The 60,159-nt window shown below is 44.4% G+C and overlaps 1 protein-coding gene across 1 annotated transcript; it reads right to left on the bottom strand.

The window, feature by feature from the left end:
* Positions 1-8,222: 8,222 nt before the first annotated feature.
* LOC146042571 (neuronal pentraxin-2-like) lies at positions 8,223-55,974 on the bottom strand. Its single transcript, XM_083162626.1, has 5 exons — positions 54,911-55,974; positions 19,315-19,501; positions 18,070-18,317; positions 14,621-14,800; positions 8,223-10,721 (listed from the first exon to the last, which is right to left on the bottom strand). The coding sequence occupies exons 1-5, from the start codon at positions 55,772-55,774 to the stop codon at positions 10,512-10,514; spliced, it is 1,689 nt and encodes a 562-aa protein (XP_083018752.1). The 5' UTR covers positions 55,775-55,974; the 3' UTR covers positions 8,223-10,511.
* Positions 55,975-60,159: the final 4,185 nt, after the last annotated feature.

Here is a 60,159-nt window from a genome sequence, read left to right as displayed (position 1 = left end):
TGATGGTCTATCCACCTATAGGAATAGTGGTGCCGGCAGTACCAGGGAGGTGTGTTTGGTAAAAGTGACAGTGTGGAAGTGAGTGCTGTCACATATTTATGGAAATGCGGTCATTAGGTCTACAGCATGATGGTCGACATGGGTCTAGGTCATACTTGCCTCCCTGACCCTCTCCATGAGGGAGACAATGCTCTGTTCCTGGATGTCCCTGGTAATGTATGATTGCCATCACCTGTGATGAAATACTTTTCTTATCAATTACCTAACTCCCCACAGGTGATGGCAATCCTACATTACCAGGGAAGTCCAGGAACAGAGCATTTTCTCCCTCATGGAGAGGGTCAGGTAGGCAAGTATGGTCTAGGTCGACACAAGCTCTAGTTCGACATGGGGTATTTCACAGTTTTTTGAGCCGATGTGTGCCGACGGGCGGTATTTCATGCCCTATCATCCACTATGGCGTGGTGGGAGAATAAGCATGGCAAGCACAGCAGTGCACTTTAACCTGTGTCCACATTTGGGTCAAAAAACAGTGAAAAACCCCCATGTCAACCTAAAGCCATGTTGACCTTGACCCATGTTGACCTAATGGTGTCGACCTACTTGCTGTAGACCAAATGATCCATACCCCATTTATGAATAGGCAGTTCTTAATTCTATATTTAAAAAACCAAGATAATTACTGTGCAATGCAAATGTAATGGTACTTATGTAGTATCTGGGCTGCCGATTTTGTGATTGTATGCCTTAAGGTGCCCATACACGTTACAATTATTGTATACAATATTGTATACAATATCGCATCTCATCCGATCTCGGTTTTGCGATGACATCAGATGAGATGAGATCTAGTACAAAAAGTATGTGCTGCACATACTTTTTGTACTAGATCTCAACTCATCTGATGTTATCGCAAAACCGAGATCGGATGAGATGCGATATTGTATACAATATTGTATACAATAATTGTAACGTGTATGGGCACCTTTACCTTAAGGCATACAATCAGATGCGATGCGATTTGATGCGATTTTGCATAGGATTCGATGTTAAGAAGTTCCTGTTCATTTCCCCACTATCCAAGTGGGCATAGAGTTGATTTTATATAGCGTGGCGAGCGGACGCATATTTCTTAAAAGGTATTCTGTGTCCGCTCGCCACGCTTCGGGCTCGGTGGCTCGCTACGCTCGCCACAGGTTTATATCCAACTCCATGCCCACTTGTATAGTGGGGAAAGGAAAAGGACCCCTTTTTCCCATTGAATTCTATGTTAAAATGGACTCAGACCATTTTAACATTGAATCCTATGGAAAAATCTTGACCATCGCATACGATTTGGTCGCATGCGATGTGATGCGATCCGATTTCTAAATCGGACGCCCAGATACTACGTAAGTACCAATGTAATTTCCAAGTGCAGATGCTATTATGGCCCACTGTGCTATGCAGCATTGCATCAGATTTGTATTGCATTGCAAAGTGAATGTAAATGATCTGTGTTTTTATATACACTGTAATCAAAATGTGCTGCTCAAGTGGAGATGGGGGGCAGATATTTCAGTGTACTGGGCACCAAGATTTATGTTTTAGCTACAATGCATAGGGTTTATTATAAAGGCAAAGTAGCAGAGTAGCTTATGTGTATACTCATACATTGTGTTGACCTTGTCTTTCTCAGGAGATGACATCAGCACTGATCCTCTCTCTAATGAGATGATCATCAGAGGGTTTTGCTTTCAGCAAGGGATAAAAACAAAGTCTTAATTAGTGTTGATCCTACAGATAGAACTTGATGGAAGGCTACGCTAGAAAGTGCAACAAACTGTAGTCCCCAACTTTACAGTCCTCTGCCTATAAATGATGACAGATACGCGCTGACACAGCAAATTTATGTTTAAAAAGGATTAATGGTTCCGAAATGAAAACAGCACAATTATTTCCATTCTGTGCACTTAGGTTTTACAGTGTGTAAAGTATATAGATAATATAGGGCCTGATTCTGGTTCACTTGCAAAATCAAAGTCTCTCTCTAATGGACAAAACCATGTGCACTGCAGGGAGGCAGACGTAACTTGTGCAGAGAGAGTTAGATTGTGCAGAGAGAGCCTGGTTCTGGTTTCCAAACTACGGGGGACCCCTACTCCTTTTTTCTCCTGTATTTTGGGAACCAGAACAAGAACTTGTGCTGATTTTTGAATATAGGGGGGACCTTATATAATTTTTGCAGTGGTATTCGCGAAACCAGGAGTTGCTCAATGAGGACGGGGCTGGTCACAGATCTCACTGATCTGTGCAGGCTTCATAAGCCGTATTTGGCCCCTAGGCACTGGCCACCAAATTAATTAAAATTTCTGGGTTTCACACCAGCCCATTATTTAAATGTGCAGTCACTGAAGTGTCTCAGAAGATTGGTGCCAATATCTTTTGTCTTTCATAAAATCTTTCAGTGTGTATGCGCAATATCATGCTCAGTTCAAGGGAAATTGTTCACCAATATCTTTCGTCTTTCATATCTTCTAGTGTGTATGGGCCTTTAAGGATACTAAAAGATATTCTCTGCGAACTCTGAGTTTTTTTTCAAAGGAGCAATCTTTTATTTGTGAATGATTGCCCCTTTAAGAAAATATATGAGGTCGGCCGGAAACCCATTCAGGCGTAGATGTATGAAGTAGTGATAAGAGAGGAGATGTGAGCCATGGCAACCAATCAGCACTGAAGTAACACTTATAATTTGCATAATATGAAATTATACAGAGTAGCTGATTGGTTGCCATGGGCCACTTCTTCCTTATCACTTCTTAATACACCTACCCCACAGTCCCTAAACTCGGACCCCATTACATCTGGCACATAGTGTATTTTTTCTTTCTTTTAAAACAAAAAGGTGTTTGGGGTTTTTGTTAGCATGTCAGCAGTGCATAGTGGTGATGGGTTTGGAACATTTGCAATCTAAGAGGTCATTTATTCTCGTAATTTAACTGAGACAGGAAACTACTTTAAGCTATACATGGCTGTATTTTTAGCGTAGAATACCCGAACATGGTATTGAGGTCATATATTTTGTTGTATAGGTTTCCTTCCGTTGTAGCGAGACCTGATCGGTACATACAGTAAATGCTTACAATTGTTAGAATGTTTCCATGTACACAAATAAACTGGGTACAAGTTAATTTAATACAAGCTTTTTTGGAACTGCAGCATACATTTCACCTACAATATGTTCCCCAGCACAATTTCTATGAATGTAAACTCGCAAGTATTTTATAATCGTTTGCGATGACAATTCTGAAATGCATAATTAATTTCAGGATTAGTGGAAAATACAGTTTATGCGCTAGGTCCAGGGCCGGTGCTAGGGTGTTCGGCGCCCTCCAGCAAACTATAAACTGGCGCCCTCTCATACTTCACAAAGGGACAGCGCATGGCCACACAATATGACACCACACAGTAGCACAATCTTATTTACATTACACAGCACCAGTGCTGTAACTTGTCATTATGGTGTCCTGTGGCGATTGGTGACTGCCCCACCACTACAGTGAAAACTGGTAGAGTGCTCGCCTAAGGTGCGCGGCAAAAATTTAGGAGTGTGGCTTTATGGGGAAGGGGCATGGCCATATAAAAGTACCAATAACACTGTAATGCCCATAACACATAATGCTACACACTGTAATGCCTATTACACATTATTCAACCCACAGTAATTCCTATTATTTATTATGCTACACATCATGATGCCTCTAACACAATATGCTGCACACAGTAATGCCCATATGACATTGACACACATTATCCACATTACTATTACTGACAGGCGGCCAGCTCGCATCACTGCAGCCCGGGGTCTCCTACCTCTTAGGTCTGACCTCCAGCACCCGCTGATCCTTCCTAAGTCTCCGCCTCACCCCTTTCCCCGGCCTGCCCAGCTTCTCCTTCCTGAGTGAGCACGGATTCCGAGTTCCCGGGAGCACAGCCTGTTCACTTGTCTCCCCCCTGCACGAGCGCCGCAGGGTGTGCTCAGTCCCGTGTACACCTCCTCCCTGCACAGCCTCCTGCAGCACTGGATGAGGTGGTGGGGCTGCTGCCGGGGGAGGGAGGCAAGTGCACAGCCACAGAAGCCCTGCCCCACGTTCTTCCTATGATGGATGAGCATAGTTTGCTCTGAGAGTGGCAGTCACTGCAGCTCGGCACCTCCCTGCACTGCAGGAGCCGCTGAGTGGCTAGCGCCGGCTAGGTCTTAAGTCACACACAGCTATTTACAGAGAGGTGACCACATAAAATCAGCATTGGATATACAGTATTGGCAGCCATAGGGATTATTGATTGGATACCAGCTGTGCTGGTCAGATCCTGCTTAGTTAGCCAGTACTTTCCAATGGGGCTATAAAAGTAATCTTACAATGGAGGGGAAAGTGACTTAAAGAGAATGGGGTCCCAGAGGAGGGAAACACTACTTGTCTAATTCTTAATGGTGGTTTATTTTTTAAATGTTACCGATTTCCCCTTTCAAGCACAATGATCCTACAATATAATGCATACTAAAGTGATTCAATGCTACATAGAAGTGCATATGAGGGTAACACAACATTTGTCGCTCATTTAAGTATTTAAAAAAATATGATTTCCCAAAAAAATATTATTACTTATTTTGCTGTCTTTGGACAGTAATAAACCAAAAATGAAAGCTTATGTATAAATATGTTAATTGCCTTATATGGAAGGCTATTTTTTATGGGGTATGGTTATTATATATACGATATTGGATACACCTGACTTTACAATAAGCTCTGCATCTCAGCCTACCTGTCTTTAGAATTCTCATTTATGGTATCCAAAAATATAAATATCAGAGAAAAGTCGACCTCCAATCAGGGCTGCCATAATAGCACTAGGGCCCCTACCCACCAACAGAATCAGTTATGATAAATAATAATAATATGCCGCTCTGTCTCTACACAAGCTTCCATACAGTGAATGGCTGTTAGCACTCTGATTTGCGGATAGCTTCGACCTTCTACCAATCAACATGCTGATAGCCACCCACTGTCCGGCTGCAGGCTGGGAAGCTTAGCAGATAGAGAATGCTGCCAGCCCGCACTGATTGTCCACATGCCCCTTGAGTTGAAGAACCCTGGACAGCTGCATAGTGTGCCTATAGGTTTAGGTGACTCGCCTCATAAAATAATATTGAGACAGTGCCATCTGCCTAGTTCTAATTATCATTTGAAAGCGCATAGTGAATATAGAAATCCATAGTTTGGCATCTTTGCATAGCAGAGCTTTATTTGGTTTGCAGAGGACCTGTCACTTTTCTTCCTTGTCCTAGTGGCTCCAGCAGCTCCATATGACATTGTGGCGTCACATGTTTGGGGACAAGGCTGGTACCCTGGATAATAACTATATGATCCAGACCATTTTTTTCAGGCTGTGAATGATTATGTTTAATCACTTGCCTGGCAGGGCCTCATCAGATCAGGCTAATCTTTCTCTGACATGGCTGCATCTGCTGTGACCATTCAGAAATGCCCTTCATGTATGGGTGCAAAGGTCATGTGGACCTACATCCATGTCACCTACCCCAATATCTGGCAATCACTGCTGGGTACAGTGATTGGCCATCCCAGAGGCACACCCCACCGGTAGCTGCAGAGAGTAGCAGCCACTAGGGAATCTAATTCAATGAGCCTGTCTGTCACTGTGTATACCCGTGGCTGCTTCTCTTTTCAGCCGTGGGAAAGTGTAATACCGTGAGCTGCCGTGTCCCTGTGTACACAGCGCCCTCCCCTCTTTGCAGCTGCCGAAAAATCCTAAAAGATGCCTCCCAGTATGCACCTGGTGGGTGTGAGGTGCAGCCACTGGGAAATGTAAAACCAAATTGTTGTTACTGTCCAACCATCACTTTATTCCAGTGATGGCTAAACTTGACACTCCAGCTGTTGTTGAACTACACTTCCCAACATGCTCTGCTTCAGTTTTGCTATTTGGCCATGCTAAAACTGATGCAGGGCATGCTGGGATGTGTAGTACAATAAGATCTGGAGTGTCAAGGTTAGCCATCACTGCTGTATTCCAATATAATGTATTAGTCACCGATGGTTTAAAAATGGATATATTCTTTTTTTTATATAAATATATTTTTTATATAAACTTGTGTTGGATACATTTTAAATCAATGTAAAGCCAAACGTAATTAAAAAGAAACTACAATTTCTTAGTGGTATTTGGAAAAATCTTAGCCAGTTTAGTGGTTAAGATCAGTCGGAATACGATAACTAGGGCTACAGCAAGTAGGTCGACATGCATTAAGGTCCACATGACTCAAGGTCAACATGCAGAAAGATCGACATGACTGAAGGTCGACATGGGTTAGGTTGACAGGGTCATTAGGTCGACTCAAGCATTAGGTCTACATGGGGAATGTCGACAATCAAAAGGTCAACATGGAGTTTTCATATATTTTTTATTTAAGCCGACATGTGCCGACAGGCGGTATTTCATACCCTACCATCCACTAGGGTGTGATGGGGGAATAAAATAATGTGCAGAGCATAACGAGGCAACGAACCCGAAGCATAGGGAGCGCAGCGAGCCATGTGAGGGGATGCGGTGCTACTTTTCAATGTCCATGTCGACTGTGTCGAAATTCAGGACATAAAAAAGTGAAAAACCCCATGTCGACATTTTGACTGTCGACCTTCTTTGTGTCGACCTAATGCTTGTGTCAAACTAATGACCCTGTCGACCTTCCCCATGTCAAACTTCAGTCATGTCAACCTTCCTGCATGTCGACCTACTTGCTGTCTTCCCAATGATCCATACCCAATCAGTCGTTTTATTGATAATTGTTCATTGCAATTAGGGTGGCCAATCCCGGGATCGGCGTGATCCCGGGATTTGGCCCCCAAAACGCCTCTCAGCGTGAGATGAGGTCATGCTGCGCAGGCAGAGGTCGCACCCGGCATTGTAATGCCGCGCCACCCGCCCAGCCAGCGTGCCCGCCCTGCCAGCGTGCCCAGCCGCCTGCCCGCCCAGCCAGCGTGCCCAGCCGCCCGCTCGCCCAGCCAGTGCGCCCAGCCAGCCAGCGCGCCCACCCGCTCACCCAGCCAGCGCGAAGCCAGCATGCCAGCAGCATGGACGACCCGTCCCCCCACCAGGCAACCATCAAATGTAAGTAATTACATTGTAATTACTGACTGGGGCAGTAATTGTGGGGCAGTTTTTTTATTAGGAAAACCAATCAGGGGATCCCGGGATTGAGCATTTTTCAATCCCGAATCCCGGGATTGAAAAAATTCCCCGGGATTGGCTTCCCTAATTGCAATGCCAGCTATAGTAATGATAATTGCAAATGAGATAAAATGATCAAATTCACCAGCAAAGGCTTAGTTAGTTAGAATGAGGAAAGCCATGATATATTCTGTAGTATGACTTCGTTTTGGCTCATCCGTCTATGACTTTCACAGCCCCCTATTTTCCGGTTGCTCTGATTCATGCAGGATCGGGTCATGCAGACTTATTGGAACTCTGTGGTTTCCCACAGGAAGCCACAGTGTATTATAGTGAGGATATGCTTAGTCAGCAAGACATTGATGTGAGTGCTGCTCCCATTGTTATGATCCCATAGTTCCAAATAAAGGTGCAGGGTTCTAAAAATATATAAAAATGAGACTTGTGAAGCAGAAAGTGACATCTGAACCAAATGGATTTATCATCTTTTGAAAGACACTGTTAGTTAATGTATATGAATGAAACACACGGCAATACACGTTGCTAACTACTTGAAGTAATAAAATACACAGAAATGTTAATAAAACAACATCAGTATGCACAATATACAACACATGGATATAGTCCTCCACATTACAGCACAGAAAGATGTAGCACTGGCAATATATAAATGGAACACCACATAGTACTCTGATACAAACCCCAAAAAGTAAGAGAGAAAATACATATATATATATATATATATACCTATATACAGAAAGCATATAGAGCAAGACGGCAAGAAAATCGGCCACATCAGTATAGCTTGTGTTATATAAACCAACTATAGGTCAAGAATGAATATTATGGTCTATATAGGATCTAGGTCAGGCATGTCCAAACGATGGCCCTCCAGCTGTTGTGAAACTACAAGTCCCATCATGCCTTGCCACAGTTTTGCTATTAGGGGATGCTAAAACTATGGCAAGGCATGCTGGGATGTGTAGTTTCACAACAGCTGGAGGGCCACAGTTTGGATATGCCTGCACTAGGTGCATGACATTCATGGAACATGTACTTGAGCAATAAGTAACCTGGCAAGTCTAACACACGGGATACGGTTGCTGTGTTGACACTATGACGGTCGACATACATTAGGTCAACAAATTTGGGACAAAAAGTGAAAAACTCATATTGACCTTTTGACTGTCGACCTAATGCTTGTGTTGACCTTCTGACACGGTTGACCTTAGCCATGTTGACCTATCGTATGTGTCGATCTAAGCCCTGTCGACATTTAGTGGTCACCGTAATGTATGTTGACCTTCATAGTGTGACCCAAACCCTAACACATGCCCCATCTCAATACTTATACAGGAATGAGCCCCACAATAGGTTTCTATGTGTGTTTATCTGCCTCGCCCATAAGGTACATGCCCACATTTCATTATATTGTAACCGTCCCTGTAAGAACAATGTTATTTTCTTGCGACTGTTAGTCCAGCTTTAAACATACAGGTTGGAAGCTTTTCCAACTCCAGCAGCCTAATGGTTTATTGCAGCTCCCATTGGTCCAGCTTTATTTACCTACAGTAAGTTTATTTGTGACCATGAGACCACCTCGACTGTCCTTGTAATAAGAATAAGGGCCTCATGGGCCTGGAGCTGAAAATGTTCAAGGGCCTTTTATGAGAAGTGGAGGAGACGAGGCCAACGCCATGTAGGCATGTAGAACCCATACACTATAAGCCCCAGTGTCTCCCTAATATATATAAGAGGGCAACATTGTGGGTAAAACAGAAATGCCATTTTAATGCATCATTCTGTCATGATGTTGGGCTCATCTTTATGTGGAGGCCTGGAGCTGCAGCTCCCTCTGCCTCAGTCTTAATCTGGGGCTGCTTGATGGCCTTTTGCAAGTTTAAGTATATTTTATTATTTGTATGTTTATAAATGCATGTTCTCCAATTAAATGATCCTGGATGGATAACAAGACAAGTATAGGTGACTCCTGGTTACTGACATCAGGGCCAGTATACACCCATGAAATAATGTCCCTATTACAGCAGAAGCTGTGTGACTGTGCAAGCCATAGACTCCCCTCTGTCTATGTGCCCTTGCAGCCCCTGCAATATCATTGAAATGTTTTGCCACACAAAATGCTCTCTCATTTTTGCAGGTGGATAGGTGAGGTGCAGTCATTTCAGCGTGGCACTTACTGTGGCTTGCAAAGCAGAATTTCGATGAATTATGAGACATTACCTTGTCCTCTTTTGGGTGCAAGTTTGTTGTCTGGATTATTGCAAGATCAGAATAACAAACAAATGTGTTCTTATCCGTTTGCTTAAACATTCATATTGCACTGTGTAAAAATATATAATACATTCCTGTTCTCAGACATGCAGGTGTAAATAAATGCACAAGTCCAAAGCTGGCAGCTGGATTATTATGCAAACCACAATTATAGCTATAGAAAATAGCACACACTGGGGCAGATGTATTAACCCCTTGAGTGGTGGATTTTCACATATCATCACAAAAGGGGCAGCCGCTGCCTTCTGCAGCAGCCCCTGTTCCACTGAGGCTGCTGTCGGTTTCGGCTGTTTGCGGCCGCTTGGAGAAGGTCAAGGCTGTTTGGGGCGGGCATGGGAGCGCTCGTTCGTGTGTTCGGGCATTCATGTGTTTGGGTGACCGAACACACCAACGGCCAAGCATGGCCGCACCTCCTCGAGTGACTCTGATTCTCTCTGAGCGGTGAAGGGGAGGATCGGCAACTGGGAGGGGGGCGGATCAGCGACAGGGTGACGATGGTGCGCCAGTGGTTCACTACTAGAGGCACCACTGGCGCACCCTTTCTTTACAGTGGTATGCCCGGGACTTTCTCAGGAGATCGGGAGACCTCGCTCCTGCACCGCAGCTCGGCCTTAGAAATTTCCGGGAATACCACCAAAGAAGTTAAGCCTGGTGAAAAGATAAAGTGGAAGGTGAAAATGCACCAGCCAATTAACTACTAACTGTCATTTTTCAGCTGATTGGCTGGTGAGTTATCCACTTCTAATTTAGCTCCACTTTATCTCTTCACCAGGCCTCATACACCTGCCCCACTATCACCAAAAAATAAAAATAAAACAGGTTTAAATCTCAAAAGCAATTAAAAAGAAACTTATGAAACAAAGGTGTCGGAATAACAGCGATACACAGTTGTTATCTACGCCATTTGAAGCAATAGTTATTGGGGTATTGGGAACCCATTCCATGTCTGGGCTCCCTATCAGAGCACTCTGTATGTGGAGGGACTCCTCATGTCAATGGCAAGAGTTGAATGGGAGTTTTGACACTCCCCCATGGAGCTCCATGGAGGATTCCGTCCAGTCTATGACATCACCAGTGGAATGCAGAGCACAGGTGGCCAGGCTGTAAATCTCACCAGGAGCTAATATGTGGCTCCACATGTTAAAGTCTGTGATCTCTCCCACAAAGGCCTGCGATGCGTCAAACCTTCCTCCCAGGGTATCCTAATAATTTGAAAAAACAATTTTGTAATTATTTTATCAGCATTTAATCAGTCTACATAAAAGCAGTCTGTAAACATGCTATTGTATACGGATTAATCTAAAACAATAAATACTCTCCGCGCTGACAGGATACTTGTGCACTTTGGAAGTTTCACATTATGAAAACAAATTTCTGTATGACTCTATGCAAAATGTGGAATGAAATCTCTTACTCAAAAATTGTGAGCTTACAATGATTAATGATATCCAACCAAAATTAAATTACAACATAACTTTTATTATATATAATAGAAACAACATACACATGAAACTAGAAGTACCCTATTTGCTACGGGTGCCGGACATGTTCCCGACAGTCGGGATCCCGACAGTCATTACCCCGACGTCAGGATCCCAACAGTCAAAACCCTGACACTCGGGATCCCAACGGCCACCGGCTATTCTCCCTCGTGGGGGTCATGTTTGTAAGTAAAGTAAAATAGCAAGAAATTTTGCAAAACCATGTCCACTGCAGGTGGGCAGAAGTGACATGTGCAGAGAGTTAGATTTGGGTGGGGTGTGTTCAATCTAGGGATGAGCAGGTTTGGTTTTACTAAGATTTACTCAGATTTACCAGAGTTGGGGTCAAGCAAGTTCTCATGAGATTTCTCTCTGTTGGAGCTGCAGTGCCTGCTGGGATTGAGGCAGAGACGTCGGGAAGAGGAGATCTTGTGAGAGACATGGCTGACTTTGCCACCGAGGCTGTGATTGAAACCACTGCTGTCTTTGCTAGCACTGCTAGGGCGGTAAGTGGCAATTTGAATGGAGCCTGTTACAGGTTTTTAGCTGAATATGAATGAAAACCTTTTTGGTGGGGCTCCCGTATTAGCCTAGGGCAGCTGGAACCTTTAACCAGACCCTGCTTGCAGTGTGGTTTTACCTACTTGCTTGCTTTTTGGTTTGTTTGCAAATTTGAATCAGGCCCTTGGTTCCATCTTTTGTACAGTGTCATACACATTTGTGTTTGTATTGGGAAACTTCCAAAGTTCACAATTGAGTATCTTAGCGATCCTGGAGAGTATTTATTGCTTTTGATCAGGCCTGGCCAATCAGTGAGCCCATATAATGAGCAGTGGCGTAACTATAAATTTTGCTCCCCCCTGCTAAAAAAATTGTGGCGCCCCCCCTCCCACACACAAAATATATATATATATATATATATATTTTGCCAGGATGCATGTACTCACTAAGAGAGTGGAGAGAGACAAAAGGACAACAGAAAGAGAAAAGACATGGGAGAGCGGGACAGCAGAAAGAGCGGAGAGAGAGAGAGGACAGCAGAGAGAGGACAGCGGAGAGAGAGAGAGATAAGGACAGCAGAGAGATAAGGACAGCAGAGAGAGAGAGAGAGATAAGGACAGCAGAGAGAGAGAGAGAGATAAGAACAGCCGAGAGAGAAAGAGAGAGAGATAAGGACAGCCGAGAGAGAGAGAGATAAGGATAGCCGAGAGAGAGAGATAAGGACAGCCGAGAGAGAGAGAGAGAGATAAGGACAGCCGAGAGAGAGAGATAAGGACAGCCGAGAGAGAGAGAGATAAGGACAGCCGAGAGAGAGAGAGATAAGGACAGCCGAGAGAGAGAGAGATAAGGACAGCCGAGAGAGAGAGATAAAGACAGCAGAGAGAGAGATGAGGACATCAGAGAGAGATGAGGACATCAGAGAGAGATAAAGACAGCAGAGAGAGATAAAGACAGCAGAGAGAGATAAAGACAGCAGAGAGATACAAAGACAGCAGAGAGATACAGACAGCAGAGAGAGAGATAAGGACAGCAGAGAGAGATAAGGAAAGCAGAGAGAGATAAGGACAGCAGAGAGAGATAAAAACAGCAGAGAGAGATATAAGGACAGCAATCATCATTTAGACAATCAGTGTACCGTAGAGGCAGCGGCCATTGTCCCGCGGAGGCTGCAGTGGGAAGCAGGGCATCACATTAGGGAGTGCAGGGCAGCAGCGATGGTGGGTCATGTGGACGGTGGAGGCATCAGCGGTGGGTTACACGGAGGCTGCAGCGGCAGGTCCAGAGCTGGGGAGCGGGCGAGCAGACCTTCCGGCGCCCTCCCTACGCCCCTGCTCCTGTGCCCCCTTCTCCTTCAGCAAGTGGCTGTGGGTCCCGGCTGCATCTTCTCCTGCCTCCTGTACTCTGCCGGCTCGGGATGTGACGTGCTGGCATCACACCGCGCTCTCCCCCGCCCTGCGCTGTACTAACTCAGGAGGAGTACAGCGCAGGGCGGGGGAGAGCATGGTGTGACGCCAGCACGTCACATCGTGAGCCGGCCAGAGCATTGATATGGGTGGGCTGAGCCAGCCACCAGCTGAATCGACGGGCGGTGGGTGCGCAAGAAAGTGCTGGATGACGGCGCCCACACAGACAGCGCTGCCACTCGCTCCCCCAAGCGGTGGCGGTGGCTGCCTTAGTGTAGTTACGCCAGTGATAATGAGATGGCCCTGTGGTCAGGCATAGTATGATTACTCTACAGCAGGCATTTCCAACCACTGACCTCAAGGTGAGTGAATTAGTATCACAGTTTTAGTAACATAGTAATTAAAGCTAAAAAAATAAGTTAGTCCATCGAGCTCAACCTATTTGACTTGTAACTACTGACTTGAGTAAGTAATATCTATAGGATTCCCTTAGTGGCCAAAAATGCATCCAGTTTTGATTTAAATTAATTAACAATAGTTGCTGTAACCACCCCCACCGGGAATGAGTTCTAGAATGTTACTGCTCTAATGGTGAAGAATCCTCTTCTTAATTCAGTACGAAATTTCTTTTCCTCGAGCCTCAGTACATGCCCGCGTGTCCTAAGTATAGGGCTGTTAGTGACCAAATCATCTCCCAGTTCCATATAATTACTAATCCTGTATGTGAACATTCTAATCATATCACCTGTCAACCTCCGATTGTCCAGTGAAAACATATTCAGCATCTGTGCTAAAGCCTGGATATCACTAAACCCTGCAATGTTAATATGCATTAAGGACCGAGGGCTGGATTGCCTGCTATACAGGCTTCAGTGATTACAAGGGCTTCATGTATTTTGCTATTAACAAAATAGACAAAATAACTCCATGAATGGTGAAAACTTGGTAGAGCCCAATTTTATGAATATTACATCCATATGTACTATGGCTCATAATCATGTACACACTCTTTGGTTGACCACTCCCCTTTTTTAAGTGAATAGCAACAACATATAGACAAGGCCATGAATTCGGCCCCGTTTCCGATGGTCGGGCTATGTGCATGCAGCAAGTATCACACTCGCCGAGGCGTTTGCACAGGCAAGGGAGCAAAGGGGGGCGGACTGGTGCATGGGAACACCCTGCGTTTTATAAAAATGCTGGGCATTCCCCTGGAGTTGCAGACAGGTCGGTACCTTCTTGGGGCGGGCGGCTGATGTCACATTATGTCATATGACGTCAGCGCCCACCACCTTTTCGGTGACCATCGAATGATTTCTCTTTCATGTGACCCCACGCAAGGGCATGTGTAACGCACACAGCTCCTCATGTGGTGGGGAAGGCGGATGTTCGGTCCGGCGGCAGGTAGGCGGCATTTACATGTTTGCTAGGCTGCGAACGTACGCAAGTCTGAATTAGGCTGAATCCACACATATTGACAGCTGAAACAAGCAACCAGTGATGGGTCTATGACATGGAAAACCTTTTTCTCGGGGAGAGCAAGTAATATTACAGTAAATACTTCATTTGTATAACATGTAACATCCTGATCGTGATGCAGGCAGCGTGGAGTTCTCGTCAAATCTGCTTCTTGTTTTAAAGGGACAACCATTAAAAAGGCAAAACTAACCCTGATGGCTGTATACACTTAAAAACAAAATAAGCCAATGTTCTTACCTGTTCCTGCCCCAGGACAAACACTCCACCAGGCTTTATTGGGTGCCAAGATGCCAAATTTTCTCCATTACCACGTCTCACACCATCCAGATAACATTCCCATAAACCATCCCTCGTTGACCACGTGATGCAAACATGGTGCCACTTAGCATCGTTGATGGACAGTGGAAGAGTGACAGCCTATATACATCAAATGCATACCAAAAATTAAAAGTAACTAAATCTTCATGTTCGGTGCAATAAACAACACAAATATCATAACTTCAATAATTAAGCATAGTAAGTAATACCCCTTTCACACCAGCCTCCAGGCAATAACCTGCCATTTTTGAGTGCCGAATCATTTTGCCGGGTGCAGCCTAACCCTAAATCACACCACCCGCAAATTACCAGGTTAAAGCTTTTCAAGAAGAAAAATCCCGTGTTTTTCTGTGGTGTAAAAGGGTCAACACGGGTCTTAATTCCCGGCACTCCGACCCTGGTCAAGAGCAGATTTAAGACCCGTGCTGACCCTTTCACACCAAAGAAAAACCTGGATTTTTCCGCAAATTCCCGGGTTGAAATGATTTAACCCAGTAATTTGCTTCTGGTGTGAAAGGGGTATTCGTTAATAGTACCACATGGGTAGCTCATATGGAATTAGAGTGATCATGTTAGTGTAATACTGCTGTTTTTACATACACCACAAGGTCATGTCCCATCTATAAACAGAGCATTGTCATCATGACCTATCTACAAAAAGTCAGTATTAGTAACAGTATACTTACTACATGTCCTATTTAACAAAATATACATATTTAAGCATTATTGAAAAAACGGTACTTGTGAGTTATCTGGACGCCCGATTTTTTGATTGTATGCCTTAAGTTAAGGCATACAATCAGATACGATGCGATGCGATATCGCATCGCATCGCATCGCATGCGACCATCGGATGCGATGACCCGATTTTTCCATAGGAATCAATGTTAAAATGATTCCTATGGAAAAAGGGGTCCTTTTCATACCCCTACTATCCAAGTGGGCATGGAGTTGGATATAAACCTGTGGCGAGCGTAGCGAGCCACCGAGCCCGAAGCGTGGCGAGCGAACGGTATTCCGTGTCCCCTCGCGGGGCTCGCTACGCTCGCCACGCTTCGGGCTCGGTGGCTCGCTACGCTCGCCACAGGTTTATATCCAACTCCATGCCCACTTGGATAGTAGGGGTATGAAAAGGACCCCTTTTTCCCATTGAATTCCATGTTAAAATGGACTCAGTCCATTTTAACATTGATTCCTATGGAAAAATCGGGTCATCGCATCGCATCGCATCGCATCCGATGGTCGCATGCGATGCGATGCGATGTGCCCGATCCGACCCGATTTTGAAATCGGGCGTCCGGATAACTCACAAGTACCGAAAAAACTTCACATGAATAAAATAAATTATATAACCTGACGCAAATTGCTGGTCTCTTACCTGCCTCTCCATCTCTCTTTTCTCTCCTCACACTTTCTGCCCACATCTCTCTCTCCCCCCCCCCCCCCCCCTTTCTCTCTCTTCCCCACCTTAACACTTTCTTCCCACCATTCTTCCTCCCTCCCCTACGGGAGTCATAGGTCATTCCAATTTGATGACATCATTATTATCAGCAGCTGATTTTATTATATAGATTTCTCTGTACTATCTTTTCTGATGTGACGTAAAAATGTTCTTTGCTTAATGGTGTCTAGAGTATTGTATTGCAAATTTGCAGTTGCAACTGCTACCTCTGTCTGCCTCCTGCCATGTTTTCTATAGTTTCTGGATCATAACATTCCCCCAGTAACGTACCACTACCCAATAATGTCATGCATATCTTTAGCCAGTGGTCCAATGTTTAAACTATGATAATCCCACCTCAAATAAAATTTAAAGTACATCTCTGGAAGAAGATAAAGGGGGTTGATCCGATATCCCGGCACTCAGCACGTTGGCAGTCAGAATCCCAGCAGTGGAATCCCAACAGAATTTGGTAAGGATTATGACCCTAATCCTATCCCACCCCTTCCACAGCTTATCCCTAACTGTACCCTCCCACATGCTAACCCTTATCCCCCTCACTCACACAGCCTTAAGGTAACCATAGTACGATTTGGCCCTTTTATAAACAATTTTGCCATATTGGGCTGATAACTTGTGTGAAAATTGTCAAATTGTATGTCATTTACTTATGATATTGATCCAATGCACAGTCCCGTTCATTGTGCATCCAGAGATTGTCACCGCTGCAGCAAGAATGTATTGTACAGTACTTGTAGCAATGAATGGGATTGCATGCAATATATCAAATGCAAAATGACTGCATACGATGTATCGCATTCAATCGAGCCACCAGGGAGCACTCGGGTAAGTTGCCGGGTGTGATACACATGCAAGGCTAGAATGCAATACTTCCGTGTAGTGTATGGCCACCTTAACCCTAAACCTAACCCAAATAGTTACTGTTGGGATTTGGGGCATCAGGATCCCGACCATTGGCATGCTGAGCACCGGGATATTGGCTATTTCCCAATACAGGGATTGTGAAGAATAGAACGGAAACAATGGCTAATTTACTGAATGGTGAGTTCTGCAAGCATCATATAGACTAGATAACCTGATATAATAAAAATATGTTATGTGCATTCACCCATTAATATCTGCATAAAATAGGAACATAGGTTTCAATGGGGGGTATTCAATAGGCAGTATTCAGTAGGCACAGGTTTCAATGGGGGGGTATTCAATAGGCAGTATTCAATGCCCTCGACGAGCGGCGGTGAAGGGGGTTTGTTTGGCGAGGATGGCTTTTTTTAACAAGGAAAAGCCATCCCTCTCCATCCAGCCCCCTTGCCGGCCGCTCGCCGCATTCTATGTTCCGAGGAAATCCTGTCAGAGGGTGGTGAGGATTCCCCGGAACGGTGAGGTTCACCGCAAATACAGGGAACACGCTGCATATAGCGGCGAGCCTAGCCGTTTTGATGGCCGCACTCGCCTCTTCCACCTCACCCCAGGGAGTAGGCGTGGTGGAAATGTCGAGTGAGGGGGGAGCATTGAATACTGATGGCATGCTAACGGCACTTCTTGCCGTATAGCTCGCCATCAGCCGCTCCCCGCCCCTCCCCCCCCCCGCCTCTCCCATTTAATATACCCCAATGTCTGCCAACAGTGAAAATATCGGCAGTTAAGGTATTCAATCCCGGCTGGGACTCGTCATCCCGGCTGTGACTCGCCTTCTAGAGACCCACCTCCCTATGGACAATCCTCTGAGTTTCCAGTACTCGGCAGCCAGAACATTCCGGCTGTTGAGTTACAGTCCAGCGAAACTAAAACAGCCCAAGATTCCCACTGTCAAGACGTTCCGACATTCGGAATCCCGGATTGAGTACCCCCCATAGTCTTTCAGAAGTGTTAAACAAGACTACTTATCAGAGATGGGAAAGATTACCTTGTCATTTATCAACAATTCCATGGGGTTGTTTCCCCACTCAATCAGCACCACTTCATTAGCCTGTCCTGGAACAGCGTAGGAGAAAGGAGTGCCCAGCCCCGGAGAGGAGTTAGACTTCAGCCATAAGCAGATGGTGAATGCAAAGATCTCATGGTGAAGAGTCCTTTTGACTTTGGCATACATGTAGTTTGTGCGGAGGGGGAAACTGACCCTGAAATCATTAGACTTTTTGTCTGCTTTATGTCCTATTGGAATAAGATAAGAAACGGGGAACAATGAGCTTGCCATTCAGCCTTAAATAAACACCATTGTTAATCACTAGAGTCAATAAGCGTCTTACTGTATGGTAGATGTGTGTACTAAATTATTATCATATGGTTAATATTTAACCATTTCATTTCCTTCATGCAAGGGCGTAACTACCATAGGTGCAAGGGGTGCAGCTGCTATGGGGCCCAGAGCTGAAGGGGGCCCATCTTTGCTGTCTACATAATATGTTTTGCATACATTTATCAGTTGCTAAATAGGGGGCCCTTACAAACATTTGCTATGGGGCCCACGAATATCTAGGTACGCCTCTGCCTTCATGTATTATTTTCTAGCAGGAATGTAAAAACAGGACCAATTTATACCACGCATTCAGAGGTTATAGCACCCTTATGGGAAACATGTCCATTACAGCGGCAAACGTTGGGGCCCATTCAGATCTGTTCGCGCAGGTCCAAATTCAGCCCCTCCGGGGATGGTGGGGTCCTGCGCATTGACGCCAGTGCGCATGTGCAGGCCCATTTTCCCTCCGGCAAGGCTTTTTTTTTCCAACCCTGCACGGAAAATACTTGATTGTTACTTTGGGGGTTATTCTAGTTCACTCTTTCTGACAAAATCCTTCTTAGATGGACAAAACCATGTGCACTGCAGGTGGGGCAGATGTCAAATGTGCAGAGAGAATTAGATTTGGGTGGGGTTTACTTCAAAGTGAGATTTATATTGCAGTGTAAAAAAAAAGCAGCCAGTATTTACCCTGCACAGAAACAAAATAACTCACCCAAATCAAATTCTCTCTACACATTTAACATCTGCCCGCCTGCAGTGCACATGGTTTTGTCCATCTAGGAAGGATTTTGTCAGAAAGAGTGAACTAGAATAAGGCCCTTTGTGTCCTGCACCCAAGGCTGGCTAGATTGGCGTCATTTATGCTACATAAATATATGCAGATGCTTCTTTCTCTGGTGGGTCTCTTACCTTTCTCTTTGATGGGAAGAGTGCTGTTCACCTTGTGTCTTACTGGGATCTCATGTGCCTGATCACGTTCCGTATCATGGTGCTCTGAAATATTGTGCTTTTCATGTATCTGATGCTCCAATATACTGATCTTTTTTTGAAGGGCGTCTTTCAAAGATGTTGAAAAGAGAGAAGAGTTTCTGCTTCTCTGAAAAACAGCAGATATACCGTAGATTTATTTGTGCACAGGAAAGTCCGTTTCTCCAACTATCCTAACCGTAAGAACACGAGTTGTCAGTGATAAGCAATAGGAGGAGGATGAAGTGGGGAATGGGGAAGAAAATTGCACCTTAACAAAAATACCAAAAACAATTTATGTCAAGTTTATAATGTTGGTCCTGTTCTTTCACATCTAGATTATTGTAACTAGTGTACAGACCTCCGTATTGTGGTTCTAATTCATCAAGTTTTTGGTTTGGATTTGGTTTGGTTAAATAAAATCAATAATCATTGATAAATATTGATAAAAGCCACTAAAGTCCTGTAATTTTTTCAATCCAAAACAAAATTTGGATTTAAAATCTAAATTCTGAACACTGGGAAGATACTTCTCAGGAAATTGGGGCAAGATTTTGGTTCGGTACACCCACAAAATTCAGGTTGATTCAAATTTTTGGAAAACTGAACATCTCTAAATGTAACCTTCAATTTCTGTAGATTCTTTATAATTCTTTAAAAGCATTCATAATAATTATAAGTTCCTCCATTCGCACTGTATCTGTCACTATTTGTAATTCAATTCAAAGGTGAGCTAGTGTTCATTCTAGCACCCACTAGCTTTCAAAACCAATGCAGTTCCTGTTCCCTGCCTGGGGTGTGGCTGTCTGCTGTGGTGTTTCTAGCACATTTCTGATTTGCATATCAGTGCTGATATACAGACCACATTGTGCTAGAAGTACTACAGCAGATAGTGACACCCCAGGCAGGGAAGAGGAACTGCATGGGTTTTCAAAGATAGCGGGTGCTACAATAAACACTAGTGATCAGGTTTTATATAATATTCTATTTCTACCACTTAAAGCTGTTTACCCAATTATATAAGGCAGGCTGATGTTTAGCCAGGGAAATTAAGTAGTACTCAGTTTAAGGATTTGTGCTATAGTAGGGTTATGTGGAGTACTTTTGCTGGGTCTAGTAAATTAATTTAATTATCTACCTCGCTTATAGGCCAGATTAATATTCTCCATTTAACAATCCAGTTTAGTACCGGGTAAGGAACTCAGCTGTGACAACCAATAATAACGCTGACTTGCCCAAGTTTTGCTTCATGTCTGTGGCGGGGGTCCAGTCAGTCCCAGACTGTTTTGTACACTAGGGGTGGGGGGATGCAGTCTAAATCCCGATGGTCACAATCCCGACGGTCAAAATACCGACAACCATTGACCGACGGTCAAAATCCAGACAAGGTCAAAATCCTGACATTTAAGATCCCGACATGGTCAAAATCCCGACAAGGTCAAAATACCGACATTTAAAATCCCGACAAGGTCAAAATACTGACATATAGAATGTAGACAGGTGAAAAGTCAACATGACTTTCGGTCGACAGTTCGACATGGGTTTTTTCACTGTTTTTTTGACCCGACATGTGCCGACAGGCGGTATTTCATGCCCTACCATCCACTAGGGCATGGTGGGAGAATAAAATAGTGTGCTGTGCGCAGCAAGGCACCGTGCCCGAAGCATCGCGAGCGAAGCGAGCGTTGCGAGGGGCTGCGGTTGACTTCCAGCTGTGTCCATGTCGACTGTGTTGACATTCGGGTAAAAAACTGTGAAAAACCCATGTCGACCTCGCGACCTGTCGACTGAAAGTCATGTTGACTTTTTCACCTGTCTACATTCTATATGTCAGTATTTTGACCTTGTCGGGATTTTAAATGTCGGTATTTTGACCTTGTCAGGAATTTGACCATTTCGGGATTTTAAATGTCGGTATTTTGACCATGTCGGTATTTTGACCGTCTGTCAATAGCTGTCAGTATTTTGACCGCCGGTATTTTGACCGTCTGGATTTCATACCGAATCCGGGGTGAGATTTCATAGGATGAGAGATTCAGAAAGTGAGAGATTTGGGGAGAAATCTCCAGGTTTTTTTTAAAGCGGCAATCATTTGCACTTCAAAATCAAACTGGGTTTGCAGTCTAAATGATTGCCGCTTTAAAAAAACCTGGAGATTTCTTACCAAATCTCTCACTTTCTGAATCTCTCATCCTATTAAATCTCACCCTAGACATCACATTGAGCTGGTTGCAGCTCTGCACCCTAGGCATTCTCAAAGTCAGTCTTCAGGACCCCACACAGTGCATGTTTTGCAGGTCTTCTCACAGAATCAAATTAATTAGCTCCACTTGTGGATCTTTTAAAACGTGTCAGTCAGTAATGATGAGTGCACCTGGCGGATGATCTGGAAAACGTGAACCAAACTCACCATCGGGTATCCTGGTGCTATACCTTTAAACACACTTATCTAATATACTTAACACTATTAAACTTAACACTAAAAATAATGAGACAGACACAAGTGCTGGCGTTTCAAACTAAATGTCAAATTTATTGATTGACAGCTATAAACTATAAATGGTGGTGGCACTAAAGAACGGTCATAGAGAAAAAAGAGGGGTAAGATCACCACACGCCATTCACGCAATTAAATCCTTAACCCTATATCACCCAAGCTACAGCATGTCTGAACCCTTCAGTGGTTTGTGTAACCTCTCTGCTTAATCAGCCTTCGGTTTTCTTGTGTGGGGTCCTGAGGACCGAGTTTGAGGACCACTGGTCTAATTTTCTACACTACGGTTTGTACCTGATAGACATGAACGTTGCCCACTATATACTTTGGGCTCTCTGCTAAATGCTAGCCAGCAAAATGAAGTCTAGTTTGTTTGCTAATCAACAATGCAGTGTTGAAATCTGTTACAATTCAGTGATTGGCAGGCAAAAAAAAAATGAGAGCATTGATACATGGTCCACTACATACAGTATGTCATTTGTTGTGTTATGTTATCCGTTCTTATTTTATGAAAGTAATAGTGGGACCATTTTCCAAACAGTCTATGAGCACTGGTGTATCTATGATGGGGGCAGCAAAAATCACAGGGAAAATGGCAGACAGTTATTTTCCAGTGATTTGCACATGTGTAGTAAAGAAGTCTTCGGGAATATAGCTCAAGCACCATTTTCCCAGAGACATACATATTAGGCACAAAGTCAGACTCAGAAGGAGAGGGCCAGAGCCTGCACATGTGACCTCTCCTATATTAAATCGCACCTTGCAAAGGGCAAACTATATATCCTATTCTTTTGTAAAACAGTCCTGATATGTGAAATGTAATTTCCATTTAGATTCTGGCTCACTGTCTTCCACCATAGAATCGTCATATTTATGCCATTTGCAATGGTCAATTCCTTTAATACCACTTTACTCCAAGCATCAACTTGTAAAACTACATGTTGAGCGAAGCAGGGAAATAAATATATTGCACCTACTTTTAATCCATATGTTGATGTTGATATTATTATTTATATGGCGCCACAATGGATCAGCACCACTTAATTACAGAGTACATAAATAAGCAAATAATGATTTACATTACACAGTTGAATACAGTAGAGGACAAGTACAGGGTACATAACCATAGCTGCATCAGCAGAGGACACTGGAGTAACTATAGGTATCAGGGTGGCAGAAAACCACAGGATTTGGTGCCATCAATGATGGTTAAGTAAGAGAAAGAAACGCACATCAGAGAAGAGCTTACATTCTACAGTATGTGCTATTGTGAACTTCTGTTACTGTTTATTATTACAGAAATTTGATTAGATTGTAAGTTATTTGGCATCAGCGTTTCTTATATATTGTCAATGCTCACTAATCTTTTGGTTTTGTTCATTAATCTCTATTTTCCTGTATTGCATGTTACTTAATCTACTATATTCTTGTAAACCTGTAAGGCATACACACACATATACATACAGTACTGTACATATAAATGGGTTGGGATCATTTGGTCTACAGCATTATGGTTGACACCATTAGGTCGACATGGGAAAGGGTCGACATGGGGAAAGGTCGACATGGTTCTAGGTCGAAAGGTCATTAGATGGACAGGTCGTTAGTTCGACAGGTCATTAGTTCTACTTTGTCTAGGTCGAGAGTCAAAAGGTCGACATGCATCACCCGGCACACTGAGCGGCATCGCCGGCCGCAACATCCATGACACCCAATGCCAAAGAGCACCCCCCTGTGGAACGCCGGGGCGGATCGGAGCTCTCCCCACCCCCCCCTGCGGCTGGATCAGAGCACCCCCCCCCCTCCCCGTGGCCGGATCGGAGCTCTCCTCCCCCCGCAGCCGGATCGGAGCTCTCCCACGAACCACCACCCACCCCACCCCCCGCGGCCAAATCAGAGTTCTCCTCCTTCCACCCCCCCCCCCCGCGCGGCCAGATCGGAGCTCTCCCACGAATCCCCCTCCCGACCGGATCGGAGCTTCCCCCCCACGGCCGGATCGGAGCTCTCCTCCCCCCCCCCAGACGGCCGGATCAGAGCTCTCCTCCTCCCCCCCTGGCGGCCGGATTGGAGCTGATCGGAGCTCTCCCACGAATCCTTCCCCCCCAACTGGATCAGAGCTTCCCCCCGCTGCCGGATCAGAGCTCTCCCCCTTCCGCGTCCGGATCTGAAGCTCTCCTCCTCCCACCCCAGGCGGCCAGATCGGAGCTCTCCTCCCACCCCCCATGGCAGGATCAGCGTTTTCCTCCAAGCCCCCCCCCCCCCCCGGCCAGATCGGAGCTCAACCCCCCCCCCCCTCCAGCGCGCCCCAGGTGCCCCCACCCGCCTGGGGCGCTCCAGTGTATTGCACCGCCACTGGTTGTGGTAGGTTAAGGGCAGGTTTGTTTTGTGAGGGTATTTTATTTTATTTTTAGCTTGACATGTCATTGTTAGTATCCTATACTGTAATCACATCCTGCTTGGTATGTGTTTATATCGGTAATTATTTATGATGCTATGTTAAGTCACCATACGCCAGTCACCATACGCTCCTATTCTTCTATAATTGTCAGTTGCCTGAATGGCGCCTTTAGGCAATTCCATTTTCAGAACCACTATAAGAACTCTGTTCAATATTATCTACATGTTACAAATACCTGCTTGTACTTTAAACTTATGCCAAGTATATATTGTTGTGTCTGCCCACTCAGGTGATTTGTTTGTTTGTTTGTTTTATTGAAAAATCTAATTATTGAATTTAAATAAAGTGTGAGGTATCATGGTCGATGGGCCCTTCATGCACCTGTGCGACACTGCACACATGTGGGAGTCAGGATTTGGCCTCATCTTCTCATTCTGGACCAGATGTATCAAGCTTCAAAAAGTGATAAAATGGGGAGTGATAAGCAGCCAGCCAATCAGCTCCTACCTGTCATGTTGCAGGCTGGGTTTGAAAGATGACAGGTAGGAGCTGATTGGCTAGTTGTGTATCACTCTCCAGTTTATCACTTTTTGAAGCTTGATACATCTGTCCCTCTATCTCCTCTTCCACCCATCCTTCTCCCTTTTAAACATAAATTGACTGGGATTTATTTATATATTTGCATCATGAAAGGGCTGTAATGAAGGTGGAGTTGGGGGATGGGAATAGTGCACTGACACAAGAGGGCCTATACACACAACTTACTAAAGGTGCACATAAGCAATATTTCTTTTTTTTTGCACACATGGGCCCAGAGCCGGATTAACAATGGGCCTGATGGAGCTATAGCTCCAGGCCCACTCTCCAAATAGGCCCTTTTTGTAGCTGAGGGTCAGGGCTTTCCAACGAGACCAGCCCCGCGTTGCTAGCCCCCCGGGAACAGGAGATACCGCCAGGCAAACCTGGAACATTTTTCCCATAGGATAACATGGGACCCGCTAATTCCGACCTCCACCCGTTTCCAACGGCTGCCAGTTCCCCCTACAGCATCACAGAAACTCGAGGTTGATCTCAGTCGAAACCAAATCGCTGGGCCTTCAATCTGATACCTGGTCCATATGGGTTCATTAGTTCTAGAGATATTGCAGGTAAAACTATTTTTTTTTTCATTTCTGAAATGTAATTTCATGGCTGTTCATGTTTTTTGAGGACAGATTTCTCTGGAACCAAACGGCCCAGTTTCACGGGACCAAAATCATTCGAAGGCTACATGTAAATGGGTCAGTTGGTTCCGAAGATATAGCTGGTTGTTCAAAGGGGGGCGGGGGTGGTTTTCTCTCCCCTCACACCAGAAAATGCAGGGACTAGGCTGGTGTAAAAGGGGCCAGTCCGAGAATGTCCCTGCATGATCCTGGGACCATATTCTTTGCATTTTCTGGTATGAAAGGGGTATTATTTTAAATAGCCGGGACATGCAGTGCTCTGAATACAGCCGGGCAGCCCCCTGCTCTCTGCTCGGCTGTTAATGGATGTCATTTCTGCCCGGCGGCGACTGTCCCCCAGTTACCGCGAGCATGTATTCCCCCTTGGCAATGAGCATGTAATCCCACATGGCAATGAGCATGGAACCCCTGACAATGAACATGTAGGTAAGCAACACTTATGTAGCATAATTTTTAATAAGGCATTATGGTGTTTGGCATAATACGTAATGGAAATTATGGTGTGAGGCTTAACATGTAATGGGCATTATGGTGTAAATTTTTAATGTGCGCCTTTGGCGCGCAATGCCCCTATTTATGAAGCATATTGTGCATTATTGCTCACTCTGTTTGGTATAGTGCAGACATGTCCAAACTATGGCCCTCCAGCTGTGAAACTACAAATCCCATGATGCATTGCCATTTTTGCAATTAGGGAATGCTAAAACTATGTCAAGGCATGCTGGGACGTGTAGTTTCACAACAGCTGGAGGACCACTGTTTGGAAATGCCTGGCATAGTGTGTATTTTGGCTCAATCCATGTGGCAAAATGTGAATTTTGCCTTAATCTGTGTGGCATAATGTGAATTTTGACTCAATCTGTGTGCCATAGTGTGAATCTTTGGTCAATTGGTGTGATTTTTGTCTCATTCCATGTGGCATAATGTGTAAGAAGCAAGTACAGTATAAGGGGTTACTATTGTGTTGCATGATTTGTATAAGGGGTATATGGTGTGGTAAACTTAGGTGACCACATAAAAGGTGCTGACATATTGTCTACCAAGTATTGGTTTTCAGTATTTTTTTATGACTGGAGTGCCGCCTCACCCCGCAAGTATTTTAGGACATCGGCCTCCTGCGGGTGCACCTATGGAGGGCACCCGCCAATATATCTCCCTGCATTATTCCTATGCCAGCCCCCTGCCTTTTCCAGGCATATATAATTAGTTGAAAGTATTTACACAAATAGAGACACATCCATGAGCAGACCACCCAACCAGAACACGGGTCACGCCCCCCACATTATTAGGTGCTGGCCACAACCCCTATTATTGCGCATAATAGGCCCTTGATCATTTTCAGCTCCAGGCCCATTTAGACCTTAATCTGGCTCTGCATGGGCCAACTTGTCCATTTCAAGGAACATTCTCCACTTCAGGGTGTTTGGAAACACCTCTGTCAATCCAGACTGCACCTACTGTAAATGTACAGTGTACAAAGAGTGACAACATCAAACTATGTGCATATTTAAATTGGATTTCTTTTTTTAGTAGTAGTTGTGACTATAATCAATAACTAGAGGCTAGACCAATAGGACAGTCTGACATCACACTTCACAAGCGCAAGCACCGTAAGTACACAGTGGCTTAGATGATCAGCAGGCTGACGATTATTAAAGCATAAACTTGTTTAGAGAGCATTTATTTAATTTGGCTGATAGCCTTTTTATGTTTATTGCCCATTCGTAGGATCACAGCTGAAAAACTTACCATTAATCTGACCCCTAATCCCTAATACTCTAACACTCTGAAGTTTAATAACCGCACCCTAAAAGGGAATATTAGATGGTCCAAATGGTTCTTATATGCTGTCAAATGCTATGGGTGACATTTAATGGGATAAGATATCCCGACTTTTGCGATATTTATATAAAAAAAAAAGTCAGAATTCACACGTTTTTCTAAAATCAACAACATAATAGGATGCAAATTACAGTAAAAAAATCACACTTTTTGCTGTGAAAATCGCAAATTCTGAACTGTCGATTTTTCAACACACTTCAATTCACATCCATATGTTTTCCCATTAAAAAAAAAACAGTGTGGGTCCCCTCTCCTGAGCATAACCAGCCCGGGGCCCAAAGAGCCAGGCCTGGTTTAAAAAAATCAGGGGGCAAAGCAAATAGGGTTTCCCCGGATATTTTAAAACTAGCACCAGGCTCAAGGGCCCCTGTATTTCACTAACCAGTACCGTGCCCAACCAGCCAGCAGGGTAATGTCACAGCCGGGGGGAGACTTTTATACAGGTCCCCCCGGGCCGAACATTTACCCCCTGACCGGTCAGCCTGGGCAGGGATCCTGGGGAAGTGGGGACCCCCCCAATGAAGAAGACTCCCCTCCAGAATTTACCTGCCCAGACTGAAGCCCAGTGCTGTCCCGGGTGCCCCTGTGCGGTGGGCACCGGGCTGATGTTTGTGTCAAAAAATCTATTGTGTATAACTAAAAGTCCCACGAAGCCTGCATAAAAAGAATTAGCAAAATCTATATTTTTAACTAATAACGGAAACATAGAAATGGTTACCCATCATATCATTCCCATTTATTACATTATTTTCTACCAAATTTAACTGTTGACAGAAGTGGACCTAGAAATGCAAGCGGGTGATGCAAAATGGAAAGAACAAAACAGTTTCCAATGGGAGATTTCCAATGTTTTAGTGGGGAGGAATATAGCAGCGGGCCTATGCATGTGCCACGGAAAACCTGATTCAGAGTTGCACGTTTGTTTTGCGGGGATGCAGTTAAAATCCCGGCGGTCGGTATCCCGACCGCCGAAATCCACGACACCCCTGGAGGGAGAATAAATTAGTGTGCCGAGCGTAGCGAGGCACTGGGCCCGCTGCGTGGCGAGCGCAGCGAGCCCGCAAGGGGGGGCGATCCACGTCCCCCCCTTGTCGGCATTTCGGCTGTCGGGATTCCGGCGTCGGGATTCTGCACGCCGGAATCCCGACCGCCGGGATTCAGTACTGAATCCGTTTTGTGGGCATCTTTTTTTTTTTGCGCTATGTGGGGTAATTCAGGTGTAAGTAGCGTTATATGCAACAAGGTGCCAAATGGCGATAAATTGCACATAGGCAGGACAAGTTCTGAGCATGTGCAATATGGTCCTGTGACAGCAGACACAAATTGACATTTATGCCCCGGGAGGGGGTGGTGAAAGTCTCTGTTCTCCAAATGGAGGCATGCTGCTGCTCCAAGTAAAAGAAGAGGCCAGAATCTCTGCCATAGTTTAGCTGAGCCTGTATGGGAACCGGCCACACCACCTCTGCTGTTATACTGGCATACCCGCCCAGTGCCGGATTAACGTCTGCGGTGGCCCTGGACAACAAAATTGTCCAGGCCCGACGCCACTGGAGGCAGCCCCCCTACCCTGGTACGTGGACAGTAGAGATCTGTGCAGCGCCGCAGGCGTGGTCCATGCATTATTGGGGAGGCACCAAGGGGGGTCTATTAGCGCTACTAGTTCCCATCAGCCTCAGGGACACTGAGGTCATGGGTTCGATTCCCACCATGCCTCTAACTGTGCGGAGTTTGTATATTCTCCCCGTACGGGATTATAGATTGTAAGTTCCACTGGGGCAGGGACTGATGTGAATGTTATAATGTTAAAATATTCTCTGTAAAGCGCTGCGGAATATGCATGCTCTATATAAGAAACTGTTAATAATAAATAAAAAATACAAAGACGCTGAACGGCTCACCTAGGAGGCCACAATCAGATGGAGAAACAGCACCTGCCATAGGGTCAGTGTAGGTATTCATTTTGCGTATATAGATGCACAAAGTGATATTTCAGAGTTTACACATGTCGGGGTCTCTCACACATTTATAGGCATGGCTGACAGATAATCACAGGAAATGAGTTGTGTGGCGCTAGAGCAGTGGAGGTATGCCAGCCTCAAGATATGGGCACAAGAGAAAAGAGTTACTACTGTATGGCGCTGGATACAATAACGTTGAGCTCTACTGCTTAATCCGAACTGTGGAACTAAGAATTGATGTAAGTATTCTGCCACCATTCATTCAATTTATATAACCAATAAGGTTCATTCCAATTATCAACTGTGCAGTAAAAACAGGAGCGTATATCGTAACTACAGGTATCGCCTCTTTTTTTCTCTTGGTGAAATTGCCCACCTTATACGGACTATACATTGATACCATTTATGCAATTTAGGATTTTTTAAACCCCTGGGAGGTACCTTTTCTGTGCTAGAAGTATTTATTACCATATCATTATTGTTTACCTGCAAATTATTAAATTTTTTGCTAGTTGTTTTATCTCTTGTGTTTTAATTTTATTTATATATTTTTTAGTATATATTTTAATTTTTTTATGTGTTGCTGTAGCATATGTAATAGTACATTTGTTTTACTATATGTTTATGATGTTCATTTAATAAATTTATTTGTATACGTTTTATCCAGCACCATACAGTAGTGCGGTATATACTCGAGTATACATCGAATATAAGCCTAGGCACCTAATTTTACAACATAAAAACTGGGAAAACTTATTGAATCAAGCGGGACCCTGACTCGAGTATAAGCCGAGGGGGGCTTTTTCAGCATAAAAAATGTTCTGAAAAAGTAGGCTCATACTCGAGTATATACAGTATGGTAACTCTTTTTTTCATGGCTGACAGATAAGTGATGCCTCTAATATCTTTCTTGAACTGAAATAAGAAGAAGATATGAACTTGTGTGAACCCGGCGTTCAGGTCACGGCCAGCTGTCTTGGTTGTCCAAAAAAAAACACTCTACAAAGCTATAACTGGAATAGGTGGTAGAAGAGGATTACAGAAGACAAGCAGGATGCGGAACTGGATAAAGATCCAACGGACTTGACCAGACTTGTTAGAAGGAAGAGAACCTAAGAATGACCAGACAGTCTGGACTTGCTAGAAGAAACTGAAGAATAACAGGATGACCAGATAGACTGGATCGGACTTGATAGAAGCTAACGAAGAATAACAGAACTGAAGAATGACCAGATGGAATGGACCAGACTTGCTAATAGATAACGAAGAATAACAGACCCAGAGAATGACAAGATGGACTGGGACAACTTCCACTAGAAACATCAGAGGAGCACAGAAACACACTCACAGCATGACTTTGATGAACGTTGTAACAGCGTTTTGCCAATTCCGAAACTGCAGCTGTTTATAGAAACATAGAATCATAGAATTTGATGGCAGATAAGAACCACTTGGCCCATCTAGTCTGCCCCTTTTTTAAACATGTTACCTCAAACCATATTTGATCCTTATTTTTTTGTAAGGATATCAATATGCCTATCCCAAGCATGTTTAAATTGTACTACTGTATTTGCCTCTACCACCTCTGATGGGAGGCTATTCCACTTATCTACTACTCTTTCTGTGAAGTAATTCTTCCTCACATTTCACCTGAATCTTCCTCCCTCTAGTTTCAGTGCATGTCCTCGTGTTCTGCTGCTCCTCTTCCTGTGAAGAATGTCTCCCACCTGTACCTTGTTAAAACCCTTGATATATTTGAAAGTTTCTATCATGTCTCCCCTTTCCCTTCTCTGCTCTAAAGTATACATATTAAGATCTTTTAGTCTTTCCTGGTACGTTTTGTGATGTAGGCCATGCACCATTTTAGTTGCCCTTCTTTGTACAGTCTCTAATGTATTTATATCCTTCTGGAGATATGGCCTCCAGAACTGAACACAATACTCTAGATGAGGTCATACCAATGACCTATACAGTGGCATTATTACTTCTTTCTTTCTACTGCTGATACCTCTCCCTATGCAACCAAGCATCTGACTTGCCTTCTTCATTGCTTTGTTACATTGCCTACCTGCCTTTAAGGCCCCTGAAATAGTGACACCTAGATCCCTCTCTTCCTCAGTAGTTTCCATTATAGTGCCATTTATACTATATTTAGTCTTTGGATTTTTGCAACCCAAGTGCATGATTTTGCATTTTTTGGCATTAAACTGTAGTTGCCATGCTCTTGACCATTCCTCTAATCTACCTAGATCATCAATCATTTGTTTTACCCCTCCTGTTGTGTCTACCCTGTTGCATACCTTTGTTTCATCTGCAAAAAGGCACATTTTACCCTCAATTCCATTTGCAATATCACCAATAAAGATATTAAAAAGCACTGGTCCAAGTACAGATCCCTGGGGTACTCCACTTGTAACCTTTCCCTCCTTTGACTGTACTCCGTTTACTACAACTCTCTGTTTTCTGTCCTGCAACCATGCTCTTATCCATTCAATTATCTTAGAATCCAATCCCAAGCTTTCAAGTTTATTTAACAGTCTGCGATGTGGGACAGTGTCAAAAGTCTTACTAAAGTCTAGATAAGCTACATCTACAGCCCCACCTTGATCTATTACTTTAGTCACCCAGTCAAAAAAGTCAATAAGATTTGTTTGACATGATCTTCCCCCAGTTTCAGATCCTGTAAATTGCTGGTTTTGAGATATTCTACAACTCTTTCTTTTAAGAGTGTTTCCATCAATTTCCCTACTACTGATGTAAGGCTCACTGGTCGATAGTTGCTTACCTCTTCTTTGCTTCCACTTTTGTGCAGTGGGACTACATTCGCTGTTTTCCAGTACTCTGGGATTACTCCAGTAGCTAGTGACTGGTTGAATAATTCTGTTATTGGTTTTACCAGCTCCCCTTTGAGCTGTTTTAGTATCCTTGGATGTATCCCATCTGGCCCCATTGATTTATCCACTTTCAGTTTTGAGAGTTCTGTGAGGACTTTCTCCTCTGTAAATGTACTTGTTTCTCCCTCAGTTTTCTGACTATACTTGCAACTTAATTGTGGCCCCTTCCCCTCTCTTTCAGCAGTGAATACTGAGCAGAAATAATTATTAATATTATCTGCTATTACATTGTCCCCCTCAAGAAAACTTCCACTCTCTGTCTTTAGGCTTATTATTCCACTTTTTGTTTTTCTCCTTTCACTTATATACCTAAAAAAAGTTTTCCCCCCTTTACCCACTGATTGGGCCATTTTCTCTTCAGCCTGTGCTTTTGCACATCTGATTACCTTCTTAGCCTCCTTCTGTCTAACAAGATACACCTCTTTGTCCTCATTCTTCTGCGTCTGCTTAAATTTCTTAAAGGCCAACTTTTTTGCTTTCACAATACTTGCTACTTCTTTTGCAAACCACAATGGCTTCCTTTTTCTTGTGTTTTTACTAACTCTTTTGACACAAAGTTCTGTTGCTTTTAGAATTGCACTTTTTAATTTTTCCCACTTATCCTGCACTCCTTCCAAGTTCCTCCACTCTGCCAAAGAATCCCTTACAGAGTTTCCCATCTCTACAAAATCAGCCTTCCTAAAATCTAACGCCTTTGTTTTTGTGCGCGATGAGTCAGTCTCTGTCTTTATTTTGAACCATACTGATTGATGGTCACTGGATCCCAGGTTTTCACCCACATTTATGTCAGATATTCTGTCACCATTTGTAAGTATTAAGTCTAATATTGCGTCCTTACGAGTGGGCTCCCTCACCAATTGCTGGAGGGATGCTCCTGGCAAGGAATTCAGCATGTCCCTACTTCTGGTGGAACTTGCAATAGGCAGCTCCCAGTTTACATCAGGTAGATTAAAGTCTCCCATGATTATCGCCTCTCCTTTTAATGCCATTTTATTGATGTCCTGCAATAGGCTCTTGTCAAGATCCTCTTCCTGACCTGGTGGTCTGTAGATCACCCCTATACGAAAAATCGCCTTCTCCCCTGTTTCTATGGTCACCCAAAGGGCCTCAGTTTTTTCTTCAATACTTTGTATTAAGGTAGTCTTTATACTTTTTTTCACATATATTGCAACCCCTCCTCCAATTCTTCCCATTCTGTCCTTCCTAAATAAAGTATATCCTGGTATAGCTATGTCCCAGTCATGATTTTCATTGCACCATGTCTCTGTAATAGCCACAATATCCAGTTCATCCCTTGTCATTATTGCAATTAGTTCTGGGATTTTATTTCCTAAGCTTCTAGCATTTGCACACATAGCTCTTAAAGTTGTGTTTGTGCTTCTCCTGCTGCTAGCTATGTTCATCTTTCTGCCTATATCTATTCGGTTTTGATTGGCATTATCTTTTATTGCACTGGATAGGCTTCCTGTTCCATTTTCCTGCTGAGACAATACCTCTAGGTTGGGGGAGCAGATTTCTTCATTTGGTTCACTGCCCCCCTCTGCTAGTTTAAATAGTTGCTTATGAAGCTTCCAAACTTCTCAATTAATATTCTTGTTCCCCTTGAAGATGGGTGCAGGCCATCACTTTTATATAAGGCTCTGTCTTGCCAGGTAGCTTGACTTTGACCTAAATATCCAAATCTCTCCTCATTGCACCAATTCCTTAGCCAAACATTGAAGTTTCTGATTCTCAGAGTTCTATCTTCCCCTTGGTGTACTGGCAATACTTCTGAAAAAGTTACAGTGGTTGCCACCTGTTTTAGAGCAGTTCCTAACTTTCTAAATTCATCTTTTACAGCCATGACTTCAGCATTAACCAGGTCATTTGTGCCTAGGTGGACGATGACATCCACCTCCCTATCTTTTCTTGCTGCCTTTACAATTCTTAGCATGCGTTCTTTATCTCTTGGAGCTGTGGCTCCAGGTAAGCACCTTACTTGTTTCTCTACTTGAGTAGCATTTCCCAGATTAACTCCTCTAATGATGGAATCTCCCAAAAGAAGTGCAGTCCTTTTTGGAGGTGAAATTTTCCTGGTCCTACAGTTAGTAGAGGTCCTCATATCTTCCTGTTCTTTATTGCCTATGTTGGTCAAACATTCCAACCATGCAAGAGCAGCATATGAGTTTTGCAGTGTGACCACTTGGGGAATGAGTCTGATGACCTCTGTACAGAGGCGTAGGGAGGGCGGAGCCACCGGAGCTCCTGCTCCGGGCGCCGATTGGTTAACTGGCGCCGCCGGCCCGCCCCCCCTCCGCAAATGATCCCTGCTGTGGTGACCGTGTGACGTCTGCATACTAATTGGCCAGGCAGCGTGCGCAGCGCCGGCGGCTGCCCTGCCCGACGCCTGCCTCCTGCCCTGCTCGCCCGGTCCCTGCCGCCAAGTGTCACGGGCGGTGAGGCCGGGTGGCGGGCTGACAGACACCGAGTCCTCCTCCTGAATTGCTGCTGCTGCTGCTGCTCGGTCCGGCTTCCGGGCAGCTCAGGCAGCATAGCAGGCAGCACTCCACTGACACAGTACAGACTCCTCCCAGCGGCAGCCAGAGTCACCTGCTGTCTCTGACCCCCTCCCTCCACCCTGGCTACAGCAGCGTCATCAGCCTTCCCAAGCGCTGGCTGTAGCCTGGAGGAGGAGAAGGTGTCTTGCTGGCTGCCACCCGTGCCTTATCATTATTCAAGGTGGATTGATTTTTTTTTTGTTACAGCTAAAGAATGGGGGGGGGGGGGGGGGGGGGGGGGAGGAGAGGGAGGGAGAGTGAATCTCAGGCTTCTGCTGCTGCCCTGGCCTGCTGTGCTGTATATATCTATCTATCTTTATTTATTTATCTTTATGTACAGCTGTCAGCATGTTATATAGCGCAGCAGATTCCGTTACAGTGTCTTATAGCGCAGCAGATTCCGTTACAGTGTCTTATAGCGCAGCAGATTCCGTTACAGTGTCTTACAGCGGTGTAGCTAGGTGCCATGGTGCCCGGAGCAAGGTCATATTTCGCCCCCGCCCCCCCCCCCCCCCCCCCCGGTAATGAATTGGGGGCGTGGCTAACATATGTTGGCATGTTACATTTGAAATATATGACGCTGTGGCAGAATCTGCTGCGCTATATAAGACGCTGTAACGGAATCTGCTGCGCTATATAAGACACTGTAACGGAATCTATTGCACTATATAAGACACTGTAACGGAATCTGCTGCGCTATATAAGACACTGTAACGGAATCTGCTGCGCTATATAAGACACTGTAACGGAATCTTCTGCGCTATATAAGACACTGTGACTGAATCTGCTGCGCTATATAAAATACTGTAACGGAATCTGCTGCGCTATATAAGACACTGTAACGGAATCTGCTGCACTATATAAGACACTGTAACGGAATCTGCTGCGCTATATAAGACACTGTAACGGAATCTGCTGCGCTATATAAGACACTGTAACGGAATCTGCTGCGCTATATAAGACACTGTAACGGAATCTGCTGCGCTATATAAAACACTGTAACGGAATCTGCTGCGCTATATAAGACGCTGTAACGGAATCTGCTGCGCTATATAAGACACTAACGGAATCTGCTGCGCTATATAAGACGCTGTAACGGAATCTGCTGCGCTATATAAGACGCTGTAACGGAATCTGCTGCACTATATAAGACACTGTAACGGAATCTGCTGCGCTATATAAGACACTAACGGAATCTGCTGCACTATATAAGACGCTGTAACGGAATCTGCTGCGCTATATAAAACACTTTAACGGAATCTGCTGCGCTATACAAGACACTGTAACGGAATCTGCGGCGATATATAAGACACTGTAAAGGAAACTGCTGCGCTATATATGACACTAACGGAATCTGCTGCGCTATATAAGACGCTGTAACGGAATCTGCTGCGCTATATAAGACACTGTAACGGAATCTGCTGCGCTATATAAGACCCTGTAATGGAATCTGCTGCGCTATATAAGACACTGTAACGGAATCTGCTGCGCTATATAAGACAATGTAAGGGAATCTGCTGCGCTATATAAGACACTGTAACGGAATCTGCTGCCGCTATATAAGACACTTTAACCCCTTCATGACAGAGCCAGTTTGTGCCTTCATGACAGAGCCCTTTTTTTCAAATCTGACATGTCTCACTTAAGTGGGGATAACTTTTTTTTGCTTTTACTTATCCCAGTGATTTTGAGATTGTTTTCTCGTGACACATTGTACTTCAAGTTAGTGGTAAATTTGGGTCGATACAGTCTGTGTTTTTTTGTGAAAAATACCAAAATATCGTGAAAAAATGGAAAATTTAGCAATTTGCAAAATGTTAAATTTTCTGCTTGTGAGACAAATAATCATACCACTCAAAATAGTTAATAACTAACATAGACCATATGTCTACTTTATGTTTCCATCATTATTTCAACTTCCTTTTAATTTTTTTGGACACTAGGAGGCTTACAATATGAATAGCAAATTCTCAAATTTTCAAGAAAATTTCAAACACTGATTTTTTTAGGGATCAGTTCAGTTCTGATGTGACTTTGAGGGACTTGTATGTGAGACACCCCCATAAATGATGCCATTTCAAAAACTGCACCCCTCACAGTATTCAAAACAGCATTTTGGAAGTTTGTTAACCCTTTAGGTGTTTCACAGGAATTAAAACAAAGTGTAGGTGAAATTTCAAAATTTCTTTTTTTTTGCAGAGTTTCAATTTTAATACATTTTTCTAACGAATACAGTAGATTTTACTAGAGAAATGTGACTAAAAATTGATTCCCCCAATTCTTTTGTTTTCAAAAATATCCTATATGTGGCCCTAGTGTGCACTTTGACCAAACCACAGGCTTCATAATAGAAGGAGCACCTACTTGATTTTGGAGCCTCCTTTTTATGAGATTTTTTTTTAGGCACCATGTAGGTTTCTAGGCACCATAAGTGCTAAAAGTTAGGAACCTCCCCCACAAGTCACCCCATTTTGCAATCTACACCCCTCAGGGAATTCATCTAGGGGTAGAGTGTACATTTCAAACCCCCAGGGGTTTCACCAATTTTGGTACAACTGGGATGTGAAAATGGAAAATTACATTTTTTTACACAAACATGCAGTTCTGGCTCAAAATTTTTCATTTTCACAAGGTATGAAAAAGAAAAAGCACCCCAAAATCTGTGCCCCAATTTCTCCCGAGTACGGCAATGCCTCACATGTGACCAAAAAATACCAGTTGGGTGCATGGCAGGACTCAGAAGGGAAGGAGTGTTTTTTGGATTTTGCAGCACAGATTTTGGTGGAATGAATGGTGGGTGCTATGTTGCACCAATACAGTGGAACCCCCCCACAAGTCACCCCATTTAGCAAAGTACACCCCTCAGGGAATTCATCTAGGGGTATAGTGTACATTTCAAACCCCCAGGGGTTTCACCAATTTTGGTACAACTGGGCTGTGAAAATGAAAAATTACATTTTTTTACACAAACATGCACTTCTGGCTCAAGATTTTTCATTTTCACAAGGAATGAAGGAGACAAAGCACCCCAAAGTCTGTGCCCCAATTTCTCCCGAGTATGGCAATGCCTCACATGTGACCAAAAAATACCAGTTGGGCGCATGGCAGGACTCAGAAGGGAAGGAGTGATTTTTGGATTTTGCAGCTCAGATTCTGGTGGAATTTTGGTGGGTGCTATGTCGCATTAGCAAGACCCCCCAAGCACCAATACAGTGGAACCCCCCCACAAGTCACCCCATTTTGCAAAGTACACCCCTCAGGGAATTCATCTAGGGGTATAGTGTACATTTCAAACCCCCAGGGGTTTCACCAATTTTGATACAAGTGGGCAGTGAAAATGAAAAATTACATTTTTTTACACAAAAATGCAGTTCTGGCTCAAAATTTTTCATTTTCAGAAGGTATGAAGGAGAAAAAGCACCCCAAAATCTGTGCCCCAATTTCTCCCGAGTACGGCAATGCCTCACATGTGACCAAAAAATACCAGTTGGGTGCATGGCAGGACTCAGAAGGGAAGGAGTGTTTTTTGGATTTTGCAGCACAGATTTTGGTGGAATGAATGGTGGGTGCTATGTCGCATTAGCAAGACCCCCCAAGCACCAATACAGTGGAACCCCCCCACAAGTCACCCCATTTTGCAAAGTACACCCCTCAGGGAATTCATCTAGGGGTATAGTGTACATTTCAAACCCCCAGGGGTTTCACCAATTTTGATACAAGTGGGCAGTGAAAATGAAAAATTACATTTTTTTACACAAAAATGCAGTTCTGGCTCAAAATTTTTCATTTTCAGAAGGTATGAAGGAGAAAAAGCACCCCAAAATCTGTGCCCCAATTTCTCCCGAGTACGGCAATGCCTCACATGTGACCAAAAAATACCAGTTGGGTGCATGGCAGGACTCAGAAGGGAAGGAGTGATTTTTGGATTTTGCAGCTCAGATTCTGGTGGAATTTTGGTGGGTGCTATGTCGCATTAGCAAGACCCCCCAAGCACCAATACAGTGGAACCCCCCCACAAGTCACCCCATTTTGCAAAGTACACCCCTCAGGGAATTCATCTAGGGGTATAGTGTACATTTCAAACCCCCAGGGGTTTCACCAATTTTGATACAAGTGGGCAGTGAAAATGAAAAATTACATTTTTTTACACAAAAATGCAGTTCTGGCTCAAAATTTTTCATTTTCAGAAGGTATGAAGGAGAAAAAGCACCCCAAAATCTGTGCCCCAATTTCTCCCGAGTACGGCAATGCCTCACATGTGACCAAAAAATACCAGTTGGGTGCATGGCAGGACTCAGAAGGGAAGGAGTGATTTTTGGATTTTGCAGCTCAGATTCTGGTGGAATTTTGGTGGGTGCTATGTCGCATTAGCAAGACCCCCCAAGCACCAATACAGTGGAACCCCCCCACAAGTCACCCTATTTTGCAAAGTACACCCCTCAGGGAATTCATCTAGGGGTATAGTGTACATTTCAAACCCCCAGGGGTTTCACCAATTTTGATACAAGTGGGCAGTGAAAATGAAAAATTACATTTTTTTACACAAAAATGCAGTTCTGGCTCAAAATTTTTCATTTTCAGAAGGTATGAAGGAGAAAAAGCACCCCAAAATCTGTGCCCCAATTTCTCCCGAGTACGGCAATGCCTCACATGTGACCAAAAAATACCAGTTGGGTGCATGGCAGGACTCAGAAGGGAAGGAGTGTTTTTTGGATTTTGCAGCACAGATTTTGGTGGAATGAATGGTGGGTGCTATGTTGCACCAATACAGTGGAACCCCCCCACAAGTCACCCCATTTAGCAAAGTACACCCCTCAGGGAATTCATCTAGGGGTATAGTGTACATTTCAAACCCCCAGGGGTTTCACCAATTTTGGTACAACTGGGCTGTGAAAATGAAAAATTACATTTTTTTACACAAACATGCACTTCTGGCTCAAGATTTTTCATTTTCACAAGGAATGAAGGAGACAAAGCACCCCAAAATCTGTGCCCCAATTTCTCCCGAGGACGGCAATGCCTCACATGTGACCAAAAAATACCAGTTGGGTGCATGGCAGGACTCAGAAGGGAAGGAGTGATTTTTGGATTTTGCAGCTCAGATTCTGGTGGAATTTTGGTGGGTGCTATGTCGCATTAGCAAGACCCCCCAAGCACCAATACAGTGGAACCCCCCCACAAGTCACCCTATTTTGCAAAGTACACCCCTCAGGGAATTCATCTAGGGGTATAGTGTACATTTCAAACCCCCAGGGGTTTCACCAATTTTGATACAAGTGGGCAGTGAAAATGAAAAATTACATTTTTTTACACAAAAATGCAGTTCTGGCTCAAAATTTTTCATTTTCAGAAGGTATGAAGGAGAAAAAGCACCCCAAAATCTGTGCCCCAATTTCTCCCGAGTACGGCAATGCCTCACATGTGACCAAAAAATACCAGTTGGGTGCATGGCAGGACTCAGAAGGGAAGGAGTGATTTTTGGATTTTGCAGCTCAGATTCTGGTGGAATTTTGGTGGGTGCTATGTCGCATTAGCAAGACCCCCCAAGCACCAATACAGTGGAACCCCCCCACAAGTCACCCCATTTTGCAAAGTACACCCCTCAGGGAATTCATCTAGGGGTATAGTGTACATTTCAAACCCCCAGGGGTTTCACCAATTTTGGTACAACTGGGCTGTGAAAATGAAAAATTACATTTTTTTTACACAAAAATGCAGTTCTGGCTCAAAATTTTTCATTTTCACAAGGAATGAAGGAGACAAAGCACCCCAAAATATGTGCCCCAATTTCTCCCGAGTACGGCAATGCCTCACATGTGACCAAAAAATACCAGTTGGGCGCATGGCAGGACTCAGAAGGGAAGGAGTGATTTTTGGATTTGGCAGCACAGATTTTGGTGGAATGAATGGTGGGTGCTATGTTGCATTACCAATACAGTGGAACCCCCCCACAAGTCACCCCATTTTGCAAACTACACCCCTCAGGGAATTCATCTAGGGGTATAGTGTACATTTCAAACCCCCAGGGGTTTCACCAATTTTGGTACAACTGGGCTGTGAAAATGAAAAATTACATTTTTTTACACAAAAATGTACTTCTGGCTCAAAATTTTTCATTTTCACAAGGAATGAAGGAGACAAAGCACCCCAAAATCTGTGCCCCCATTTCTCCAGAGTACGGCAATGCCTCACATGTGACCAAAAAATACCAGTTGGGTGCATGGCAGGACTCAGAAGGGAAGGAGTGATTTTTGGATTTTGCAGCTCAGATTCTGGTGGAATGAATGGTGGGTGCTATGTGGCATTAGCAAGACCCCCGATGCACGGTGAAATGATGAACCTAATAATCCATCGATGTGTGGTATATTTTGAAACACTCCTTTATACATAGGCCGGGTTTGTCGGGGCAAGTTTCACAGTGGAAAATAGTTTCCTTTCTTATTCCCTTTTTATAGCAAACTTTGCACCTTTTTTGTGTCCTGCCCTTTCTTGCAGTGGAGGGGATTTCGTTGGGAAAATGCTGCCCTGGTACAATACGGGGCCCAGTACTAGAAGTACTGGGGCCCTCTGCCTGCTGGTTCCCAAATATTAGGCCCTTTATGACTTCCTCTTGAAAGTGCATAAATGTCCCCCTCTGGCCGGTAGAACGGAATAGCACGTAAGCGTTATACAGTGCCATCTGGATGATATACACGGCCAGCTTCTTGTACCAGATATTTGTTTTCCGCAGGGCACTGTACGGCTTCAGTACCTGATCTGAAAGATCCACTCCGCCCATGTACTTATTGTAATCTAGGATACAATTTGGTTTTGAGGTGTGGGTACTGGTACCTCGTACAGGGATGGAGGTGGTACTGTCTCCATGAATTGTTGTCAGTATAAGGACATCCCTCTTGTCCTTATATTTGACCAACAACATATTTTCGGTGCATATTCCCCTGCTTTCACCCCTTCTCATTACTTGGGCAATGTGCGTTTTGGGGAGGCCTCTTTGGTTCTTGCGCACAGTACCGCAAGCTGCTGTACCTCTTGAACCAAGGGCCTTAAACAGGGGGATGCTGGTGTAAAAGTTATCCACATAGAGGTGATAACCCTTATCCAGGAAGGGGTGCATTAAATCCCAGACAATTTTGCCACTAACACCTACGAGGGAGGGGGGGCATTCTGGCGGTTCAATTCTTGAATCCTTCCCTTCATATACCCTAAACTTGTGGGTGTACCCTGTGGTGCTTTCACACAGCTTATACATTTTTATGCCATACCTTGCCCTCTTACTGGGAAGGTACTGGCGGAATTTAACCCTTCCTTTAAAATGTATAAGGGACTCGTCAATACAAATAAATTTTTCAGGGATGTATAGCTCTGCAAATTTGGCACTGAAATGATCAATGACCGGCCTGACTTTGAATAGCCGGTCAAAGGTGGGATCATCTCTGGGTGGGCACTGTGCATTATCGGTGTAATGTATAAATTTATGGATTGCCTCAAAACGAGTCCGAGTCATGGCCATACGGTAAAATGGGGTGCTGTACAGAACATCTGTACTCCAATATTGCCTAATTTGTGGCTTTTTTACTATGCCCATATGAAACACCAGACCCCAAAACGTCATCATCTCTACTGCATCTACAGGGGTCCACCTAGCAAATGATGACGTGGGGTTTTGAGCAATAAACTGCTGGGCATATAAATTAGTTTGGTCCACCATTAAATTTATAAAATCATCAGAGAAAAATAATTTGAAAAAGTCAATTTCTCTGAGACCTGTGGAATCAAATTGGATTCCTGGCATGGCCAAAAACTCAGGAACCTGGGGCTCAAAATTGTCTGGTGGTGGGGTCCATACGAGATCAATTATTGGGGGGGGGTCTCAGCTGCTCTACGGGGGCGTCTTTGAGGGGGTCCCTCATCACCAGAGGAGGAAGAGGAGCTTAAGACGAATCCTTCAAATTCCCCGCTTGCCTCACTGGCTGTGTCAGAATCAGAGGCAAGCATGGCATATGCCTCCTCCACTGAATACATTCTTCTGGATGACTGGGATGACATTTGGGAGGACATTTGGGAGGACATTTGGGATGCCATTTTTATTTTTGTGTTACTGGTAGTGAAATGTTTCAACACGTGTATAGTGTAGGGGGGGGTACAAACTTTATTTCAACCCGGGGGGTATGTAGTGTGTTGTGTGTATGTAGTGCAGAACAAAAAAAATACTTTATACAAAAAAAAAAAAATGAAGGGGTTAAAAAAAAAAAAAATTGAAGGGGTTAAAAAAAAAAAAAATGAAGGGGTTAAAAAAAAAAAAAAAGGTCCTGCACCAAAAATTGAGCACAGATGTTGGTCAGTAACGTCTGTCACTGAACAGCGCTCAAAGGCAACAGGAATTTGATCAAAAAAAAAAAAAATAGATCAACCCTGTGCCGAAAAAGCTGATCAGTGATGTACGTCACTGATCAGCGCACAGTGGCCACAGGACACCCACAAAATCACAGTGTGTGTAAAAAAAAAATTAAAAAAAGACCACACAGCACCCACAAAAAAAAAAAAAAGGTGATCAGTGATGCGACACTGATTACCAGTGAGGGGCAGCAGGTGCACAACCTTTGGTGCAACTGGCAGCAACTGACAGGTATATATAAAAAAAAAAAACCTCTGCACCCCCAAAAAGTTGCTGATCACCTCAGATATAGTGATCAGCACAAAAGGCGGGGGTAGCAGACACAAAATATACACTCTCTATCACTCTCTGTCACTATCTCTCTCTATCTCTCACTATCTATCACTATCTATCACTATCTATCACACTGCAGCAGCAGCACTGACAGTTATATGTATAAAAAAAAAACTGCACCCCCAAAAAGGGGGGGTAGCAGACACAAAATATACACTCTCTGTCACTATCTCTCTCTATCTCTCTATCTCTCACTATCTATCACTATCTATCACTATGACACTGCAGCAGCAGCACTGACAGTTATATATATATAAAAAAAAAACCTGCACCCCCAAAAAAGGGGGGTAGCAGACACAAATCTCTCTATCTCTCACTATCTATTACTATCTATCACTATCTCTCACTATCTATCACTATCTATCACTATGACACTGCAGCAGCAGCGACAGTTATTTATATATAAAAAACCCCTGCACCCCCAAAAAGGGGGGGTAGCAGACACAAAATATAGCTCTCTCTGTCACTATCTCTCTATCTCTCTCTATCTCTCTCTCTATCTCTCTATCTCTCTATCACACTGCATCAGCAGCAGGAAGTCTCAGGAAGTCAGATCCAGGAAGCGTCCAGCACGCTACAAGCAGTGAGCAGGTGATCAGGTAAGGTATTTGCAAGGATCAGGTAAGTATTAGCAAGGATCAGGTCGGTATTCACGGCAGACAGGCACGGTGACCGTTCTGCACGCTATTCCAGACCGGAATGGCGTCTGCAGCGCAGTCACCGTTAGTTTAAATGTCGCGCCTTGGCTGTGATTGGTCCGTGGGTCCCACGGACCAATCACAGCCTTGGGGGCAGGTGGGGTGAGGGTGGGGTGAGGTGTCATCGTCACCGATGACCCCCTCATGCCCCCTGACGCCCGGCGGTGATTGACACCTGTGTTACCAAGCGTCTGATTCGCTGGTAACACAGGAAAACGCTGTGAATGGCTGTTCACACTGAACAGCCAATCACAGCGATCGCCGACGGGGGGGCGACATCGCAGCCCCCCCTGGGCATGCAGGGACATGTCTGCTGTCAGGGACAGCAGACATCGTCCCTCTGTCACTGCGTCTCGAGACGCAGTGACAGTTTAAAGTCATGACGTATATATACGTCATGTGTCGGGAAGTACTTCCCGGCCATGACGTATATATACGTCAAATGTCGTGAAGGGGTTAACGGAATCTGCTGCGCTATATAAGACACTGTAACGGAATCTGCTGCGCTATATAAGACACTGTAACGGAATCTGCTGCGCTATATAAGACACATATAAGAGAGATTCACCCCCCTCCCCCACAAATCCCCCAAACCCCATGATTATTCCAATAATTATTTATCTTTAGTAAAAACTAAAATCCACCCTGAGAAGAGCAGGGTGGCAGCATAAACCAGAGAGATCCCCCCCTTCCCGGACCCCACCAAACCGCCAGACCCCATGATTATTCCCTTAATTCTTTATCTTTATTTAAAAAAAAACAAAAAACGAAAAGATCTACCTTGAGGAGACATTCTCTGTAGAGGCAGGGGACTGGGAGGAGTCTTCGTTATTCTTATTTTTGCTGCTCAGCGCTGCCCGGGAGCCGGCCCGAGCAGCAGCAGCAGCAGCAGCAGCAGCTTGGGTAGGGACTTGAGCAGTGAGTCACGTGACGTGACCCCATCACGTCGCGGCAGCAGGCAGGGACAAGGTGAGCAGGCGCCGGGCAGGGCAGCCGCCGGCGCACGCTGCCCTGCGTGTGCGAAATTAATTATTACAGGGCAGCAGGACTCCACCTTATTTGCGGAGGGGGGGCGGCGCCCTGCGCCCACACTGCGCCCGGAGCGTGTGCTCCGGTGGCTCCGCCCTCCCTACGCCTCTGGTGTCTTATATAGCGCAGCAGATTCCGTTACAGTGTCTTATATAGCGCAGCAGATTCCGTTACAGTGTCTTATATAGCGCAGCAGATTCCGTTACAGTGTCTTATATAGCGCAGCAGATTCCGTTACAGTGTCTTATATAGCGCAGCAGATTCCGTTACAGCGTCTTATATAGCGCAGCAGATTCCGTTACAGTGTCTTATAGCGCAGCAGATTCCGTTACAGTGACTTATATAGCGCAGCAGATTCCGTTACAGTGTCTTATATAGCGCAGCAGATTCCGTTACAGTGTCTTATATAGCGCAGCAGATTCCGTTACAGTGTCTTATATAGCGCAGCAGATCCCGTTACAGTGTCTTATATAGCGCAGCAGATTCCGTTACAGGGTTTTATATAGCGCAGCAGATTCCGTTACAGTGTCTTATATAACGCAGCAGATTCCGTTACAGGGTCTTATATAGCGCAGCAGATTCCGTTACAGTGTCTTATATAGCGCAGCAGATTCCGTTACAGTGTCTTATATAGCGCAGCAGATTCCGTTACAGCGTCTTATATAGAGCAGCAGATTCCGTTACAGCGTCTTATATAGCGCAGCAGATTCCATTACAGCGTCTTATATAGCGCAGCAGATTCCGTTACAGCGTCTTATATAGCGCAGCAGATTCCGTTACAGCGTCATATATAGTGTCTTATTTTTTAATTTGTTTCTTTTCAAATATAACATGCCAACACATGTTAGCCACGCCCCCAATTCATTAGCGGGGGGGGGCGCGAAATATGCCCTTGCTCCGGGCACCATGGCACCTAGCTACACCGCTGCCTCTGTAAGTATTTTCCTTTCAGAGCCCACAGCAGTCCAGGCAGAATGTCTTCTGGGGGCTCTCTGAGGCAGTGGTGGTTGCAAGGACACAGACATCCTACGTAGCTCAGCATGCAGTTTAGCTATCTCCTCCTGCAGCAAAGAAAATTGTTTGCAGATTTGACAGCAGCCAAGTCTCCAGAATGTCTCCCTCAAAACAAATGCATTACATCCACTGCACTGCACCAGGCCAAACATTGTAACAGTTGTATGGTAATAACAATAATATGTGTTTCCCCTGCTGGTAGCTGTAATTGGTCATTAGGAAAAAGCTGCAACTGATTGGAGCAGTAATGGTGATGCCCAAGTCCCGTACTTGGCAGGAGCATACCCCGCTGAGTACTGAATTGGAGAGGCTTCCGGAGACCTGCTGGTCTGCCGCTCCTTGCCCCTCACAAAGGAAAGGAGCAATGAGTCATTATAATACAGCTGCATTATCCTGGTGACTGCAAGCGATGTTGCACCATACCACCGGTGCCTGGAGTCTACACATATGCAAAATCACTTGCAGTCCCCAGGACAATGCATCCTGATTAAAATGCTGCATTCAGGGGAAGACAGGGATGGTAGCGAGGAGCATTTGTCAAATCTAGGGAACGCCTGACCCATTTTTTAGGCCTGCCTAGGCCAGGGTTTTCATTTATTGGACTCTGCTGCATGACTACACCGGACATACTGAGTAATTTGAGGGTTACTCAAATGTTCTATGTTCACAAGATATCTTTAGCTACATCGGCATATTATCACACAGCTGCTACAAACACAGACGTAGTGGCTGTGCGATCTGCCACCATCTTGGAATTAGGCCCACAGGTCCTATCAATTCTGTTAAAAAAAACTAGCTGAAATGGTTTGGTATTCTTATAATTATCCTTTAATATCTCAAATTATGGTGTAAATGTAGATCAATTTATCATTTTTTGTTATTTTAACCATATTTAGTGAAAAGAAAGGGTATATATATATATATATATATATATATATATATATATTTTGTAACATTATTGTTGGTATTGTCATACAGTAACAATACTGACACCAAGGTATATCACAAAAACAAAACAAGTTTAATAAATCACAGGTTCTTTACTACATAAAGACTAGGGGCGAGATTTATTAAAATACATCGCCGCCCTTCGCTGCCCCCCCCCGCAGCAATGCCGCCGCATATGTACTAACATATGCGTCTGGCATTGCGATGCGGTGACGGAGCCCCCCCCTCGATACCTGGAATGTGGTGTTCGGGGGGTCTCCGTCACCTCCTTGCCCCCTCTTGCATCCATCACGCTGGGGACAGCTAAGCAAGCTGTCCCCTGCGCCTCCTCCTCCCACCTGCAGCCGGAAGGATGTCCGGCTGCCTCACTAGGGGGAGGAAGGTGTTACCTTCCGGGTCCAGGAGGACCCTGGACCAGGTAAGAGAGGGAGGGGGAGAGGGGGTTTGGCGGGTTTTTCGGCGGAGGCGTCGGGCGGCGAAAAGAAGCCCATAGGCTTCTATAGGGTATTGCCACCCAAAGGTGGCGATACCCTACACTGCGGTGATGTGGCGGCCGGGTAATAGTACATAGGAAAATGCGGTAAAACGGGGGTTTTACCGCATTTTCCCGTTAGTACATCCCGCCCTACAGATGAGCGGGTTCAATTCCTAGAGATCCGGACCCCACCGAACTTACCTTATCCGAGGAGTTCGATGGGTCTCCGAGTAACAACAATCTCCCTGGCTGGTTAACATCACAAAGCCGTCAGGTGGTTATAGACAAAGCATACACTCTACAAACAATGAAACAAGCAGGGCAAAGTTTTTCCCTTTGGTGCCAATAGCACTACAAATTAACATTCACAATTCAGTGTCTTGGGTTATAGTAACCAGTGCGTGCATCACCTCACTTCATTGTGAATGTGTCTTTACCAGAACCACCAATACTGAAGTCCCTTTGGGCATGCACAGTCTTCCAGACCCCTGACACTAGCCCTCCTAATGTAGGGTACACACCAGATCCCATTTCCTTTTTGCACGGTACTAGACTTCAGACATCTTGGAGAAATGTAATAGGGTGAGAGAATCAGAAAGTGGGAGATTTGGTAAGAAATCGCCAGTTTTTTTAAAGCGGCAATCACTTACACTGCAAAATCAAACTGGTTTTGCCGTGTAAATGATTGCCGCTTTAATAAAACTGGAGATTTCTTACCAAATCTCTCACTTTCTGATTCACCCTATTACATTTCATCCCTGATGTCTCTCCCACCACAATATAATATGTGCATACCTCCCAACATGACCCTCTCCAGGAGGGACACAATGTTCTGCTTCTGAACTTCCCTCTTAATGTATGATTGCCATCACCTGTGTTGTAGCACCTTTCTTATCAATTAACCTGTTCAACACAGGTGATGGCAATCATACATTAAGAAGGAAGTCCAGAAGCAGAGCATTGTGTCCCTCCTGGAGAGGTCAAGTTGGGAGGTATGCATGTGTGTGTGTCTATCATACTTGCCTACCTGACTATTTCCATGAGGGAGAAAATGTTCTGTTCCTGGACTTCCCTGGCAGTGTTGCAAGTAAGGGGGTACGGCGTGGTACGGAGTACCTGTAAGAAATATGTTGCAGGTACTCAGTACCACTTACCCCTGATCCACTGTCATTTCTATTTTCATTTTAAGTCTAAATATAATGCATCCGCAGCCCGCCCACCCAGTGTTATGATTGGTGCTGTATGCAGCTACCGGTTACAGCTGATTTAGCCTGTCACACTGACAGGTATCAGCAGCGCAGACAGCATGAAGAGCAGGCTCCACTATTGTAAGCACAAGCTGCCTGGCTCTCCCCCAAGCAAGAGCCAACCCACCCCCAGTCATTCCCAGTTTCTCATTCCCTGTCTCCTGTGTCCACGCCTCTATTGTCATTTAGTCACTCCTCTAGCTTTGTGTGACCACGCCCCCTGATGACACATGACCATGCCCATTTTTGGTGGAGGCTATCAGTACCACCAAGAAAAAAATTCTACTTGCACCACTGTTCCCTGGTAATGTATTATTGCCATCACCTGTGGGGTGCTAGGTAATTGATAAGAAAGGTGTTTCACCACAGGTGTTGGCAATCATACAGTACCAGGGAAGTCCAGAAACAGAGCATTGTGTCCCTCATTGAGAGGGTCAGGTAGGCAAGTATGGTGTGCGTTCAAGTTCAAAACATGTGACCCACTGGGTTTTAATAACATAACTTCTATCTTTAAAATTATTCAGAACATTAAAACGCCTACCCTTGCAGGCTTCAGGCTCGTGTGTATTTTACTGTGTGGTTGTCACAAATAAATGTTGTATTTCATTTAAATGAGTAGCCTTCTTGTATTTGATAAAGTATTGGAGAAATACCATTCAGTTTCCTTATTCATCATCTGCAGTGAAACCTTCCCCTTTTTGTGTTTACCACATGTCCAACAATAGATAAATACATTTCTGCAATTTTGTACAATAACAATAACTGGCTTTTCCCCATCATTTCCTAACAGTACTAGTGTGCGACCAGCTCAGGGGCTGACGCAAATGTACACCCTAATGCAGATGTCACTTTCCCCCACACCCCACCGTAATGCAGATGTCTCTTTCCCCCACACCCCACCATATCATGCTCGGAGGCTCCCTTCTAATGTCGGCAACCGACCATACATTGATGGTGCCTGTCTACTATAGTCTGCCACCACAGGGTTCTGCAAAATCATACAGTAGGAGTCAGGCCCCTAGTGCATACACTAGAGAAATGAGAATAGTAGAGAAAAAATGGGTGCACACTGCAGATAACTGTATATGGTGTCCAACTGTTATATACATATTTAAAATTTAACTTTTAATTCTCACAATGATTAAAAAAGAGGTGTACTATTTACACCTTCTTGTTAAAGCAATAATAAAGGTGTGCAAAAAGTCAGAAAAGGTGATTAAAATCTAGATGAGGATGCTTTTTTATGTCCACGTTTTGGAAATTCCTAGTGTTGCTTTCTCTTGTAACTTCAAGAAAAGAAAAGTACCGTATATACTCGAGTATAAGTCGATCCGAATATAAGCCGAGGCACCTAATTTTACCTAAAAAAACTGGGAAATCTTAGTGACCCGAGTATAAGCCGAGGGTGGGAAATGCAGCAGCTACTGGTAAAGTCCCCTGTATAATAATACAAGGACACCACAGGCTGCTCCCACCACATAATACAAAGACACCACAGGCTGCTTCCCCTACATAATAACAGGACACCACAGGCTGCTCCCCCTACATAATAACAGGACACCTCAGGCTTCTCCCTCTGCATGGGACACCACAGGTTTCTCCCCCTGCATGGGACAGCACAGGCATTGTTCAATCCAGTTCACGGTGCAGTGTAAATGGGTGACCCGGGTCACAGCAACCCGGGGCCCATTCTCACCAATGAAATAGCCAGCACTGAGAGATGATCCCATCTCCAAGCACTGGCTCCAAACCCACATTACATGACAGCAACCACCTGGCATTAATGCCAGTAGGGACACTGGTGTAAAAGGCCACAAGCCTTTTAGCCTCACTTAAAGTGTGACTGATCTCCATCCCCTGTACTGGGGGGGTTGCAGCTGCCGCGCTGTCTGGCTCCACAGAGAGGCGGGGGAGGAGGGTGCACAGCCGCCGCTGTCCTCCTGGTGTGTCCGCCGCTGCCCTGCTCGCCGCTGCCGCTGCCCTGCTCGCAGTGTTTAAGAGGGAGGTAGAGGGTGCCGCTGACAGGCTCCACGCGGGGAGGGGGTGCGCGGCGGCAGCCGCTGACTTCGCCGTGCCGATGCCGTGCTCTGTTCTGTAATGGCCAGGCCTCCTGCACCATACATGTCCTCAATGCAGGAGGCCGGCGGCCATGTTTCTGTAGCCGCGGCCATCTTCCCTAAGCCGCGGCTACAGTATTAAAGCCACTGACTCGAGTATAAGCCGAGTGGGGGTTTTTCAGCAAATAAAAAGGGCTGAAAAACTCGGCTTATACTCGAGTATATACGGTATATATATTTGTGGGTTCAATTTTTAACATCCATTCCACATCTGATTTTCCTTGCTGTATTCTCTGTTTCCAGCAGATTATTTTATACTGCTGTACAGACAGCTTGGTTGCTCAAATACAATGTTGCACTTCAGTCTTCATAGGCAATTTAGTTAATGATAATTTAGATACAATTTTTAAAAACATAGTGGCCCAAATGTAATAGGGTGAGCGTTTCAGAAAGTGAGAGATTTTGGGAGAGTTTTCCCATGTTTTTTTAAAGCAGCAATCAATTACACTGCAAAACCAGGTTGATTTTGTCATGTAGTTGATTGCTGCTTTAAAAAACATGGGAAAACTCTCCCAAAATCTCTCACTTTCTGAAACGCTCACCCTATTACATTTGGCCCAGTGTGTCATACGTTTATGTGCAATATTTTGATGACTCCTATGATCAGACGTGAAATGATTTTGTGTTAATCCCACATTTGTTACTCTTATCCATGTGTGTGTACCATAAATTGATTTTTCTAACAGTATGCAGTCTTATTTGTATTTTATTCTTTCAGCATGGTTATTAAGGTGTGTTTTTTATTATTGTTTTCACAATTTAAATAGTGCATACACACTGAGCAATATTCTTACCGATATCATTCAGTGACTTCCCCAGGACCATGCTTAACATGCAGGTAATAGGCTACTTAGCCAAAATAACCTCCATGTTCAGACGACAGGGGGGGGGGGGTTGATCTCATGTTCCCATCCCTCCGCTTTTTCGCATTCTTATGCTCTCCCACTTGTACTAATTGTAAAATTATGGTCAACATCCCTTAAAAGCGGTGCTAAAGACACCCAATAGGTGGTGCTAGACACACACCCCTCTGGCAACGCACACCCTAATTAATGCTTGTGCTCAGGAATGTACAGTAGGACTGCATTGTTCTGGCCAACTGTCCATCGGTAAATATAGAACTAATGGGGCAGATGTATGAACCAGCGTTAAGTGCAGAAATGCACTTAACGGTGGTTTACTGGGGGGGATTACATTTAGCCTAATGTATCCCTAGCACACCTAACATGCGCTAGTGACAGCCCGCTGAGTTACGCCCGGTGGGGCTGTCCCCTGTAATCCCCCCCAGTGTTTAGTGGCCGAGAACTAGCATTGTCCTATCCCCCACTGCGGGGACAACTCTAGCCCTGCTTCTGGCTCGGGCTGCGCTGGAGATCTCAAGCATGGCCATTACAGCCGGCCAGGGGGGGAGCACACTGCGCATGCTCAGAACACTAGGGGGGGGGGGGGAGAGCCAATAAGGAGAGCCGTTAACGCTGGGCATAACAGCTCTCCGTATCGGTTTGGGGGGGGGGGGGGGGATCATACATCTGCCCATAACGGGTGCCCGCTTCTCCACGTTATGCTGGAGAAGCGGGACCCGTTATTTAAAAAACGTTATCAGCAGTTGATACATCTGCCCCAATGTGTCTAGATGAAACTTGTCTACATGATGAGCTTTTAGTCTGCAGAAGATTCCACAGTGTATACTTACTAAAGTGTGGTTTTATAGATGTGTAGGTGTTGCCCATATCAACCAATTAGATTCTATTTATCACCTATATAGTACCTTCTAAAAGATTTTAGCTGGATTCTGATTGATGGCTACAGTATGGTCCACATCTCCATTTCTATAAACCTGTACTTTAGTAAATATACCCCTACCGTCCTTATAGGGTGCCCTAGTTTTGATAAATTATTAAGGGGCCAATACACCAGTGGGGGCGGTCCTCTGATCTACCGACTAAGTGCGTCCAATGATCGGCGGATATCTATGATCGGCGATCTGTTGGTGAATCAGGGACATTAATAAAAAAAATGTGCCAGGACCGCGATCATTGCAGGAATCGGGATTTTTAGACATGTTAATATCCGCAGTCCCCTGACGTAACCGTCAGATGATCGGGGGATTGCGCTGATACACCGCAGTTGTGTGCTAGGCAAAGGGGATCAGAAGGGGGGAGGCTAGGGACATTTTAGTACAAACATTTTACCTAGTTGGAAGTTCAGCTTTAAAATATAATTGGGTGAGACAATAGTGCCTTCAGGACAGTGTCGGACTGGGGCAGAAAGGGCCCACCAGGGGAATACAGTGGTAGGTGGCCCTTGCTTGAGGGTGTGGCCAGCCTCCAGAGGGGGTGTGTCCAACCAGCACAGGGGGCTTTTCTAACCATTAGAAGGTTGTGGTATGGGTCCCTTTATAAAGATATTCCATGCATGATAAATTACCAGTTTAATACACTGTAGAAAAAACACCATAGGCCCGTACAGTATGATATATGTATAATTCAATTGCACAGTCTGGAACCTGATGCCTAGAGGAGGGGGTGGGCCCTCAGGCAGTGGGGCCCACCTGGGGTTTCCCCTGTGCCCCTGTGGGTCAGTCCAACCCTGCTTTAGGACACTGTGCACATTTCAAACATAAAGTGGACAAATTAAAAGCCGCGTATTATAACAGACTAGCGGCCAGATGTATCAAGCTTCAAACAGTGATAAAGTGGAGAGTGATAAAAAACCAGCTCCCATCTGACATTTTTCAAACCCAGCCTGTGACATGGCAGGTAGGAGCTGATTGGCTGGCTGTTTATCACTCTCTATTTTATCACTTTTTGAAGCTTGATACATCTGGCCCTATAGCAGAAGAGTATAAGAACGATTGGTATATGGTGGTTAGGTCGACCGTTTGACTGACAACATTCGCAATGTCAGCCTAATGCTTGTGTCAACCTTTTGACCCTGTCGACCTTAGGCATGTCGACCATTGACCCATACCCACACGTTCTATGCAGTACAGCCACCCACTTTGTCATCATGTCCATATATTGTTATGACAATGCTTGCCAGTTACTTCATTTTATTAGCAGGATTTACAGTAGCTAATGTTTAACTGGGTAAATCCCATTTACCGTCTGCTCTTTACAATCTGGTTTGCAATATGTTAGACACAAATTACTTTCTAGCTCCTACCTTGTGTGATTTTTTTTTAAAATATAAATAACATTAAATGAATGGGAGGTGTTGCCCATAACAGCCAATCAGAATCCAGGTATACTTTATCTAGTGTAGTATGGAATCTGAAAGGTTTCTCTGATTTACACCAAAGGGCAATGGTGTTGTTACTTACTATGGGCAACCCTGTTGAAAGTAACCCTCAGAATGCAAAAAAAAATTGTCATTGCATTTATAAAGAAGAATAACACATTTTGCAATAAAAAGCAGATATTATCACTTTCTGCCAGACACACAGCCGTAGACTTAAAAGCTCAAGAAAACTCATCCAACCTACGGAAACATTTAGGTTTCATGGGACAATGATGTAAAAATTTGTAGTTACATAAAAATAAATTACAATTAATGTCACCAAAATGTACAGTCTGTGGATCTATATAGTAAGCATTGGAAAGAAAGAGATAAAGTGGACAGAGATAAAGTCCCATCCAATCAGCTCTATACATTTTTTAAACACAGCATGTAAAATGACAGCTGAGAAATAATTGTCTGTTACTTTATCTCTCTCCACAACTTAACACATATACCCCTATTATCCTCAATCTGAAGCAATACATTAGCTTAATTGATAATAAAATAAATGTTGTAGCATTATAGTCTTTACTGTGACAAGCTGCCAGACTCACCCAGGCTGCACTTGCACACCTAAGTAAAGGAATAGCTGTAACACAGTTTGGACTAAAGAGCATTGCTTTAGTTTTATAAATATAAATGCAGGATAAGCTGGTACCTGTAGTTGTTCCATTCTGTCCTTCAGTGATTCTAGCATTCGTTCCATCTGAGGAATTCCAGATGGTGTGACCTCTGGAGGGTCTTCCATTGTGTTTGGTGGAACACTGGACTTGCGAAAAGAGTCATGTTCTGGTTGTTCCCTGTACTCTCGTTGGTTGAGATGATGGTATTCATGATCTCTGACATGTCCATGGACATCTTCATAACCATGAGGATGTTCTCTCTCATGGCCATGGTCTCGTTCATTCCCATGTTCTCTCTCATGCCCATAGTCTCTACCATGCCTCTCTTCCCATTCATGTCCATGTTCTCTCTTTTGTCCATGTTCTCTCTCATGACCATGTTCCCATTCAGTGCCATGTTCTCTTTCACGCCCATCTTCATACTCATTTCCATGTTCCCTTTTGTGACCATGCTCTCTTTCGTGCCCCTCTTCCCACTCATGGCCATGTTCCCTTTTGTGACTAAGCTCTCTTTCATGGCCAATGGTTTCTTCATGCCCATGCTCCCTCTCTTGTCCATGCTCAGGAGTATGACTGTGGCTCTCTTCATGGCCCCGGCTGTGAGGATAGCCTTCACAACGGCTGAGTTTCACAGTTAGCTCTCGTATTGTCTCCCTCTGATCTAAGATTGTTTCCTTTTGGTGAACCACTGTCTCACGCAGATGTAATATGGTTTCTTTGGCTTCTTCCTGCATGCCCACCCAGTGCCCCCCACCACCTGGACTGTGTCGCTGCATGTTTGGCTGGCAGTCCATATCTACAGGCATTGGGGTGCAGACAAATTTTGGTAGAATATATTCACCCAAGCAGATTTGTATCAGTAAAGCGTACACCACCACAAAAAGTTGGAAAAGCTTCATTCTTGTCCCAAATAAAGATGCCACTTTTTGAAGATGGAAATGCAGTCCCTTCTTGAACGCCTCTGTCTTCCTATGCTCAAGTTGTCCTTCTTAGTTGTCAAATGACATTCAGAGGGTTTTAGAATCTGATTTGCTGTGTTTCTAATGTCACCTCCCTCTATAATGATCAAATCCTCTTCTGTTGTTATTCCATATCTCCCTTGTTCTAGCAACCTGGTCTGAAAGCAGCATTAGGTAGAATGCTAATGTTCTTAAATCCCTGGGAGGCCCTACCTCCAAGCTGGGTGTCCTACATGCAACGAGAGCAGATCAAAGACTTACTTTAAACATAGCTAATGAACTCAGGAGGATTTTAAGGAGATGATGCCCTGGTAAACTATTTGTGCCCTGGAATCACTTTTAGACAGTCACTATAAGTCCGGCAGGCCCTATTATTCTGAGATTCTCTGATTGCAATACTGCATATACAATACCTTGCTTTAAACAGTAGGAATAAAAGCAGAATCATTTTGCGGAACAGTACGCATTTGGGCCTATTCTGGATCATTCGTAGTGATCCGAATTCAGCCCCTGCCCTGATGGTCTGGTTTTGCGCATGTGCAAGCCCTGACTGCAAATGGCCGTGGTGAGTTACACAGTCTCAGGGCTGTTCGCAACGGGGAGGGAGTGACGGGGCAGATGGTGGTGGGGACAGGGATCGTCCATGGGAACGCTGGGTGTTCCCATGGCTAGTGGAGCAAACAGGGATGTGTTCCCATGGCTATGCAGGTGCCGGGGGCGGCCAGCTGACATCACATGATGTCATCCGCTAGGACCCGTCTTCGTCCAGGCAGCCGCAACTAAAAGTCAGTTCAGACAGCGACCATTGAATGATTTCTCCTGCTAGTGGCACATGCGAGGCGTGTTCTCGTTACACAACCCCTCCAATGTTAAAGAGGGGAATCGTCGGTGGTGGGGGTCCGGCGCTCGGACAAGCGGCACACGGCTTATCTGGTGCTCGGTAAGCTGAATCAGAATAGTGTATAATTACTAATTACTAACATAAAATTTCAAAGGAGAAAGTATGATAATTATTGCCATGTAAAGTTTACATACCTGTCTGCAACCGGTTCGGCGCTATGTTAATGCTAGAAAAAGCATTACCCCAGCTATACAAGAATGCATCTGAATGTGCAAAGATTGGGACACCTACTTTGTGCATCTTTAGATGCAACCATCACACTTTATACACAACCATTGGAAACATCTTCAAAACTTTCACCTGCTCCATGCTAGGTGCAGAATCTTTAATAGCATATGGCCTCCAATGTAAGCGATTATCTGAGTTTGCAGCCAGTTATGCAACATTTATTTACAGTTTGATTACAGATTATATAGAGCAGTATATTCCATTGCGCATTACAATTGGAAGCCATAGAATTAGCTTTATTGGCCAGGTATAATTGCATTTACTAGGAATTTGGTTTGCTGTGCAACAGCCGGTAAAGCTACACAGTCGCCGCAACAGCCGGGTTGGTGACAGTACAAGCAGAGAAAGTACAGTTATCACACAGGGAACCCATACCTGCCTAGGTGCACAACACCTAGGCAGCCATCAGCGGCGCCACTGGTCGTTGCAGCAGCTCATTTCCATGCATCTGAATATCCACCACCCACTCTATGCCCATAAATGCCCAATATATTTCTTATACATTTCTAAGACTGTGTACTTCAATTGTTCCTGTGACTCTGCCCATACAAACTGCAGGACGCACGCAATGCACAACTTTTTAGAAACTAGATCTGTACGCACTTGAAAAAACTTTCACCTCTTGCATTTTGGCATTGCATTTGGCCCAGGCCCTAAACATTAAATAAAGAGTATACAAATTTGTTTAATGGAACATTAAGTACTCGCTCTTCTAATACATATGCAGATTTGCAGATTTAAGTGATCCAAAATAGTGTATACACATTTTTACAGCATATAATTGTATCAGCACAGCAGGTCCGCCTGCCATCTATAAGGATACCTATAATTGAGCACAGGTAACAGTCTTAGGTAGCTGACAACACTTACAGTATGCTGGCCTGGCCTAGAGAGAAGTTAAGCGCAATGTTGATGTTGGAAACAAATAAATGTATGTTTTATACTATATCATACCTCTGAACTGTCCTGATTTTCATGGGACAGTCACAATTTTTTGAGACTGTCCCAACTCCCACTAGTGGGCAACAATGCCCCACAAGGGCAGGGGACAGTTGGGAGATACTCTGTGCCTCACTGAGGATCTCCCAGAATCCATTCACTAAAAAGAGGGACAGGGGGCATAACAGCAGTTGACACCGAGCTGACCATGCCCCCACAGCGGCAAAACGGAGACGAGACCTCGCAGGATGTGTGGCAATCAGGCCACGCCCACTAGCCATGAGGCCATGTCCCCTAATTTCAGCAATTGGAGAAGTTAGGAGGCGTGTTATGCATGTATCTAGTCTGCACTGCGTATGCGTCCAGATTGCGTGTGATCATTGCAGTATGGGTCAAGATGCACTGTCTTAATAATTCCATGAAAATGCATTAGGTGTACCTGGGCAGTAACAGGGAGGTGAGGGGGTGGTTGGTGTGTATTGCACTGCTGAACACAATTTATTGAGTGTATACTCCAAGAATGGACAGAATGACCAACGTGCAGTGAATGATGCGGACACACTGCTTAAAAAAGTATAAATTTAATATATTATATCAAATAATACATAAAACACTAAGGGAAATAATCAGGAACACAAAAAATACATATATAAGAAAAATAAAAAACACATTAAATATATAGCACTCTGTTAGTAAAATTCATAGGATAAATATATAAGGCTGGATGGTTATAGCCTGATAATTGATGGTCCTTAATAGGACTAAAAATGGACGTTTGTTAGTCGGAGGCACTCCGCCGTTAGTAAGCCACATAAAGTTGGTGAATATTATTAGATGGTTTTTATGCGTCTCAGAAATGCTGTTAGTAGGGATTGGTTAATATGGATAATGAAATGAATGTCCGATGAAAAGTTATTGTTTGGTATGATGAAATAGATAAAGGTCAACAGTCACTTTGGCGTGTAGGTAGCACGCACTATAGCTAACAGATGGTTGATTTTGCATATAGAAGACAATAGATATGCAGCAGTGATGATATGCAGCGATTTGATACAGGGGATTAATGGTTTTATCTCACCCTGAAGTAGCGCTTGCCAGGTCTGATGGTTGCTCCGTTCACCATAGGAGGAAGATATCTGTGGCCGGTAGTTGTCCTCTATGGGTCGCCAAATACACTGGCGCCGGCAGCTGATGTTGCTCTCCTGAAAGGACGGAGCGTCCTAAATGCTCAGACGGCGGTGTTATTGCTGGCGATATTTGCGCTGTTCTTCTGTAGAGCGCTGGAAGGCTGTGTATACAGCAGGACAGTGAGTGGCGGCGGGCGGCTCCAAACGTCCCAGTGAGATGACGTCAACAGGGAGGTGGCAGGAAGCGAGCTATGGGAGTGACACAGGTACAGTAGGTTGCTCAAGTTACAGAAGTACTGTACTTCTGAAAAGGTTCTCCGCCATCCAATCTGGAGCATTCCTCAATGCCTCTTCCCCTGTCATTCACCCTGATACAAAATGCAAATTTTTCACTTTGCAGGCTCTTGGTTTCCTGTAAAAGTAAACCTGGCTCCCCATTGGTCAATGGCAACAGCCATCTTTTTGTAGCCTGCTACAGGGACAGCCATTTATCCACTGTATGGCCTTCCTCCTGCAGCCTGGTAGCCTTAGAGCAGAAAAATTATAACAGCTTAGTAGAATAGAGATGTAAATGACTATGGAAGAGATGTGGGCTACACTATGTGGGCCAACAGGGATTTATGACTACTTGGTTTCCTTGGCTCGATTTCAAGTGCTCTCCAATATACCTGGTGTATATAACTTAAAAAGAGTCCTATATTGCTGATCCTGTATCTAGACGTTGTGTGTTTAATGAAGGAAGAGGAAAATCTTCTCTCTGTGGGTTTTTGGGTACATAGGAAGGCCACACAAACCCCCCTCCCCCTCTCTTGTCTCTTTATCTGTCTTTTCTACTTTCACCCTTGTTTTATTTTTCTGTTATTTGCTTACATGTTACGAGTTTACTGTTTAAGCAGGATTTGTTATGTGTTCAGCGAAGTGACTGACTGATTTCCTGGGTCGTTACTTCAGGTCTTAACCTCCTTTCTATTTGCGGTGTATTTCGGTACTATAGCTGATACCTACTTCACTAGATCTGTTACCCCTCATATTACCTGCTTGTTTGTTTAAAATGTTTATTATGTGAAAATCTGAATAAACATTTATTGGAAAAAAATAAATTATAACGGCCCGGGGGGCAAATGGCACCC

The sequence above is a fragment of the Crinia signifera genome, chromosome 19, assembly GCF_055691185.1.
Source record: "Crinia signifera chromosome 19, ASM5569118v1, whole genome shotgun sequence".
Classification (NCBI taxonomy): domain Eukaryota; kingdom Metazoa; phylum Chordata; class Amphibia; order Anura; family Myobatrachidae; genus Crinia; species Crinia signifera.
Note: the sequence above shows the minus strand (reverse complement) of the source record. Positions and strands in the feature narration are given on the sequence as shown.

Coding starts and splice junctions, on each gene's coding strand:
- LOC146042571 (XM_083162626.1), bottom strand. CDS start 55,774: ATGAAGCTTTTCCAACTTTTTGTGGTGGTGTACGCTTTACTGATACAA. Junction 14,801..18,069: donor AATTGTTGATAAATGACAAG/GTAATCTTTCCC, acceptor TGATGTATATAG/GCTGTCACTCTTCCACTGTC. Junction 10,722..14,620: donor TTGTCCTGGGGCAGGAACAG/GTAAGAACATTG, acceptor TCAAATTATTAG/GATACCCTGGGAGGAAGGTT.